The sequence below is a fragment of the Mustelus asterias genome, unplaced genomic scaffold (genome assembly GCF_964213995.1).
Source record: "Mustelus asterias unplaced genomic scaffold, sMusAst1.hap1.1 HAP1_SCAFFOLD_1553, whole genome shotgun sequence".
Lineage (NCBI taxonomy): Eukaryota > Metazoa > Chordata > Chondrichthyes > Carcharhiniformes > Triakidae > Mustelus > Mustelus asterias.
The window spans coordinates 1,236-73,324 of NW_027591498.1; the positions used below are offsets into that span (position 1 = coordinate 1,236).

Here is a 72,089-nt window from a genome sequence, read left to right on the forward strand (position 1 = left end):
CGTCCCCCTATCATGGACGCAAGAACACAAAACCTTCTAAATAGAATGCTTGCATACTCCCAAAAATATTTTATGAACAAAAAACATCCATCCTCATAAATGTATTATTGTAGCTATTGGCCTGGTTAAAAAGGAATAGCATACAGACCCAGCGGGATCCCCATTCATGCAGTAAGGGCAGAGAAAAAAGAGAAACATTGTTGTGTTGAATAAATTGGAGCCGGCTGGTGTATTTTATCTGTCCTGTGCATGTTTGCTCACTCAGTGCATCTTCCTGCATATCAATAGGGAGAATAATAGCTCAAAAGTTTGGTTAATGTTGAATATTCTGATTGTCGCCCTCCATGATCCATCCCCCCCACCCCCCCATTCTGATTCTTCCATTCAGCTCTGAATCCTTCCCTTGGTGCTCTGTTTGTCGTGTAGAAAACCATTCATCTCCTTGTCCCCCCTCCTCTCACAAGTTTATCCTTTTCCCGGGATACAGAGCGGTGCTTATCAGCCAGGGCCTGGTTGCTGAGCAACAGCTCTTCCAGCTCATTGCTTGCCGATGTCTCCGTGCGGGAAGAGATGGCATCTCGGCCTCCTGCAGAGAAGTCACTCACAGCTCAGTGTGATTTATTGAGCCTCAGGCAGCAGCAGTTTGTTGTAATTAAAATCACAGAGTCAACCTAGTGCGCGGGAGCAAATTCTCTCCGTCACTAGCGATAATTCATACTACATACAAATTGTATACATTTGAACCATCTGTATAAAAATCCTATCAACGTAACTGAGCTGAAAAGGCTGTTCCAGGTTGAATCTTCGGTGCATGGTGCAAGCTCTCAGATTCACTGAGCAACTGGACCACTTTAAATGAGGAATGCAGAAGGTGCAGGTTTGGTATGGGTAACTGCTGCGAGACTTAGTGTTGCTGACCAGATGAGTGCTGTTGTTGAGGGTGGTGACTTGAACTCTTTACCTCTCCGCTGACATTGGAATTGGGTGTTAAAGGCAGCTTGATGCGCAGTTTAAAATCTGCTTTAGCCTCTTACTTCCTCCGGTTGTGCCTTACAAGACTAACTCGTGCGATGGGATCACAGGATTGGAACTGGGTAGCTTTGCCCCTCCAATTGTAGTGCACAGTTTGCATTAATGTCAAGCTAACCCTGCGTCCCATCAATGTTGTACCACTACATATCAGCATATGAAGGATGAGGGGCACTGAGGATTAGGACACCAGTGAGAGGGTTCTCAGCTCCTAAATGAGATCAAGAAAAGGTTAAGTTGCATTGGAGCCTCCAGATATGGCTCATTTATCATGCTGCAGCCCAAACCCATTCCCATGTGCTTTTCACTGTTTCCAGCCATGGTCTACCTTGTGTCAACACAACTCCATGATCACAAAGACTGGGGCACAGCTTTATTGAATGTAAAAACATATAAATTAAGAGCTAGTAGTAGCTTGCTGCGCCATTTGAGAAGATCACGGCTGATCTGATTGTGGTTTCAGCTCCACTTTCCTGGCTACCCCGATAACCTTTGTCGCTCAAGAATCTCTCTAACTCAGCATTAAAAATATCCTATGACGCAGCTTCCACTGCTGTCGAGGCAAGAGAGTTCCAAAGACTAGCAGCCCCCCGACAGAAAACATTTCTCCTCACCTCCATCTTAAATAGAAGGCCCCTCATTTTTAAACTGTGTCCCCAAGTTCTAGTCTCTCTAACAAGTGGAAAATCCTCTCGGCATCCACTCTGCCAAATCCCCTCTGGATCTCGTGTATCAATAAGATCACCCCTCGTTATTCTGAACTCCAATGGATTCAGGCCTAACCATTTTCCATTTTAAGAAGGAAGTGTGTTTAGTCTCACTAATAACCTGCCCCTAATAACCGTTAATCAAGAATCTGTCTAGCTCTGCCTTAAAAGTATTCAAAGACTCTGTTTCCACTACCTTCTCAGGAAGAGAGTTACAAAGACCCTCAGAGAAAATTTCTCCTCGTCTCTTAAATGGACAATCTCTTATCTTTAAAGAATGATCCCTCATTCTAGATTCTCCCACTAGACCCCCCTCAAACAAATTAGCTGCTTTAAGTTACTGTCTGTGTACGCAGTTGTGCAAGAATATTTAAAGCCCCCACTTAAATCACCTGCGTACTCCAAAAATGTATTCAAGGTAATATTTGCACACAAGTGTCCTCCCACTTAGTCCACCTTGCCCTCATGATATATAGAACATAAGAATTAAGAGCAGGAGTAGACAATTTAACGCCTTGAGCCTGCTCCCACCATTTACTATGATCATAGCTGATCTTACCTTGACCATAAGTCCACTTTCCTGCCCGTTCATCATAACCCTTCAAACACTTCTTTAAAACCTTAAATTTACTCAATGTCCTGGCATCCACTATGCTCTGGGGTCATAAATTCCACAGACTCACCGCTGTTTGAGAGAAGTAGTATACCCCTATTGTTCCTCGTACTAATCTATATTCTCCTTAAAAGCACCTGTGCGATTTGCCTCAGCTACTTAGGGTAACAAGTTGCACATTCTCATTATTGTCTGGTTAAAGTGGTGTCTCTTTAATTCCTTACTGCGATTTATTAGTGGCTATTGGATTTATTATTGTCTATCTTATATTTAGGATCCCTACTTTTGGATTCCTCGTAAATGAAACATCTATACAAGCCCTTCATAATTTTAAAGGCCCCCCCCCCCCCCCTTCCCAGCTCCTTGTATTTTGTATTATTTCACTGGCAGTAATGAACAGTTTGGTCATATCTGATAACTCTGTCAAGTATGAAAATAAATTAAACCGTTTGATCCAGTCTGAAGATGTAATTCTTATGAACATCTTGTCACAAGAATCTGACTCAATGCTGCAGGGTTGGCAATATCGATCCCCCTTTAGTTTTGGTGATTTGTCTGATCCAAGGATGAAGCATATCAGTAACTTTGCATTAAAGGTTGGAAGGTTTTGGGTGGCATTGATTTTTCTTTCCCTCCGTTTTCTCCACTTGTCGTTTACCAGTACACAGTTATGGACAAGACTTATGAATGATGCTTCTGTGATCAAATAGTGTGCTAATAACCTTTTGGGTGAAGTTAAGGTGGGTTGTAACCAGCATGGATCAATATTAGAGGTGCGGATATTGGGTATAGGATGTGACCTGTGCTTGAGGGGAGTTAATTTTAAGGCTAATATTTGAAAATATTTCAGTGAGTATCAATCCATAGAACCTGTTCCCTGGGGAGATGATGGGAGCAATTCGGATTGATTTATTCGAATGCAAATTAGATTTCTTTCAGGATATAATATTGTTGGATGCTACATATGTATAATTTGAGACATGGTGTATGTTGAGTGCAGGGTACTTGGAAGGAACAGATGACTTTAGCTCTGGTTTCCAAAGTTCACCACCACTGAGATTTTCCTCGACTCGTGTGAGTCAGTTCTAGAATAATAGAGATTAATTACTGTGATTAATAATCAACTCACATTATCATTGTATCTTTCAACTGCCAAGATGGTAGGAGGCAAACTGGATGAGCCATGGTCTTTTCACATTGAGCAATTCCTACACTTCTATGGGCGTCACCCCCACAGTCCTTGTAGAAGTAAACAGAGTCTTTCCAAACTAGTTTTTTCATGGAGCTGAAGTTACTCATCACACAGCAGACATTGACCCTCTACGAAATTGAGACAGAGAGATGCTCATGCACACGTTCACAAACGCATGCGCGCACTCATTTATGCACATACATGCGCACACATTCTCACATTCAAGCATGCATGCAGACACGCGGGCGCCCTCCCCCGGGCGGGCAGGCGCCCCCGGTCCCCATCCTCACCGCCGGCCCCCACTCGCCCCCCCCACCCTCACCGCCCCTCGCCCTCCCCCGGCCGGCCCCACCCCGCACCCTCCCAGTATGGAACATGCATTAAGGATTGGTTAATAGGCAGAAAACAAAGTATGAATAAACGAGTCATTCTCGCACTGACAGGCTGGGACTAGTCGGGTATTGCAAGGTTCAGTACTTGGACCTCAGCTGTCCTCAAAATACATCAATGATTTTGGTGTAGAGATCAATCAATTTCACGGATGACACAAAGCCGAGTGGGAAGTATGTTGTGAGGAAGGCGCAAAGTGAACGGACAAAAACATAAAGTGTGGAAAAATGTAAGGTTATCCATGTTGGTCGGAGAAACAGATATGCAGAGCATTTCTCCAAGGGACCCGGGTGCCCTTGTCAATAAGTCACTGAAATCTCACATGCAGGTGGGGAAAGCAATTAGTAAGGTTAATAGTATATTAGTCTTTATCACAACAGGATTTGAATACAAGAGTAGCAAAGCCTTTCTTCAAATTATAGAGCCTTTGTTAGACCACATCTGGAATAGTGAGAGACGTTTTGGTCCCCTTACCTTAGGAAGGATCTCATTGCCATAGAGGGAGCACAAGGAAGGTTCGCCAGACTTGTTCCCAGGATGGCGGGGTTGTCTTATTAAGAGAGATTGGGGAAAATGGGCCCGTAATCTCCTGTGCTTAGAAGAATGAGGTGATCTTATTGAAACCTACACACTAATTAAAGGGATAGACAGGGTGTATGCAGGTAAGCTATTTCCCCTGGTTGGGGAGTCTAGAACCAGGGGGCACAATTTCAAAATAAGGGGGATACCACTTAGAAACAAGATGAGGAGGATTTATTTTTACTGAAGAGGTTTGTGAATCTTTGGTGTTTTCTACCCCAGAGAGATGTGGAAGTTCACTTTATTGCCCATCCTTTGTTGCCCGAGGGCAGTTGAGAGTCAACCACATTGCTGTAGTTCTGGAGTCACATGGAGGCCAGACTAGGTGAGGATGGCAGATTTCCTTTCCTATAGGGCATTAGTGAACCAGATGGGTTTTTCTGACGATCAACAATGGTTTCATGGTCGTCAGTAGATTCTTAATTTCAGATTTTTTTATTAAATTCAAATTCCATCATCTGCCGTGGTGAAATTCAAACCCCAGGTGTACATTAATAGTCTAGCGATAATACCACTAAGCCATCACGTCATCCTTAAAAGCTAATAGGTCTGTAGTTCCCCATTTTCTCTCCTCTTCCCTTTTTAAATGATGGGATGACATTTGCTACCAACTAATCTGCAGGAACTGTTTCAGAATCTATAGAATTTAGGAAGATGATCACCAATGTATCCACTATCTCCATAGCTGCCTCTTTAAACTCGCCGGGTTATAGAATAGCGGACCTAGGGACTTGCCAACATTAATCCCATAAATTTCTCGAACACAACCTTCTAACTACTTTTCTTCAACTCTGCATTCTCCCTAGTCCTTTGGATCTCTAATTCTGGGAGATTTCTTGAATCTTCCTCAGTGAAGACAGCCACAGAGTAACCACTTAGCATCTCTGCCATTTCTTTATTCCCCATTATAAATTCTCCTAACTCTGTCTGTAATGGACCCACATTTGTCTTAGCCAACCTTTCTTTTTACATATCTTTGACAGTCTGTTTTTATGTTTTTTCTAGTTTATGTTCATACTCTATTCTCCCTTTCTTTATCAGTTTCTAGGTCCACCTTTGCTGTATTCTAAAATCCTCCCAATCCTCATGTTTGCTACTATTTCTAGCAACTTTATGGGCCTTTTCATTTAATCTTATACAATCCTTAACTTACCTTGTTAGCCACTGTTGACTGACTTCATTTTGGGTGTTTGTGCCTTGAAGTAATTTACAGTTGCTGTAAACGTTGTAATAATTGTTTAAAGTCTATCCATTGTTTATATACCATCAAACCTTGTAATATATTTTCCCCAATCCATCTCAATTTGTCCCCTGTACCTATAGAATTTCCTTCGTTCATTTTTAAGACCCTGGCTTCAGACTGAACCTACCTCACTTTCAGACAGAGTGTAACATTCTATCATATTATGGTCGCTCGTCTTTACAGTTTCTTTTGCAACAAGATTATTAATAAGCTCTTTCTCATTAAATAATGCTAGATCTAAAATAGCCTGTTCTCCAGTCAGTTCCTCAACGTACTGCTCTAGGAAACTATCCCTAACACACTCCAGGAACTTGTCCTTCACAGCGTTAGTGCTCAGTAGATTTACCCAGTCTATATGCAGATTGAAGTTGCCAATGATTACTGTATTACCCATGCTATATGCTTCTCTAATCTCCTGATAAAGACCATGCCCCCCACTATTGTTTGGTGGCCTAGAAACGATTCCTACCAATATTTGCTTCACCTCACCTAGCTGTTTCTTAGCTCCACCCAAACAGATTCCATATTTTGTTTTTCCAATCTTTCCAACCTTACAAAGGTACTGATTCCATCCCTTATTAATAGTGCAACGTCACCTCCTTTCACTACTTTCCTCTCCTTCCTAAATGCCGAATATTTTTGAATAGTCAGCTCTGTCTTGGTCACCCTTTAGCCATGTTTCACAAATGACAATTAGATCATATCTATTACTGTCATTTTATGCTTTCAGATCATCTAGAACCAGATCGGCGACACATTCCGGAGTCCTATTTGCCCCTGCGCTTAAATTCCAATCTTCTATTCTTTTCATAATCGGAGAGCACCTGTTTCTACCTTTGTACCATTACCTGCTCCATCCACCCTCGCCCTATACTATAGGAAGGACATGAACGCACTGGAGGGGGTGCAGAGGAGATTTACCAGGATGTTGCCTGGGATGGAACATTTAAGTTATGAAGAGAGGTTGGAAAGGCTTGGGTTGTTTTCTCTGTAAGAAGTTTAACAACACCAGGTTAAAGTCCAACAGGTTTATTTGGTAGCAAAAGCCACACAAGCTTTCGGAGCTGCAAGCCCCTTCTTCAGGTGAGTGGGAATTCTGTTCACAAACAGAGCATATAAAGACACAAACTCAATTTACATGAATAATGGTTCGAATGCGAATACTTACAACTAATCAAGTCTTTAAGAAACAAAACAATGTGAGTGGAGAGAGCATCAAGACAGGCTAAAAAGATGTGTATTGTCTCCAGACAAGACAGCCAGTGAAACTCTGTGGGGGTTACAAATAGTGTGCCATGAACCCAATATCCCGGTTGAGGCCATCCTCGTGTGTGCGGAACTTGGCTATCAGTTTCTGCTCAGCGACTCTGCGCCATCGTGTGTCGCGAAGGCCGCCTTGGAGAACGCTTACCCGAATATCAGAGGCCGAATGCCCGTGACCGCTGAAGTGCTCCTAAAGAGTACCAGTCAATCTTGCCTTGATGAGATGCCCCATTCCTCAAAGAGAATTTCTGAGCAAGCTCTTGGCACCTGCTTCTAAATAACGGTCCCTTGTCTCGTTGTCTGTTATCTGATTGCACAATGGGGTTTTTTCGGTGGCTCTGTTTAAGTTGCTGTTGGATAATTGCTAAAGGATCCCATTCAAAGAACAGGCAGTTTTCCAGGCATCTCATCAAGGCAAGATTGACTGGTCCTGGTGACGTGTCTTTATATGCTCTGTTTGCGAACAGAATTCCCACTCACCTGAAGAAGGGGCTTGCAGCTCCGAAAGCTTGTGTGGCTTTTGCTACCAAATAAACCTGTTGGACTTTAACCTGGTGTTGTTAAACTTCTTACTGTGTTTACCCCAGTCTAACGCCGGCATCTCCACATCTTGTTTTCTCTGTAGCAGAGAAGACTGAGTAGCGACCTGATTGAGATGTTCAAGATTATGAGGGGCATGTACAAGGTGGATAGACAGCAGCTGTTCCCCTTAATTGAAGGGTCAGTTACAAGGGGACGCAAGTTAAAAGTGAGGGGTGGGAGGTTTTGGGGGGTTTTGAGGAAAACCTTTTTTACTCAGAGGGTGGTGACGGTCTGGAATGCACTGCCTGGGAGAGTGGTGGAGGTGGGATGCCTCACATCCTTTAAAAAGTACCTGGATGAGTACTTGGCACACCATAACATTCAAGGCTATGGGTCAAGTGCTGGTACGTGGGATTAGGTGGACAGGTCAGGGCATTTCACGCATCAGTGCAGAGTCGATGGGCCGAAGGGTCTCTTCTGCACTATGGTATCCTGTGATTCTGTGATCTGCATTCATGTCGTTGTCACCTCCAGTCTGCACTGTTACATGGCTTTCGTGGGCAACTTTTCATCATCCCATATGCAGTAAACCCGAGCTCATTCAAAATGGTGCGGTCTGTACCTATTCTGCTCCAAGCCCTGCCTAGCTATTAATCCTCTCCTTGTTCACCCACATTGGCTTCCAGTATCCAGCTCGTCCAATTTCAAATTCTCATCCTTGTGGTTAAAGTCCCTCATGACCATGCTCCATATCTGTAACTCCCTTTAGCCTTTTAAAAAAAAAACCCATGCCTCGCCCAAGACCTTCCATTTCTCAGATTGTGACCCAATTTTCCTCCTACATTTGTCTAACAATTGGTGAGCATACCCTTGGCTGTCCAGGCCCTGCAGTGTGGAATTCCTCCTCTTGACCCCACTTGTACTCATCCATCTTTGCCCTTCTGTTGAGGTATTCCTGAAAGAGAATTTCTGAGCAAGCTCTTGGCACCTGCTTCTAAATAATCGGTCCCTTGTCTCGTTGTCTGTTATCTGATTGCACAATGGGGTTTTTTCGGTGGCTCTGTTTAAGTTGCTGTTGGATAATTGCTAAAAGATCCCATTCAAAGAACAGGCAGTTTTCCAGGCATCTCATCAAGGCAAGATTGACTGGTACTCTTTACATCAGTGTCAGAGGGATATGAGGTGCAAAATGGCTGTTGCATTTGCACTCCAGAATAACAGTTTGAAAGTGGACAACTCTTTGATTTTTGTAATACAAAGATTACCCAGAGTTTACAGTCCAGCCTTCAGGCCATTCAGCTTAACTGGGTTGTGGTGGTTTTATGCTCTCTGCAAGCCTCCTCCCAGCCTACATCACCTCACTGTCTCAGGATATCCTCTCGTTTTCACTCGAACATCCACTCCTGCTACCACCAATGCACAGTCGCAGCCATGTGTACCATCTACAAGATGCACTGCGGAAACTCACCATCCTCCTCAGACAGCACCTTCCAAACCCACAACCACCACCATCTACAAGGACAACATATTCATGGGAACACCACCACCTGGAAGTTTGCCACCAAGCCACTCACCATTCCGGCTTGGAAGTATATCGCCGTTCCTTCACCGTCGCTGGGTCAAAATCCTGGAACTCCCTCCCTAACAGCAGTGTGGGTGTACCTACTCATGGCCTACAGTGGTTGAAGAAGGCAGCTCGCCACCACCTTCTCGAGGAGCAGTTAGGGATGGGCAATAAATGCTGGTCTAGCCATCGAAGCCCACATTCCTTGAATGATTTTTTTAAAACTTGCTCTTAAATGCAGCTAAACTCTCAACTAATATAAAAGCAAAATACTGTGCATGCTGGGGATCTGAAATAAAAACAGAAAATGCTGTAAAAACTCAGCAGGTCTGGCAGCATCTGCGCAGGGAGAAACATAGTTAACGTTTCGAGTGCCCCACAGATGCTGCTGAGTTGTCCCAGCATTTTCTGTTTTTTATTTAACCTTTCAGTTGCTCCAAGTGGGATCAGCTTCCACATCCTCACCACTCTCTGGGCATAGACGCATTCTGCTGAATTCTTTATTGGATTTATCAGTGATTTTTAAAAAATTATGGCCCCTCCAAAAGAACGTTTCTAGATCTGTGCTATGAAAACTCTTTGGAATTATAAAGATCACTAAAGGTGCAATATAAATGCAGGCATTTTTTCTTCTAGCACACTTCTAACCCCCTTCTGTACTGTATTGAGGGGAAGAGTGAAGGTGCTGCAAAGATGAGAAAATTGTTTCCAAATTGGGATTGAAGTGTCTTTGATAGAAGAGATAATTACTGCTCAGAATGTAGCTATGAAAGTTATTAGTGTCCAACTAATGAACACCAGTACATTACCTTATCAATGGCATTTGGCACCAGACAGTTGCTGAAGTGACTGTCTGACTGAGCTCCATATAAATACCCTGTTCAAGTTACTCATTTTTAAAATTTATTTCTAGGCGTCATTTTGAATTTTGGCTTGGGTGCATGTGTCACCTATTCTGAGCTTTAGCTGTTTTGTCAGCTTACTCTGTAAAGTTAGTGTTGTCGAGATTTTGTCCTAGAATTAGCACAACAGTCAACAGCTCCATGAGCAAGTATCTCCTTAAAAGGAGTTTTGGTGTTAGCATCTCCCATGAAAATTGAATCCTCAAGAGAGTTGAGGTTAAATCATGATCGTTTTGAACAGTGATGAGTTTTGAACATTGAAGTGAGACTCAGCCATACAAAATGGAGACCATCCCAGTGTTGTAGCCTGATCTGTAGTTTCTGATGCTGGTTGTCAGTGAGCCTTTACCATTGCCATCCTGTACACAGCATGTCTCAGCATCGGGAATAATCCAGGCCTGTGTAAATTGGTCCAGTCGTCTCTGCTGCGAAATATGAGCATCAGGTGAAGATAGGAGTGACATCCCTCACTCAATCTCCCTTCCATCCTTCTGCTTTTCTTCTCCCCTGTCACTTGACTCTCACCCGTCCCCATCCCGTCCTGACCCTCTGTCACTCTTTATCCCAGCCCCCATCTCCCATCTTCCTATCAAGGAGGCAAGAGAAGTGATTGCAGAGCCTCTGGCTCTGATCTTCAGGTCGTCGTTGGCCTCTGGTATAGTACCAGAAGATTGGAGGTTAGCGAATGTTGTCCCATTGTTTAAGAAGGGGAACAGAGACTTCCCCGGGAATTATAGACCGGTGAGTCTCACTTCTGTTGTCGGCAAGATGTTGGAAAAAATTATAAGGGATAGGATTTATAGTTATTTGGAGAGTAATGAATTGATAGGTGATAGTCAGCATGGTTTTGTGGCAGGTAGGTCGTGCCTTACTAACCTTATTGAGTTTTTTGAGAAAGTGACCAAGGAGGTGGATGGGGGCAAGGCAGTGGACGTGGTATATATGGATTTTAGTAAGGCGTTTGATAAGGTTCACCATGGTAGGCTTCTGCAGAAAATGCAGATGTATGGGATTGGGGGTGATCTAGGAAATTGGATCAGGAATTGGCTAGCGGATAGGAAACAGAGGGTGGTGGTTGATAGTAAATATTCATCATGGAGTGCGGTTACAAGTGGTGTACCTCAGGGATCTGTTTTGGGGCCACTGCTGTTTGTAATATTTATTAATGATCTGGATGAGGGTATAGTTGGGTGGATTAGCAAATTTGCTGATGACACCAAAGTCGGTGGTGTGGTAGACAGTGAGGAAGGGTGTCGTAGTTTGCAGGAAGACTTAGACAGGTTGCAAAGTTGGGCCGAGAGGTGGCGGATGGAGTTTAATGCGGAGAAGTGTGAGGTAATTCACTTTGGTAGGAATAACAGATGTGTTGAGTATAGGGCTAACGGGAGGACTTTGAATAGTGTGGAGGAGCAGAGGGATCTAGGTGTATGTGTGCATAGATCCCTGAAAGTTGGGAATCAAGTAGATAAGGTTGTTAAGAAGGCATATGGTGTCTTGGCGTTTATTGGTAGGGGGATTGAATTTAGGAGTCGTAGCGTTATGTTGCAACTGTACACAACTCTGGTGCGGCCGCACTTGGAGTACTGTGTGCAGTTCTGGTCCCCACATTACAGGAAGGATGTGGAGGCTTTGGAGAGGGTGCAGAGGAGGTTTACCAGGATGTTGCCTGGTATGGAGGGGAGATCCTATGAGGAGAGGCTGAGGGATTTGGGATTGTTTTCGCTGGAAAGGCGGCGGCTAAGAGGGGATCTTATTGAAACATATAAGATGATTAGAGGTTTAGATAGGGTGGATAGTGATAGCCTTTTTCCTCTGATGGAGAAATCCAGCACGAGGGGGCATGGCTTTAAATTGAGGGGGGGTAGCTATAGAACCGATGTCAGGGGTAGGTTCTTTACCCAGAGGGTGGTGAGGGATTGGAATGCCCTGCCAGCATCAGTTGTAAATGCGCCTAGTTTGGGGGCGTTTAAGAGATCCGTAGATAGGTTCATGGACGAAAAGAAATTGGTTTAGGTTGGAGGGTCACAGTTTTTTTTTACTGGTCGGTGCAACATCGTGGGCCGAAGGGCCTGTTCTGCGCTGTAATGTTCTATGTTCTATGTTCTATCATCAACCCTCCTGGATCCCCTTCCCCCATCCAGCATACTCCCTCACAATCCTCTGGTTTGCCCCCCTGCCCCCCCCACCACCCGATCCCCCCCCTCCTCCCTGGTTTGTCTGCTTCCCCTCCTCTCTGGTTCCTCTCCTTCCCCTTTCCCTCTGATTCCTCTCTTTCCTTTGTGTTTCAGTCCACTTCCCGTGCCACTCCCTGCTGTTCCCTCATGTCCCAGACCCTTTTTCCTTTTTCGTTCCCTCCTTATAAAAGTTGAATGTGCAACCAATCCTCGGTCTAATCTCAGACATGAAGTGTCTCAGATGAGCTCTGCAGACAATGTGAATCAGCACGAGGCATTGCTTCAGCACAGTGTCAAAAGTTTCACATTCTATTTTTTTCTCCTGTACTTCATTTCACACTGAGTTGTAACATTTTGCCGGAATGCTTAAATTCACGAGTAATTTGTAACTTATTGCAGGTACAACTAGGTATCTCAGAATTCTTTGAATGCTCTGTTCTGGTTAATGAATTCACTTTATTATGTTTACAGAGTACGCTCTGTGCCTGCACTGTCATCTGCTATGTAGGTGGTAGTGGAGGTACGTGTGTGGATTAAAGTGCATGGTGGCTGATTGCAGCACTGGCCGTATTGGTATTAACATGTGTAGGAGTGGGTGTATAAGCGCATTACAACCCTCACCGCCACCTTCTACTGAATATACTCATTATTCTGCAAATCTTTTATGATCTGTAGTTTACATCCTTGATCTCAAATCCCACCAAGGCCCCACTCCTACCTACTTCTGTAACTTCATCCAACTACACAACTCTGATATCTGTGTTCCTCCAGTTCCGGCTGGTTGTGCATCCTTCACTCCACTATTGGCAGCCATGCCTTCAGCTGCTTTAGGTTCCTTGGTTCCGGAATTCCTTCCCTAACTCTTTCCACCTCTTGCTCCTCCATTAATATCTACTTCTTTGACTATATTTTTACTTAGCCACCTGTTCTAATATTCGGTGTCATATTTTGTCTGATAATACTCCTTTGAAATGTCTTGGAATGATACGCTGCATTGGAAGGGCCGTGTAAATGTAAGTTATTATATGGGTCACACAGTTTGAACCCAAGCTGTACTGTAACTTTCCTTTAACATCTCCTTCATTTCCTATTCTCAGACAGCTGTGCCTCCTGTTAAATGCCGAGAACATCTTTCATTCCATGGCTGAAATCCTCCATCGGGAAGAAGACCTCAAGTTTGCTTCCACCATGGTCCAAACTCTCAACTCCATTCTCTTGACGTCAACAGAACTCTTCCAGCTACGGAACCAGCTGAAGGATCTGCGTACAACGGTGAGGAGCATATCTCGGTGTCCATGAATCCAGCCCAAGTGGGTGGGTGGATGGGATTTGGTTAGTGTGGTGTATTAAGAGCAAAAGGTGCTACATCCTTGCTCCACTAGTCACCTTCTTGATCAAGGCAGCTGTGGAGATGTTGGTCCACACACAATGTTGAGTTCTAGCTTTGAGTCATAGTGTGAGTGAGTTGGTGAGTCTAAGCTCAGAGATCAGTGATAAAGCTGCAATTGTTACCTCCTAAGTGCTTTTCCTCTAAACACATTAACCTCACTGACTGACTGCCATTTCTGGCCATGTCCTATGGTGTAGCTCGATGTCTGAGCCTGTGGTGAGTTTCCTTTCCCATGTCTGCCCTGTTCCCAGGATCCCTGAAGGACACAGCCTCTTCCAACAGCTGCCGAGATTCTGACTCCGACCCCTCGAGTTTTCATCAGCCAAAGACTTGATTGCTCTCGTGCTGTCTCCATCCAGCCTTCTGCGTGTTGGAGCAGATTGGCTCAAGGAGCAACTTTAATTTTGGGTGAATTTTCATTTTGACTGTTGGGCAGTAGTGGACCCTCTATCCATTTTACAACCTGTCTGATTCCCATCTGGGATACCAGGCACATTTTGAAATGGGCAGCCCATCCCCTGCTGACCATTCTCCATACCCAGGAAGTGTGAAAATATATTTCTGTTTTACTGCATGGTCCATGGTAAGATTCTGTCCATTAACTTTGAAATATCATAACAGGTTAGAACTGTTATTTATATCAAGAGTATTCAAAAAATGTATTTATCTTAGCCTTGCTGAGTTTCCCAGAAACAGTACAAAATGATAACATTTAATAATAGCTTAATTTGAAGTACAGTGACTTCTTATGTGGATTTATGTATACAGCCTATTTTACGTTAGGCCCATCGCACTTGTACCATCTCTGGCTGAATTGTCCACTTAATCCCATTCCTCGTGTACTCTTGTTTTTCTCTCAAATATTTACAAACTTGCCTTTTAAAACCAACAACTCTAGATTGAAAATACAAATGACTTATTCTCTTAATCTGCCCCTTCTGCTGATGGTGGTAAATTTCTGCCCTGTAGTTATTAATTCACTGAGTAATTGAAATAACTTCCTTAGTTTGCCTGATCAAAAACCCCTCAGAATCTTCAGCACTACTATCGTATCTGCTCGTGGCCTTCAATGTTCAAATGAAAAGAGGAAAAGTTTGTCCAGTACTTCCTCCCAACTAAGCCCTCTCCAGCAGACTCTCTCCTTAAGATAGTTTGCAGATTCTTTGGTAAGGGCCCTAAGACACTGCTTGGGATGGTAGCTGCTGCACACGGGCAGAGCAGCTTGGAAAATTCTGGATTTTGTGCTGTTTAGTTTGTAATCCCTGCAAGTGCAGGAAAATTCCTTTCACTGGTCTCTTGAGTTCTAAGCGTAACTTATCCAATCCAATATTCCCATTATAATTCCTAGTGTCCAGGTACCAAGGGCAAAGAGCTGATGTTCGTGTACACTGATGCAAGAGACGATCATTTGAGAAGCAGGCCAGACATTTCTTAAATGAACAGTGTAATTATCTTTTCTCAGCTGCACTGGAGGGTGGCTCCATATCAATCTGAGAGACCACGCAAAGCAATAAGTCAGCCCCACCCAGCAAACAGGAGTTAGAGTGACCATTGGTGTCTATGGAGATCATTTTCTTTCCCCTCCATAAAATGATGGTCAATTTGATTTGTATGTAAGGGTTAAGTTTCTCCTAAAGAGTAAGAAGAACATCGCCAGTCAGCAATCCATCTTTACAACAGATGGTGCTGTGATGTCGGATTTAATGAGTAGGCTTCTTTTGTCCTATGTTCCGAGGGCTTTAGAGAGGTTCTAAATGATTGTGCTGCGCACCAGTTTGAAGCCATTGCTTGAAGGGAGCGTTAGGTATTGTTTGTTGGTTGTTTTTAAATATTATTTCCATGCGTTTATTGCCTGCAGGAAAGCTGCAATCTGTTCTGTGGCTTGTATCGTTCCTGGTGCCATAACCCTGTCGCCACAGTCTCTCTCTGCTTCCTCACGCAGAACTACAAACATGCCTATGATCTCATTCAGAAGTTGTATCCTTTTGTTCTAACTTGTGAGTTGGACAGCTCTGTTATCTTTTCAATAGCTTGGAGCAGTCAGCAGCATTTGTGCCTCGGTGGTCAAAAGGTTCTGGGGGTTGAGTCGGGTTCAGGCTATTACATGACCTATTGCATGATTACCTATTTGACACTATTACATGAACAGTGCTTTCGATGAGATATTAAACTGGGGTTAAGGTGAACATTATAAAGATTCCATGGAACTGTGCAGAGGGCAGGGAGATGTCTTGGTGTCTTGCGCGACCTTCTTTTCCTAACCTTAATTACCAACAAAAAGCAACAACAGAAGTTGCTGAAAATACTCAGCAGAGTGGAGAGAAAAACAAAGTTCACGTTTCAGGTCAAGGAACCGGAATAGAGATGGAATAGGTTTTGAGCAAGGGATGGGTGGGGCAAGAACAAGGAAAGTCTGTGATAGGATGGGAGACAGGAGAAATGAATGACACGAATTAGTCTTCCAGGGCAAAGGGAATGGAGCAGGAACGTAAACAAAATATGTGCCGAGAGCAGGTGTGTTGCTGAACAAAAGCAAGAGAAAAGAAAAAAACTACAGCGTGCAAAGAAAAGGAAACAAAATGGGGTTACTATCTGGAATTGTTGAGTCCAGAAGGCCTTATGATGCCTAATTGAAAGATGAGATGCTATTCCTCAGACTTGTGTTGAGCTACACTGGAACAGTGCAGCAGGCTGAAGACAGAGATGTCAGCGTGAGAGCAAGGTGGAGAATTAAAATGGCAGGCCACCAAAAGCTCAGGGTCATATTGCAGACTTGCAGTATATGCATTTTGTCTCCTCTGTAGAGGGGCTGCACTGTAAGCAGCAAATATCATAGACTAGATTGAAGAAAGTACATGTAAATCGCGGCTTCATCTGGAAGGAATGTTCTGGGGCCTTTATCAGTGAGAATGGAAGAGGTAATTGGGTAGATGATATATGCTATGCGTTTGCATGGAAAGATGCTGTAGGCAGGGATGGGGTGTTGGGGGTAATTGGGGAATGGCCCATGGTATAGGGAGGGAACATTCCCTTCAGAATGCTGGGAGGGGAGTGGGAGTTACGTTTCACACTGGTGGTGGCAGACAATGATCCCTTGAATACAGAGAATGATGGGGTGCAAGGTGAGGAAAAGGGGAACTGGAACATTGTTCTGGAAGGGAGACAGAGGGGTGAGAGCGGAAGTATGGGGAATGGGATGGACATGATCGAGGCACTGTCAACCACAGCAGGGGTGATTTCTGATTTCCAACATCCACAATTTTCTGCTTTTTAAAAAAAATAAAGACTTGATTATCCACCCATGCTGCATGTGGACTGTTCCCGGCACAGAATAGTTGGTATGTTTAGCTACATAAGTTGCAACATTTCAAAGCAAATACAGTTTGTTTAATGTGCAGTATGTTGCGATAATCATGTCAAATTTACAGCACAGAAACAGGCCATTGGTGCTGATACTTATAGTTTACGTGAGCTTCCTCCTTCCTCCTTACTTTATTCCACCCTATTGACATATATTTCTCTCCTTTGTGTACTCCTCTAACTCCCCCTTCAATGCCATTTGTTTCTACCCAGCTTATTGTTCCACAATCTCACCATTCTCTTGGTAAAGAAGATTCTTTTGATTTATTTATTAGATTCATCAGGAACTATCTTAATATTTATCACTCCCTGGTATTAGTCACCCAAATAACTGGAAACATCTTTCTTGTGTCTACCCTATCATGATTTTAGACTTCCATCAGGTTACCCCTCAATCTTCTAGTCTCGGCTTGTTCAGTCTTTGCTGATTGTTATAACCTCTCAGTTTGGGTATCCTTTAAATTTTGACCTGATGTATTGTATCAATGCAGTAGTCTTGTTATAAGCGAACTGGATTGCAGCTTTGATGATCTGAGTGTGTGTTTGCCTGAAGGTGCACCCAACGTGCTGTGTGCAGGATTTCATGCTGGCACTTTCACATTGAGTGGTCATTGATGGGAATCCAAATGCTGCCAACATCTCACGATCACTGGATGTCCCTGCCTTCAATGGTGTCCACTTTGCAAACCTTCCAAAGGTAAGAAAAAGGGCAATGACTCATTTAGCAGCTGTTAACTCTCCTTTTCCAGGTGTTCTACAGTCTGTATAATGAAGGCACACCTTATAATACAGTAGAGATCCTAACATACTATCAGGGATGTGCTAATAGGCATTATTATGAATGCACGTGATCGCTGCCAGGAGTTGAGTGTGCATTGAAAGATAGGTAAGCAGCTTACCTATCTTACCTGGGACAGGTATGCTTCTGATTATGACATAGGGTTTTGGTCTTTAATAAACATAGGGGTGTTTACAAATGCATTGACAACATCACAGCATATAACAAATGGAAGAGGTATTACTCAGTTAGTGGTTTCAACAGTTTACCCGTCTAAATAGAGGGTAGTTGAGTGCAGGGACATCTCTGAGCAGGTGATCTGAGGAGTTGTGTCTGACATAGGTGTGATGCTGATGTCCCTAACTTGTTTGAAATACTTTTTCAGTTTGCCTGCGGATTAGCTTGGACAAGATTCCATGAGAAGGCAGCTTTTAAACAGTACGGAGGCTGAGATGTAACATTTTCCAGGACACTTGATACTTCACTAAGACACCTCCCATCCAAGTATTGCTTTTGAAAATAAATACTTGGGCTTTTTGAGGCACTTTGGATAACTGTCTCTTCTAACAGTTCATTGTCTCACTCCTGGGCCCTGGTCCTGAAATTGTGCAGACTGTGCATCTTTCCGCTCTTGCCTCAAGGCCAGACAAGACCAGAATTGGCAGAAGAATGTGTCACAGATTCCTCTGTAAGGCCAAATAGAAAAACATTAGCACCAGCAGCTGCTCTCTGTGTATTTTATCTCTTCCATTTATAGGTAAAAGCCTAATGTGAAAATACCGCAACTTCATTCACTCAGACGTTTATTAGCTTTAGACAAAGCACTTTGTCTTTTATTTTCTTTTTGATCGCACTGCCTATATGTTGGAGCTGTGTAGTTTCAATCTCTGAGCACTGCCTGTGTTGAGTGAGCTAAAGGGGTCCTGCAGGACTTAATTTACCTTAGATTAGAGAGGAGGGCAAATCAACCAGGTACCTGCCTCTGGTTAACATCGAATAACAATTCTCCACGCCACTTGCCTGCTAGAAAACTGATGAGTGAGGCAGGGTCTGTGGAAAATTGGGCTCAGCTGTGGTATTTTCCCCCTTGGTTGAATAGCCTGCCATAATTCACACGCAGGAGGAGAATAGGCACTGAATAGGATATCAATGGAATTGTACTTAGTGGGAAATGTGCACCGTCAGGGGAGGAGGCAGAATATTGGGGATGGGGAATGTGTGAGGATACCATGTACCTTGAGTGACTGTTTACCGTTGACAACATTAGTTCAGGGCTGGGAGTTGGAATACGTGTTATCTCTGCCCTATGTCGCATTGAACACTTAATTGCAACTCCAAAATGTGCACTTTATTAACCAGCTGTATTTCTGGCTTTTTTGAGATTTATCGGTTTGAAGTGGATTTTTTTTCACGGCTACTCAAACAGCTGAATAGAAATAAAGATCAGTGTGTGATAAATGAAAAGGCTGCAGAACTTTTCGGACTAGAATGTGTGCGTTCTCTCTCTTTCCCCCCCCCCCCCCCCCCCCCCCCCCAACAGTCACAGATTTGGTGCCTGTGTAAAGGTCACTCTTCAGTTGCTTATGCAACAACTTTTAGAGGCATACGAACATCCAAATTTGGAGCAGGAATAGGCCATTTGGCCATTCTGCTTGCTCTGCAATTTGATGAGATCATGGCTGCTCTAATGGTTGTCTCTGCTTTCCTGCCTATCCTCTATACAAGGATTGACCAACCATTCTAGTTGGGGGCGTCCGTGTCTCCAATTTTTTCTCACTCAAAGGAACGATGAGCAAATTTCAGTAAAGGTAAGATATAAGATTTGGCACAACATTAAACATGAAATTTTAAAAATCAATGTCAAAGCAATAAACTGATACATTTTCCTAAAGACTAATTAATAAAACATGATTGCTAATCAGCAGATTTAATCAATAAAACCTTTCTTGCCTTTTTGCTTAAGAAGTAGAGCCAGGGAGATAGATTGTGCCCCAAGACTTGGTCACCAGGGAAGGAGTGGAGACTGGGGTCGAGCCAAGGAAGGTCCCACTCCCAACCTTCTTCCACTACCCGACTCTCCTGTTCGCCCGGTGCCCCTCGCCCTGCCCAACGTCACTCCGCAATTCTGCTGTTCGGCAAGGCCTCTGGAGAGAAGCAGCAACAGGAGGAAGCGAGTGAGGGGATCTGTGAGTGGGAAGACCAGGGAGGGAGGCGGCGAGGAGGAAGGGTTGGTCCAAGATGGTGTAGATCATGTCACGTGACATTACATCAGCCCTGGCACAAATCAATGCTGAAGCGGAAATCCCGACATTAAGTGTGCTTATCCTCGTGACACTGGATGAGACAAACTGTGCTGCACTCTTCCAATGAGACATTTAACTAAGGCCCTATCGGCCCCTTCAATGGAAGCAAAAGATCCCAATTTCAAAGAGGAACAAAGCCATTCTCCCAGTCTGCAAACCAATCCCTATTTCTGAAGCAGCATCACTACATGATCAGATTCCTGTTTGTGAGATCTTGCTGTGTACAAATTGGCATAGTTCTTACATTATAACAGTGTCTCGACTTGGCTGTGACAAGTTTGGGATGTTTGGAGGTTGTGCAAGGCACTATATAAATGCAAAGCTTACTCTTCATGGAAACGTATCCCAGCAAGTATTGGCACCTAAATAAATGGGTATTGCTGCAATTAATTCAGTTATTCTTTCAAATCTTCCAACTGCTAGCTCTGCTTGCTTTGGTTAGACTGGACATAGGAGGTGATACTTTGACCATAAAATAATCTCTCATCCCAAGAATGTTCCCGGTAGATGAATTGAAACAAAGGATTTTTTTAACAAAAGGCTAACAGGACAGTATAAAGAGGGAGAGCTGTTTTATGGCTGAGACACCCGCTGCAATTCAACGGAGAGTTTGACTCAACAAAGCCAGTTTTTATTGAAGAGATTTGTCTTATTGTCTATTGGCTACTTGTCAAAGGTTTGCATAGCTGACACTCTGCCTCAGTTTGAGCTGAGGTGAGAGTTGCCGCTTGCCTTTGGTGCAAATGTTTGAGGTCTGACCCCAGTTGAGAGCCAACCTGTTCTAAAGCCTGCCATTCTGAATGTAAGGGCTGTTTCCAATGGCTCCACTGATGGTTCAGTGGGTTTATCTGGTGAGCAGTAAAGCCAGAATGGATGTCTACCTGTCTTGACCCCAGACCATCGTGAAGCAGTTGACCTCCGCCAGGGACCTGGCTTTGGTGCCCCCGGCCTAGGGAGAGGAAATATCTGGCAGTGCCACCCGCCGCTCCTTATAATTATAATTCAATGTAATACCTCTACCAAGGAAAGCTCCAGATGTGGACATCCACTGAGTTCAGAGTCTGGCTGGGTGGCGAGGCCCCCCAGATCCAAATAGCCTCACCACTTGGTTTCAGGGTCACTAATATAAATTGTTAGGTTCAGCTGTAGAAGAATTTTTCAGGGAGCACTTTGTCAGTGCAGAGCGAATCTTTCCGAGAAGCTCAGTTTAGAATAGTTTGGGTGCACATTTCTCCTCCGTTTTGCTGCTTTGTTCTTGCAACCTCAGCTAGAATAAGTTAAACTGTTACCCATACCACTGGTTAGTTGTAGCAGGGAAATCACAGCTCTGGGTGAGATCAGCTGATGGTAGTCATGATGTGGAGATGCCGGCGTTGGACTGGGGTAAACACAGTAAGAAGTTTAAAAACACCAGGTTAAAGTCCAACAGGTTTATTTGGTAGCAAAAGCCACACAAGCTTTCGAGGCTCTGAGCCCCTTCTTCAGGTGAGTGGGAATTCTGTTCACAAACAGAACTTATAAAGACACAGACTCAATTTACATGAATAATGGTTGGAATGCGAATACTTACAACTAATCCAGTCTTTAAGAAACAAAACAATGGGAGTGGAGAGAGCATCAAGACAGGCTAAAAAGATGTGTATTGTCTCCAGACAAGACAGCCAGTGAAACTCTGCAGGTCCACGCAACTGTGGGAGTTACAAATAGTGTGACATAAACCCAATATCCCGGTTGAGGCCATCCTTGTGTGTGCGGAACTTGGCTATCAGTTTCTGCTCAGCGACTCTGCGCTGTCGTGTGTCGCGAAGGCCGCCTTGGAGAACGCTTACCCGAATATCAGAGGCCGAATGCCCGTGACCGCTGAAGTGCTCCCCAACAGGAAGAGAACAGTCTTGCCTGGTGATTGTCGAGCGGTGTTCATTCATCCGTTGTCGCAGCGTCTGCATAGTTTCCCCAATGTACCATGCCTCGGGACATCCTTTCTTGCAGCGTATCAGGTAGACGGTACATACTCTTGCAACTCGGCCAACGTTGTCTACCTGATATGCTGCAAGAAAGGATGTCCCGAGGCATGGTACATTGGGGAAACTATGCAGACGCTGCGACAACGGATGAATGAACACCGCTCGACAATCACCAGGCAAGACTGTTCTCTTCCTGTTGGGGAGCACTTCAGCGGTCACGGGCATTCGGCCTCTGATATTCGGGTAAGCGTTCTCCAAGGCGGCCTTCGCGACACACGACAGCGCAGAGTCGCTGAGCAGAAACTGATAGCCAAGTTCCGCACACACAAGGACGGCCTCAACCGGGATATTGGGTTTATGTCACACTATTTGTAACTCCCACAGTTGCGTGGACCTGTAGAGTTTCACTGGCTGTCTTGTCTGGAGACAATACACATCTTTTTAGCCTGTCTTGATGCTCTCTCCACTCCCATTGTTTTGTTTCTTAAAGACTGGATTAGTTGTAAGTATTCGCATTCCAACCATTATTCATGTAAATTGAGTCTGTGTCTTTATAAGTTCTGTTTGTGAACAGAATTCCCACTCACCTGAAGAAGGGGCTCAGAGCCTCGAAAGCTTGTGTGGCTTTTGCTACCAAATAAACCTGTTGGACTTTAACCTGGTGTTTTTAAACTTCTTACTGAGATCAGCTGACGCAGCATATGGTTTAACACATTAGCAGCAACCATCAAATCTTGGAATCCCTGGTGCAGAAGGAAGCCATTCGGCCCATTGAGTCTGCACTGACTCTTTGACAGATCATCCCACCCAGGTCCTGTCCCTGTCACCCCATTTATTTACACTGCTAATCCACTCAACCCGCACATCTTGGGACACTAAAAGGCAATTTAGCATGGCCAATCCACCTAACTGCACATTTTGGGACAGTGAGTGAAAACCGGAGCACCTGGAGGAAACCCACGCAGACTCAGGGAGAAGGTGCAAGCTCCACACAATCACCCAAACCCAGTCTTGAACCCGGACCCCTGACGCTGTGAGGCAGCATTGCTAACCACTGTACCACCGTGCCGCTCATGATTCAGCAAATGTCATACAGCAGCAGGTTATTCAATGACCTCTGGTTTGATAGCTGCACATTCCAATATGTCTTACCACATCATTGAGCAACATCAAGTGAAATCAAGCAGTGTGAGATTAAACCCTGAAGCTGTAATTATTATAACAAGGTTTGAAACTTCAGTGTCGTACTTAACTCAGCATGGTATTGTCAATTTTCCAGCAGTGAGGGGTAACAACAACTTATATTTATATGGAACTTTTAACAAATTAAAACATCTCAAGGTACTTCACAGGACTATGATCCTACTAAATTTGTCCAGACCGGAAGACAGTTGACAGCATGAGGGCAGTGCAGTTGATGTTGTCTACGTGGACTTTAGCAAGGCCTTTGACAAGGTACCGTATGGTAGGTTGTTGCATAAGGTTAAATCTCACAGGATCAAGGGTGAGATAGCTAGATGGATACAAAATTGGCTTGATGATAGAAGCCAGAGGGTGGTTGCAGAAGATTGTTTTACAAACTGGAGGCCTATGACCAGCGGTGTGCCTCAGGGATCAGTGCTGAGTCCACTGTTATTTGTCATTTATATTAATGATTTGGATGAGAATATAGGAGGCACAGTTAGTAAGTTTGCAGATGACACCAAGATTGGTGGCATAGTGGACAGTGAAGAAGGTTATCTCGGATTGCAATGGGATCTTGATCAATTGGGCCTGTGGACTGACAAATGGCAGATGGAATTTAATTTAGATAAATGTGAGGTGATGCATTTTGGTAGATTGAACCAGGGCAGGACTTACTCAGTTAATGGTGGGGCGTTGGAGAGAGTTACAGAACAAAGAAATCTAGGGGTACATGTTCATAGCTCCTTGAAAGTGGAGTCACAGGTGGACAGAGTGGTGAAGAAGGCATTCGGCATGCTTGGTTTCATTGGTCAGAACATTGAATACAGGAGTTGGGACGCCTTGTTGAAGTTGTACAAGACATTGGTAAGGCCACACTTGGAATACTGTGTACAGTTGTGGTCACCCTATTATTGAAAGGATATTATTAAACTAGAAAGAGTGCAGAAAAGATTTACTAGGATCTCATCGGGCTTGATGGTTTGAGTTATAAGGAAAGGCTGGATAGACTGGGACTTTTTTCGCTGGAGCATAGAAGGCTGAGGGGTGATCTTATAGAGTTCTATAAAATAATGAGAGGCACAGATCAGCTAGATAGTCAATATCTTTTCCCAAAGGTAGGGGAGTCTAAAACTGGAGGGCATAGGTTTAAGGTGAGGGGGAGAGATACAAAAGTGTCCAGAGGGGCAATTCTTTCACACACAGGATGGTGAGTGTCTGGAACAAGCTGCCAGAGGTAGTAGTAGAGGCAGGTACAATTTTGTCTTTTAAAAAGTATTTAAATAGTTACATGGGTAAGATATGTATAGAGGGATATGGGCCAAATGCTGGCAATTGGGACTAGCTTCGGGGTTTAAAAAAAAAGGGCGGCATGGACAAGTTGGGCCGAAGGGTCTATTTCCATGCTGTAAACCTCTATGACAGTTCAACAGGTGATCAAAAGGTTGATAAGGAGCATCTTAAGGGAGATGGACTTGGAGGGTTGAAGAGGAAATTCCAGAGCTTAGGGCCTAGGTTGCTGAAGACACTGCTGACATTGGAGGAGTGATAGAAATCAGGGATCAAAAGAAGCCAGACTTGGATGAGCAGGAAGATTCTCCACCTCCACCCCATCTACTGCTAAAGTCCTCACCCATGCTGCCACTTCTATTCTAATGCTCTCCTGGCTAGCCAGCGATCCTCAACCCTCCATAAACTCAGCTTCTTTTAAACCATGTTTCCTGTACTCCGCACCACACCAAGTCCCACTCCCCCATTACCTCTGCCTTGTGCATGTTGCTCAGATCACCAATACCTCAAATTCTGCTCCTCTCTATCTTCATAATCCTCTTCAGCAATTTAAAAACTGCCCTACTCAACCTGATTATACTCTCTAATCCATTTCTCCTACTCTTTTCCTCAAGGTTGGCTGCATGCCTTCATCTAGGTAGGTGTAATGTCCTGAAATTCTCTACCCAAATTCTTCTGCATCGCCATATCTCTCTGCTCCTCTCAAACACTTTTTAAAATCCATTTCTTTGTGCCCACTTCTGGTTGCCTTTACTGATAACTCATTCTGTGTTGATATGGCGAGAAAAAACATATGGCAAGAAAAAGCAATAGATCTGAAAATTGGGAGCAGTTTAAAATTCAGCAAATGGTGACCAAGGGATGGATTAAAAAGGGGAAAATAGAGTATGAAAGTTTGCTAGTGGGGGACATAAAAACTGACTGTAAAAGTTTCTATAGGTATATAAAGAGAAAAGGTTGGAAAAAAACGAATGTAGGCCCCTTACAGTAAGAAACGGGAATTCATAACGGGGAATAAAGAAATGGTTGAGGAACTAAGTTTGTATTTTGCTTCTGTCTTCACAAAGGAAAACATGAATAACGTACCGGAAATTCTGAGAATCACAAGTTTTAGTGAGGAGCTGAAATCTGTATTAGTAGAGAAATGGTTTTGGGGAAATTAATGGGATTGAGGGGGATAAATTGAGGGGGCCTGATAATCTTCATCCCAGAATCCTTAAGAAAGTGGCCGTAGTAATAATAGGTCCATCATTTTCCAAAATTCTTTGGACTCTGGACTGGTTCCTACAGATTAGAGGGTAGCTAATTTAAGCCCACTATTCACAAAGGGAGGTGGCGAGAAAATGGGGAACTATAGACCAGTGAGCCTAACGTCGGTAGAAGGGGAGTTGCCCGAGTCCATTATCAAAGATTTTGTAGCATTTGGAAAGCAGTGGTATAATCAGACAAAGTCAGCATGGATTTGCAAAAGGAAAATCATGCTTGACAAATCTACTGAAATCCTTTCAGGATGTAACTAGTAGAGTTAACCAGGGAGAACTGCTGGATGTGGTTTATTTAGATTTTATTTAGTCTTAAGATGGATAAGAAGCTGGTTGGCAGATAGGAAGCAAAGTTGGAATAACTTTTCTGATTGGAAGGCAGTGACAGTTTTTATGTCCATGTACTGTAGGGATCTGTCCTAGGACCTCAACTTTTCACGTATTAATGATTTGGACAAGGGAACTAAATGTATTATCTCAATGTGCAGATGACACAAAGTTGAATGGGAGGGTTAGCTGTGAGGAGGATACAAAGATGCTTCAGCATAATTTGAACAGGTTGAGTGGGTGAGCATATGCATGGCAAATGCAGTACAATGTGGATAAATGTGAGGTCATCCACATTGGTGGCAAAAATAGAAAGATTAGTATTTGAATGGGTGTAAATTGAGAGAGGTGGATACTCGGTGAGACTTTGGCATCCTCATGCATCGGTTGCTGAAAGTAAGCTCGCAGGTACAACAAGCAGTAAAGAAGGCAAATGATACGTTGGCCTTCATAGCAAGAGGCTTTGAGTATAGGAATTGGGATGTTTTACTGCAATTGTATAGGACCTTGATGTGGTCACACCTGAGGTATTGTGTGCAATTTTGATGTCTTATCTGAGGAAGGATGTTCTTGCTATAGAGGGAGCGCAGCAAAGGTTTACCAAGCTGATTCTTGGGATGGCAGGGCTGTCATATGAGGAACGACCAAGTCATTTAGGATTATATTCATTGAAGAGTGATCTCATAGAAACTTATAAAATTTTAACAGTATTCGACAGAGTAGATTCACAAAGAATGTTCCCGTTGTGGGGAAGTCCAGAACTAGGGATCATGATTTGAGGATAAAGGGTGAACCTTTTAGGACTGAGGCGAGGAGAAATTTCTTCACCCAGAGAGTGGTGAATCTGTGGAACTCACTCCCACAGAAAGTACTTGAGGCTAAAATGTGTGATTTCAAGAAGAAATTAGATATAGCTCTTGGGGCTAACGGCTTCAAGGGATATTTGATTTGATTTATTATTGTCACGTGTATTAGTTTACAGTGCAAAGTATTGTTTCTTGCACACTATATAGATAAAGCATACCATACATAGAGAAGTAAATGAGAGAGTGCAGAATGTAGTATTACAGTCATAGCTAGGGTGTCGAGAAAAATCAACTTAATGCGAGGTAGGTCCATTCAAAAGTCTGACGGCAGGAAAGAAGCTGTTTTTGAGTCAGTTGGTCCATGTCCTCAGACTTTTGTATTTTTTTCCTAATGGAAGAAGGTGGAGGAGAGTATAGACATGGGGAAGGCGGGATCAGGATATTGAATTTGATGATAAGCCATGGTTATAGTGAATGGCGGAGCAGCCTTGAATGGCTGAACAACCCACTGCTTCTCGTTTTTATGTATGTTTCTGGGAAGCACTTTGAAGCATGACTCTGTTAAAGCTGTGATAAAAATGCAGATTGTTGTAATTTATGCCCCTATTTGTCTTGACAACCTCTATCTTTTTTGCTTTATAGCTTTGCTATCTTGCCCTCCCCTAGCCCAGGGCACACTAACAGTACAGACTGGGGATTGAACCTGGAACTTTCCCATTTGACCCACTATGACATTGGAGCAGCTTAATATATATTAAGTATCTAGCTTGATGGCAATCAACTGGAACTCTTTAAAAAAAAACAATTTACAGCAGTGCAGAATGTGACTAATGTATGAATAGGGTCATTAATATTGCAACATGCAATTATGGAAAATTAATGAGCAATGTTTACTAGGTCGCCTAGAATGAGAGTCACAGATAATTGTGTGTACAGATTGTTACAGCTGATATGATGGATATGACTGTAGTGTTGGAGTGTCCTATTACAGACACTGCAGGGATCACAGAACTACTGCAGATGTGTTGTTTTTCCCTCCTCTCTGGGGTATAGTGCAATGCAGCAGCTCATTTAAGGAGCTCCCTCTTCGCCTATCGATTGTCACTAGCTTGTGACAAGAGCTGTAAGCTGGTCATATCCACCAGTCATTGACAAAAAAATTTATTAAAAAACTGGGAATTGGAAATAAAAACAGAATTGCACAGATAATCCACCAGCATCGTTGGAAACCCTTATTCAGCTGTGATCACTTAAGAGTTCAGAGGAAGGAACTGCACCTCACCTTTATATACTACCTTTAAAGAGTAAGACATCCCAATGGACTTCACAGCAGCATAAACAGACAGAAATTCACATAGAGCCAAAGAATGAGATATTAGGGAGAGGTAGGTTTTAAAGAGTGGAGATGGAGAAGCAGAGAGATTTCAGGAGAGAATTCCAGAGCTTAGGCCCTACATATCTGAAGCACGGCCACCAATGGTGAAGAAAAGTAAGTAGGGATGGACAAGAGGCCAGAGTTGAAGGAATGCAAGAGTCCTCAGAAGGTTGTAGGGCTGGAGTAGGTTACAAGGATGGAAAAGGGGAGGCTATGAAGGGGAACACAAGGATGGGAATTTTAAAACTGACATGTCTGGCACTGGGAGTCAATGTTAGTCAGTGAGCACAGAGATGATGGGTGGGCAGGATTTTGAGAGTCATAGAGGTTTACAGCATGGAAACAGACCCTTCGGCCCAACCTGTCCATGCTGCCCTTTTTTTTAAACCCCTAAGCTAATCCCAATTGCCCGCATTTGGCCTATATCCCTCTATACACATCTTACCCATGTAACTATTTAAATACTTTTTAAAAGACAAAATTGTACCTGCCTCTACTACCACTTCTGGCAGCTTGTTCCAGACACTCACCATCCTGTGTGTGAAGAAACTGCCCCTCTGGACACTTTGTATCTCCTAAACCTATGCCCTCTAGTTTTAGATTCCCCTACCTTTGGGAAAAGATATTGACTATCTAGCCGATCTGTGCCCCTCATTATTTTATAGACCTCTATAAGATCACCTCTCAGCCTCTTATGCTCCAGAGAAAAAAGTCCCAATCTATCCAGCCCCTCCTTATAACTCAAACCATCAAGTCCCGGTAGCATCCTAATAAATCTTTTCTGCACTCTTTCTAGTTTAATAATATCCTTTCTATAATAGGGTGACCAGAACTGCACACAGTATTCCAAGTGTGGCCTTACCAATGCCTTGTACAATTTCAACAAGACGTCCCAACTCCTGTATTCAATGTTCTGACCGATGAACCAAGCATGCCAAATGCCTTCTTCACCACTCTGTTCATCTGTGACTCCACTTTCAAGGAGCTATGAATATGTACCCCTAGATCTCTTTGTTCTGTAACTCTCCCCAACGCCCTACCATTAACAGAGTAAGTCCTGCCCTGGTTCAATCTACCAAAATGCATCACCTCACATTTATCTAAATTAAACTCCATCTGCCATTTGTCAGCCCACTGGCCCAATTGATCAATATCCCGTTGCAATTGGAAATAACTTTCTTCACTGTCCACTCTGCCACCACTCTTGGTGTCATCTGCAAAGTTACTAACCATGCCTCCTATATTCTCATCCAAATCATTAATATAAATGACAAATAACAGTGGACCCAGCACTGATCCCTGAGGCACACCGCTGGTCACAGGCCTCCAGTTTGTAAAACAACCCTCTACAACCACCCTCTGGCTTCTGTCAAGAAGCCAATTTTCTTTCCATTTAGATACCTCACTCTGGATCCCGTGAGATTTAACCTTATGCAACAACCTATCATGCGGTACCTTGTCAAAGGCCTTGCTAAAGTCCATATAGACATCAACTGCACTGCCCTCATCTACCCTTCTTAGTTACCCCTTCAAAAAACTCAATCAAATTTGTGAGACATGATTTTCCACTCACAAAGCCATGCTGACTGTCCCTAATCAGTCCTTGCGTCTCTAAATGCCTGTAGATCCTGTCTCTCAAAATACTTTCCAACAACTTACCCACCACAGATGTGAGGCTCATTGGCCTGTAGTTCCCAGGCTTTTCCCTACAGCCTTTTTTAAACAAAGGCACAACATTTGCCACTCTCCAATCTTCAGGCACCTCACCCGTGACAATCGATGATTCAAATATCTTGGCTAGTGGACCAGCAATTTCCTCCCTAGCCTCCCACAATGATACATCTACACCAGGAATGCAGATGTATCCCTGCATCCCTGATGAAGGGATGCACTTCATCAAGGTCCTGGGGATTTATCTACCTTGATGTGCTTTAAGACTTCCAGCACCACCACCTCTGTAATATGTACACTCCTCAAGACATCACTATTTATTTCCTCAAGTTCCCTAACATTCATGCTTTTCTCAATAGTAAATACTGATGAGAAATATTCATTTAGGATCTCATCCATCTCTTGTGGATCCACACATAGCTGACCTTGTTGATCCTTAAGACGCCCTACTCTCTCCCTTGTTACTCTTTTGCTCTTTATGTATTTGTAGAAACTCTTTGGATTCTGCTGTGGGATCCTGTAGCTGAAACATTAATTGTCCTTTCTCCACACAGATGACAATAGATCTTTAGTGTATTTTCAGTTTGTGCGCACAGATATTGCCTTGTTTCTTTAGCTACCTGCTACTGACTTAACAATATGTGGTGTGAGAAGAAAGGCAAGGGGAAATCTGCAACCTTCTATAGTTATAATTAATACATTCACAGAAAAGGCCTATATGAGGGGTACTTGCTATAATGAGCATATCATATACATAACACATTCTCTGGTATAGGTTTCAAGCCTGGTTAACTTCAGCTAAATATCAGCAGTCTGGTTCCTGTCTCTTCCCGTTGAGAAGAGGGCACAGAACAAGCAAGGGCCAGCATCCAGATAGGTGGTAGGGACAGGCTTTCAGGAGGGAAGAAGAGAATGCTGCACGGGGGTAAACAGGCCCATCCCATGGAGCTGAAAGGAGCACCCCCCCCCCCCCCCCTTTCCTGGCTTCACAGATTTTTCCACCTGTCAGGAGGACCTCTCGTCCTCAACAGCCGTTTCTGAGCTTCAGCCTGGTAGGAAAGCCTTATTGGTGTACAAAACTCCTAATTTACACAAGTTCATGAAGCTCTGTCTGCTTCAGGAGCTGCCTTGGCTCAGGTTAATATCAGAGGCAGGAAAGAGTCAATTTCCAAGCAGTTAAGTGACTTTGCGTTTAACTGTCCAGTTGCTTGGCTTTCTGTGGGTGGGTAGAGTTAACTTAGAGCTCTTGATCTTTCACTTCATCATTTAAGTGTCTCAACTCCAAAATTATGGACTGAATTGAGTGAAGAGCCATAGGATAACATTGTGCCTGACTATGGTATACTGGACAGCTTTCACTCCAAAATCTATTGCATTTAATGTTCAGTTTTGATAATAGCGAGAACTTTGCCATATGATTAAGGGGATATTTTGAAGGAGAAAGTGCCTCTGAATTGGGGAAGCAACTGTCATTCACAAATTAGTTTCACTGGACTCGTAATCCAGAGGCCCAGGCTAATGCTCAGAGGGATATGAGTTCAAATCCCAACATGGCAGCTGGGGGAATTTAAATTCAACTAATAAAATCTGGAATGTAAAGCTAAGTCTCAGTAATGTTGACCATGAAACTATCATTGATTTATTCTTGTTAAAATCCCATCTGGTTCACTAAAGTCCTTAAGGATAGCAGATTTCCTTCCCTAACCTGGTTTGGTCTGCATGTGACTCCATATTCACAGCAGTTCAGTTAACTCTTAATTACCATCTAAAATGCCAGGCAAGCCCCTCAGTTCAAAGACAATTAGGGGCAAGCAACAAATGCTGGTCCAGCCAGCAACACCAATATCCCATGATTTTTTTAAAATTTGGGCAGAGTTTCTGTTAGATTCCAGCTCAAGAACTTGATGCTTGAGCCCCCTAAGTACTGACAAAATGGTGCCAAGTGTGGATGAATGCATTGTTCCGTTCATGGATTAAATATACAACAACAGGGAGCTTCTTGTAGTACTTGGGAGTGTCTTTGGGAATTTAATCACAGTGGTTTCACCAGAGACCGATTTCAACCAGATTGCAAGATGCATCCTTGGCGAGATGGTGTTTCTGGGGCTTGGATTCCAGGACAGACGTGGGATTGAAAGTTTACCCCTGGCTTTGTTGAAATTAGTTATTGGTGGGGTCCCAGTAATAAGCTGCCCGTGGTATCACCTTCCTCATGGGAGGGGGTTACCAAGATTGCCGGTCTGCAAAATGGAAATGTTGCAAAGATGCTCTTGTTGTTGAGCTGTTAATAGGGTCGTTCAGACTGAAGACAGGAGCTCTGATGTTGAAAAAAAGGAATGCTGTGTTTGACAAAATTAGTTGAATTATATGAAGAAATGACCAATTGGATAGGTAAAGACGATGTTGTGCACATAGAATTTTCAAAGGCATGGGATATAAGGAATCTCAAAGACGCTTATGCAATGGATAGAGTTAACAAGAAACAATTGGTGTAAAAGGGTGGTGTTCCAATTGGTGAATGTTTAGAAGTGGGGCAACCCAGAGGCCATGCCCGGTCCCATTTTTGTGCTTCGTTTATCGGAATGATTTAGACCTCAAGAACACAGTCTCAAAACTTCATGACCAGGTGAAAAATTGACAAATGGTGAGGACCTTAAGCACTTCAGGACAATGTAAGTTCATAGAATGAACAGGCAGATATAATTCAGGGTGAACAACTCAGTGTGAGCAAGTGTAAGATTATTAAGTTTAAGAAGTGAAAGCAGAATGTAAATGCACACTAAATAGATGCTGAAGAATGTGATTGAACAGAGAGACCTAAAGTTTCAAACACATTCAAATACAGTTCTAATAGAGATCAATAAAACCGCCAAAAAATTTTAAAAAGTAGCATTTTGCAATTTATAATTGAGGCCAAAGAAACAAAATGAAGAACAGCAATGTATTTAATCAAAGCATTGGCTTGACATCAGGCTACTTTGTGCAGGCTTGGATGTGCGATTTTGTAATTAACAGACAGCATGCAAGTTTTGGCTCCAAGCATCATTCCACAGACTTGAGCATCAGTGTGGTACTGAGGAGTGCTGCACTGTCAGGGCCACCATCTTTCAGTTTGTACATAAAAGATCCCATGGCACAATTAGAAGAGAAGAGGAATTGTCCCTGGGTTCTGGCCAATGCTCGCTCTTCACCAACATCACTAAACATATGTAATCTAATCATCTGGAGGACTTTACTGTGTGCAAATTGGCTGCCATGTTTGCTACATTACCATTGTGACTGCACTTTGAAAGAAAAAGTACTTCATTAGCTATAAATTGCTTTGTAATGTCCTGAAATCATGCAAGGCACAATGTTAATGCAAATCTTTCTTTAGATATTTAATCTGTATTTTGCTGGTGGCAATTATCTATTCTGAGTAGAAGTTCTATGGGGTAATGAATTGAATTCCATTAGGAAAATACCCAATTTATATTAATTCTGCAGTAATCGGCCACACAGTAATTGAATTGATATTCTAGAATGTACTGTATAGCTGTTATAAATTATGCAATTTCACAACTTTAATGGATCCACAAATAGTTTTGCCAGGTTATTTTATTCCAGCTTCCAATGCTGTGTTCTCCTTTCATCCAACCATGCAGTCTGTACCTTGGGTTGGTTCCACAGGGACTGCCTATCTGCTGATAATCTCCCATCTCCATCATTGACCCTAGGATAATCTCCCCTCTCCATCGTTGACCCTCAGAAAATCTCACACCTCCCTCATTGACCCTCGGATGATCTCCCGTCTCCATTCACCCTTGGAGAATCTCCCATCTCCATTCACCCTCGGAGAATCTCCCGTCTCCATTCACCCTCGGACAATCTCCCGTCTCCATTCACCCTCGGAGAATCTCCCGTCTCCGTTTACCCTCGGACAATCTCCCGTCTCCATTCACCTTCGGATAATCTCCCGTCTCCATAATGACCCTCGGATAATCTCCCGTCTCCGTCATTGATCCTCGGATAATCTCCCGTCTCCATTCACCCTCGGATAATCTCCCGCTTCCATCATGACCCTCGGATAATCTCCCGTCTCCATCATTGACCCTCGGATAATTTCCCGTCTCCATTCACCCTCGGATAATCTCCCAACTCCATCGTTGACCCTCGGATAATCCCCCGCCTCCAATCACCCTTGGATGATCTCCCGTCTCCATTCACCCTCGGATGATCTCCCGTCTCCATTCACCCTCGGATCATCTCCCGTCTCCATTCACCCTCAGATGATCTCCCGTCTCCATTCACCCTCGGATAATCTCCAACCTCCATTCACCCTCGGATCATCCCCCGTCTCCATTCACCCTCGGATCATCTCCCGTCTCCATCGTTGACCCTCGGATAATCTCCCATCTCCATTCACTATCGGGTAATCTCCCATCTCCATCGTTGATTCTCGGATAATCTCCCATTTATGGGACTCGTCTGTGTGCAAATTGATTGCCATGCTTCTGCCATAACAAAAAAACACGTATCATATCATCATGTTCCTGATTTGTAGAAGGTGGACAGGCTTTTGGGAGTTCGGAATGAGTGAGTCACTACAGAATTCCCAGCCTGTGATCTGTTTTTACAGCCACAGTATCTATGCAGGTTGTCCAGTTAAACCTCTGGTCAATGGTAACCCCCAGTGGGGGATGCGGTGATGAAATATTCTCCACTTGCCTTGACGATTGCAACTCCAATAACGCCCAAGACAAATCAGCCCCCTTGCTGGGCCATCCCATCCTTGTCCATACATTCCCTCCACCACCAGCACACAGTGGCAGCATGTGTACCCACTACAAAATGCATTACAGCAACCTGCCCAAGGCTCCTTTGACAGCACTTTGCAAACCTTAGAAAGGGCAAGGGTAGTGGATGCATAAGAATGCCACCCCTTGCAAGTTCCCCTCTTAATCACACACCATCCTAACTCGGAATGTCCTCTGCTCCTTCAGTGGTACAGTTTCAGGACAAGGAGCCAATGAATTAGGACTAAGCTGAGGAAAAATTTATTCACTAAAGGAGTGTGAATCTTCAGAATTCTTTACTCCAGAAGGTCATGGATGCTCCAATGATGAATGCATTTAAAGCTGGGATAGACAGATTTTTTTGGTCCTTCAGGAAATCAAGAGGCAAGAAGAGCGAGTTTGACAATGGAGATGAAACCCAAGAGTAGCCATGTTTGTGTTGAATGGCAGAGCAGGCATGAAGGGCCGTCTTCTCCAATGTCTTATTTTTTGCGGTTTTAAGGTGAAGGAAACGAGAGAGTGCCGAATGTGGTGTTTCAGTCATAGCTACCTTCTCCAGGGTAGATAAGGATGGCACTAATGCTGGCCTTGCCAGCAACACTCGCATCTCGTAAGCCAAATTCTGAGGGAATTTAACTCTAGTTTCCAATCAAGCTTATATTAAATCCAGAAAAAACAGCAACTGAAAAATTGAGTCTTCCAGCATTGGTGAGGGGGAGGAGTTCGCTGCTGAGATTTTTGCTCTCCTTACTAGAATAGAATCATAGAATCATAGAAACTCTACAGTGCAGAAGGAGGCCATTCGGCCCATCGAGTCTGCACCGACCACAATCCCACCCAGGCCCCACATATTTACCCGCTAATCCCACTAACCTACGCATCTCAGGACTCTAAAGGGGCAATTTTTAACCTGGCCAATCAACTTAACCCGCACATCTTTGGACTGTGGGAGGAAACCGGAGCACCCGGAGGAAACCCACGCAGACACGAGGAGAATGTGCAAACTCCACACAGACAGTGACCCAAGACGGGAATCGAACCCGGGACCCTGGAGCTGTGAAGCAGCAGTGCTAACCACTGTGCTACCGTGCCGCCCTAGGGAATAGATCATTTGATTTGATTTGATTTATTATTGTTACATGTATTAGTATACAGTGAAAAGCATTGTTTCTTGCGCACTATACAGACAAAACATACCGTTCATAGAGAAGGAAACGAGAGAGTGCCGAATGTGGTGTTTCAGTCATAGCTAGGGTGCAGAGAAAGATCAACTGAATGCAAGGTAAGTCCATTCAAAAGTCTGACAGCAGCAGGGAAGAAGCTGTTCTTGAGTCAGTTGGTACGTGACCTCAGACTTTTGTATCTTTTTCCCGAAAGAAGAAGATGGAAGAGAGAATGTCCTGGGTGCATGAGGTCCTTAATTATGCTGGCTGCTTTGCTGAGGCAGCAGGAAGTGTAGACAGAGTCAATAGATGGGAGGCTGGTTTGCGTGATGGATTGGGCTACATTCACGACCTTTTGTAGTTTCTTGCGATCTTGGGCAGAGCAGGAGCCATACCAAGCTGTGATACAACCAGAAAGAATGCTTTCTATGGTGCATCTGTAAAAGTTGGTGAGAGTTGTAGCTGACATACCAAATTTCCTTCGTCTTCTGAGAAAGTAGAGGCGTTGGTGGGCTTTCTCAACTATCTTAACTTAATCATCGCCAAAATATTGATTGCAGAAAGCGAGTGACAGTACGCTTAGCATTGGGATAGGAAAGAAGCAAATGTAAGTTCAAATCATTTAGTTTTATAATCTTACACTGAGCAAAAGATAAATTTGGAGGCCACAAAAGATTTTTTAAATTCGTTCGTGGGACATGGGCGTCGCTGGCTGGCCAGTATTTATTGCCCATCCTTAGTTGTCTTTGAGAAGGTGATGGTGAGCTGCCTTCTTGAATCGCTGCAGTCCATGTGCTGTGGGTTGACCCACAAAATCGTTAGGGAGAGAATTCCAGGATTTTGATCCAGCGACTGAAGGAACGGCAATATATTTCCAAGTCAGGATGATGAGTGGCTTGGAGGGGAACTTGGTGGTGGTGTTTCCATGTATCTGCTGCTCTTGTCCTTCTAGATGGAAGGGGTCATGGGTTTGGAAGGTGCTGCCTAAGGATCTTTGATCAATTGCTGCAGTGCATCTTGTAGATAGTGTACACTGCTGCTACTGAGCGCGGTGGTAGCAGGAGTGGATGTTTGTAGCCAATCAAGTGGGCTGCTTGGTCCTGGATGGTGCCAAGCTTCTTGAGTGTTTTTGGAGGTGCACCCATCCATCACACTCCTGACTTGTGCCTTGTAGATGGTGCAGGGTTTGGGGTCAGGAGGTGAGTTACTCGCTGCAGTATTCCTAGCCTCCGACCTGCTCTTGTAGCCGCTGTGTTTATGTGGTGAGTCTAGTTGAGTTTCTGGTCAATGGTAACTCCAAGGATGTTGAGGGATTCGGTGATGATTACACCATTGAATGTCATGGTGGTTAGAGTGTTTCTTATTGGTGATGGTCATTGCCTGACATTTGTGTTACTTGCCCCTTGTCAGATCAAAAGATGATTCTTTTCAAGCCTTGGCTGAGCATGTAGACTGTCGTGAGCCAGTTGATCCTCTTTAGTGAGTCTCCATGGCATAATTAAGCTTTTAAGTTTAAGTTTATTTATTAGTGTCACAAGTAGGCTTACATTAACACTGCAGTGAAGCCTCTGTGAAAATCCTCTAGTCACCACACTCGGGTACACTGAGGGAGAATTTAGCATGGCCAATGCATCGAACCAGCACGTCTTTCGGACTGTGGGAGGAAACCGGAGCACCCGGAGGAAACCAACGTAGACACTGGGAGAACGTGCAGTCTCCGCACAGACAGTGACCCAAGCCGGGAGTCGAACCCAGGTTCCTGGCGCTGTGAGGCAGCAGTGCTAACCACAGTGCCACCATGCCACCCAGTACTAATGAATCATTCTTGGTTTGTACATTACCATCTTGAGCTTTTTGCTACCTTGTCTGTTAGCCTTTTATAGTTTCAGTTTCCTAGACAATGAGCCAGACGTTCAGAATGTCCCACTTTCTGATCCTTCATTAGAATTCCCATTCTTGGTGGAAAAGGTCGTAGACCTGGAATATTAACTCAGTTTCTCTCTCTGCAGATACGACCAGGCCTTTTGAGGATTTCCAGAATTTTGTGGGGTTTTTTTTATAGCATCTGTTCAGTAATCTTGTTCTGATTGCCCTTTCACCAGCTCCACTCTAGAAATGTGAAAGCTGAGGCTGAAATCAGGAGCTGTGTTTTCGATCGGTGTTGTTGAGAGATAGCAGTATGTTTTATGGCAGTTTTCACCAGGATAAAACTAGCTAAAAGAGTAAAATTATGAGTATTGGTTGTGTAGACAAGCTTTTGTTTCTTTGTGGAACACTGAGGGGTGATCTGATTTAAACTCTTTAAAATAATTAGATGGTGTGAAACTATTGCCACTGGTGGCCAAGTGGTATTATCGCTAGCCTATTAATCCAGAAATGCAGCTAATGTTCTGGAGGCGGGTTCAAATCCCGCCACAGCAGGTGGTGGAATTTGAATTCAATAAAAAAAATCAGGAATTAGGTGCATTGGCCATGTTAAATTCTCCCTTGGTGTCCTGGGATGCGTTGGTTAGTGGGGTAAATATGTGGGGTTACGGGGACAGAGGTTAGGTGGGATTGTTGCCGGTGCAGACTCAATGGGCCGAATGGCCTCCTTCTGCACTGTAGGGTTTCTATGATCCTTCCTCAGGAAAGACCGAAACTGCACACAATACTCTAGGTGTGGCCTCACCAAGGCCCTGTATAATTGCAACAACACATCCCTGCTCCTGTACTCTAAACCTCTCACAATGAAGGCCAACATACCATTTGCCTTCTTTACTGCCTGCTGCACCTGCATGCTTACCTTCAGTGACTGTGCACCAGGCCCCGCCGCACGCTCCCCCCTCCCAATTTACAGCCATTCAGGAAGTAATCTGCTGCCTTGTTTTTGCATCCAAAGTGAATAACCTCACACTTATCCAAATTATACTGCATCCGCCATTGATTTGTCCACTCACCCAACCTATCCAGATCATTGTGAAGGATCTCTGCATCTGCGTCACAGTTCACCCTCCCACCCAACTTGGTATCATTTGCAAACTTTGAGATGTTACATTTTGTTCTCTCATCCAAATCATTAATATATATTGTGAATAGCTGGGGTCCTAGCACTGATCCCTATGGCACCCCACTAGTTACTGCCTGCCAATTTGAAAAGCACCCATTAATTCCTACTCTTTGTTTCCTCTCTGCCAACCAGGTTTTCTATCAATCTCAATACACTTCCCCCAATCCCATGCGCCTTAATCTTGCATGATAATCTCTTGTGTGGGACTTTGTCAAATGCTTTCTGAAAGTCCAAATATACCACATCTACTGGTTCCCCCTTGTCAAATCCACTGGTTACATCTTCAAAGAATTCCAACAGATTTGTCAAGCATGATTTTCCCTTCATAAATCCATGCTGACTCTGACTGATCCTGCCACTGCTTTCTAAATGCTCCGCTATAAAGTCCTTAATAATGTATTCGAGAATTTTCCCCACTACTGACGTTAAACTTACTGGTCTATAATTCCCTGTTTTCTCTCGACCTCCCTTTTTGAATATTGGAGTGACATTAGCTACCTCCAATCTGCAGGGACTGGTCCAGAGTCTGTAGAATCCTGGAAGATGACCATCCACTATTTCTAGAGCCACTTCCTTAAGTGCTCTGGGATGTTTTTGCATCCAAAGTGAATAACCTCACATTTATCCAAATTATACTGCATCTGCCATTGATTTGCCCACTCACCCAACCTGTCCAGATCATTGTGAAGGATCTCTGCATCTGCGTCACAGTTCACCCTCCCACCCAACTTGGTATCATGATTTTCCGCCTTCAATGCCATCAATTTTCCCAGCACCATTTCTCTACTAATAGTGATCTCCCTCAGCTCTTCCTTCTCACTAAATCTTGCATTCTCCAATATTTCTGGCATTTGATTTGTGTCCTCTTTTGTGAAGACAGAACCAAAGTGTGTATACAGTTGCAGACGCGTGTTGAATGCTGTGGGTTTCATTTTGGGTGGGGGTGCGGAGAGGATGCTTGGCATAGTGGGATTGTCACTAGATTAGTAATCCAGAGACCCAGAGTAATGCTCTTGGAATGCGGGTTCGAATCCCACTATGGCAGATGGTGAAATTTGAATTCAATAAATATCTGGGATTAATGAAATTATTGTCAATTGGTGTAAAAACCCATCTGGTTCACTAATGTGCAACCCATCAAAGACGGATAAACTGTCTTACAATGCAGAGACAAAAGAATGGTTGAGTGTTTATGACCCACTGATTGGACAAGCATGTAAAGGCACAGGAATTCCACGGTCTCAGAAGGGGCAGTGTTATCTGTATCAGCCAAGAACTATCTTTAGGATCCCTCAGCCTCAATAGCAGTCCCTCCCCAGGCAGTTACGTAACATCATGTCTCAACAGCACTCAAACAAACAATAGAAGAGCAGTAAGCATAGTTCAAACCACCCAGTGAAGATTGCATTTAACATGTTAATTGGCCACTTCCCTCGAGGTCAATACAACAGCAAAATACTGTGGATGCTAGAAAGCTAAAATGAAAGTAGAACATGCTGGAAATGCTCAACAGGTCTGACAGCATCTATGGAGAGAGAAACCGAATGAATGATTCTGGTCAATGGGATTTCATCAGGGCAGAAAGGTCATTTGACATTGACTCTGTAACTTTTGAGTACTTCCAGCATTTTCTGTTCTTATTCCCTCAAGACCCCTTAGCTCTCCAAAGACAAGGGTGCTAACATGCAGATCTGTGGTCTTGAGTGGATTATTCTGTTTCATCCATTTCCAAAATTCCTGATTTTTCTGATACCGAGTTCCCTCTGTTTGCCTTCTAGCATTACAAGATGGACATTTTCTCATTTGAAGTAGGGAAATGTAATTGTGCTGTATGTGTGCTGGGATGTCTTTGCGAGTAATTGAAGCTAACTGCCTGAGTAGTTATTCTCTGTTCTGACTACCTTTTCTCAGAGTCATGTTGTGATTTTGTCAGTTGCATTACTTCCAATTCACCTTTGCCATAGGTCAAGGAGTGTAATTTTATCAAAAAGTGATGACTGCCCCCGAAAGGGTTTAATGACCTTTCTGTTTCGATCACTGTTTCACACATGCCTATGCTGCTCATATTTTTGCACTGACACACAGTTAATTGGAACTGAAAGCTCAGTTCCAGCAGCTCTCTTTGGAGTCTTGGAGATGAAGAATGTCATTGCTACGCAATAGAATATTTTCCATTTCTGTCGCTGTTGTCAAAAATAGAACTTGCCTTCGTGTTGCATCTTTCACAGTCTGGGGGTCTCCTAAAGCACTTCACAGCCAATTAATTACCTTTTCAAGTGTATTCCTGCTGTAATAAATATAGTAAGAAGTCTCACAACACCAGGTTAAAGTCCAACAGGTTTACTTGGTAGCACAAGCCACTAGCTTTCGGAGCGCTTCCCCTTCATCAGGTGAGTGGGAGTTCTATTCGCAAACAGGGCATATAAAGACACAAACTCAATTTACAAAATAATGGTTGGAATCCGAGTCTTTATGGGTAATCAAGTCTTAACAGTGAAGACTGTGTGAGTGGAGAGAGTGTTAAGCACAGGTTAAAGAGAGGACAGTTAGTGAGATTTTGCAAGCCCAGGCAAGTTGTGGGGGTTACAGATAGTGTGACATGAACCCAAGATCCCGGTTGAGGCCATCCTCATGTGTGCGGAACTTGGCTATCAGTCTCTGCTCAGCGACTCTGCATTGTCGTGTGTTGTGAAGGCCGCCTTGGAGAACGCTTACCCGAAGATCAGAGGCTGAATGCCCGTGACCGCTGAAGTGTTCCCCAACACGAAGAGAACACTCTTGCCTGGTGATTATCGAGCGGTGTTCATTACTCAGAGAGTAATAAGGGCGTGGAATGCAGCAGTAGTAGACTCGTCAACATTAAGAGCATTCAAATGGTTATTGGATAAACATATGGGTGATATTGGAATAGTGTAGATTAGAGGGGCTTTAGATTGGTTTCACAGGTCGGCGCAACATCGAGGGCCGAAGGGCCTGTACTGCGCTGTAATGTTCTATGTTCATCCGTTGTCGTAGCGTCTGCATGGTCTCCCCAATGTATAATGCCTCGGGACATCCTTTCGCTGCAGGAAAGGATGTCCCGAGGCATGGTACATTGGGGAGACCATGCAGACGCTACGACAACGGATGAATGAACACCGCTTGACAATCACCAGGCAAGAGTGTTCTCTTCCTGTTGGGGAACACTTCAGCGGTCATGGGTATTCGGCCTCTGATCTTCAGGTAAGCGTTCTCCAAGGCGGCCTTCACGACACACAACGCAGAGTCACTGAGTAGAGACTGATAACCAAGTTCCGCACACATGAGGACGGCCTCAACCGGGATCTTGGGTTCAGGTCACACTGTCTGTAACGCCCACGACTTGCCTGGGCTTGGAAAATCTCACTAACTGTCCTGGCTGGAGACAATACACATCTCTTTAACCTGTGCTTAACCCTCTCTCCACTCACATTGTCTGTACCTTGAAGACTTGATTACCTGTAAAGACTCACATTCCAACCATTATTTTGTAAATTGAGTTTGTGTCTTTATATGCCCTGTTTGTGAACAGAACTCCCACTTACCTGAAGAAGGGGCAGCGCTCCGAAAGCTAGTGGCTTGTGCTACCAAATATACCTGTTGGACTTTAACCTGGTGTTGTGAGACTTCTTACTGTGTTTACCCCAGTCCAACGCCAGCATCTCCACATCGTAATAAACATAGCCAGAGTATCAGTTGCAAGGCTTGCCTTTTTGCATGCACACATTTACCTCTGGTATCCCCAAGAATCTATCCTTGCTCCCCCTCTCATTTCTCGTCAACATCCTGCCCTTTGGTGACATCAGCCAAAGGCACAGTGTTAGTTTTCACATGTCACCGATGGCACTCAGCGCTACCTCACCACCTTTACCTCGCTAGACTCCTCCACTGTTTTCAATTATCAGATTGTTTGTCTGACACCCAGTACTGGATGAGCAGCAATTTCCTCCAATTAAATATCAGGGAGAATGAAGCCATTCTTTTCGGAAATCACTCTAATCTCCATTTCTCCAGCTATCACCTCCATCCGTCCCCCTTGACATCATGTCAGTCTATTCACAGTTTCAATGTCACATTTGCTCCCAAGGTGAGCTTCCGACCTCGTATTCAAGTCATCACTACGACCACCTATTTCCACCTTTTTTTTCTTTATTCATTCACAAGATGTGGGCTTCACTGGCTGGACCAGCATTTGTTGCCCATCCCTAATAGCTTGAACTAAGTGGCTCGCTCAGCTGTTTCAGAGGGCATTGAAGAGTCAACCACACTGCTGTGGATCTGGAGTCACATGTAGGCGAGACCACGTGAGGACGGCAGATTTCCTTCCCTAAAGAACATTAGTGAACCAGATGGGTTTTTATGACAGTGGTTTCATGGTCATCATTAGTCTTTTAATTCCTGATTTTGTTTATTGAATTCAAACTTCACCATCTGCCGCAGTGGAATTTGAACCCAGGTCCCCAGAGAATTACCTTAAGTCTCTGGGTTCCTAGTCCATTGACAGCACCACTATGTCACTACCTTCCCTGCATAACATTGTGCAACTTCACCCCTGCCTCAGTTCATTTGCTGAAACCTTTATTGTGCCTTTGTTAAATCTAGACTTGACTATCACAATGCACTGTTGTCTGGTGTCCCACATTCTATCCTCCGTAAACTTGAAGTTCTTCAAGACTCTCCAGCTCATGTCTTAACTCACATCAAGTCCCATTCACCTATCACCCCCGTGTCCACTGATCTACATTGGCTACCAATCAAACCACATCTTGATATTAATATTCTCATTCTTGTTTTCACTCCCTAGCTGTATAATCTCCTCCAGCCCTACAACCCTCTGAGATATCTGGGCTCATCTAATTCTAACCTCTTGAACATCCATTTTTATCATGCCATCATTGGTGGCCATGCTTCAGCCCTACGCTCTGAAATTCTGACTTTCTAACATGCTTTCCTCCTTTAAGGCACTCCTTATCTCTTGGACCAAGCTCTTGCTCATCTGAGCAGTATATCCTTCTCTTCAGTTTGGCTCAGTTGGCTGGACAGCTGGTCAGTGATGCACAGAGACGCCAACAGCATGGGTTCAATTCCCATACCAGCTGAGGTTATTCATGAAAGCCACATCTTCTCAACCTTGCTCCTTGCCTGAGGTGTGGCGATCCTCAGTTTAACACCACCAGTCAGCTCTCCCTGTCAAAGGGGAAAATACCCTATAGTCCTCTGGGACTATGGTGACTTCAACTTTAGTAAATCTTTATATAACATGGCATTATTTTTTTTAAATTAATGGTCCTGTGAAGTGCCTTGGGCGTTTTATTAAGTTATGTGAATATAAGTTGTTGTTGTGGCAAAGCACTGAGGTTTGGTGCCATATAAATCCAATTCTTGTTCTTAGCAAGGGCTGGCTGATGGTGCTGGGATACATGGTGGATGGACATAAATAGAAAACAAGGCAACTGCAGCGGTTTTGGAAGTAGAACTTGGCCCAGGGGCTTAAGCATGAACTCCGAAACCTTGCTCTGAAGTGAAATGTTTGCCCAGGCAGCAGAATTTCTGATGTAAAATGTGCTTACTGTAATGTTCGCTGGAGTGGAGAATGAAGTAGCTTTTAGAGGAGGTAGACTTCACTCTCTGCTTTGATATGATGGCCTGCATCTGGTTTCAATCCCTCTTTGCAATTCCACCTTCAACATTTCAATTGAGAGCAGTGAGAGTATTAATAATGCACGTGACCAACTGTGGCATTTTTCTACACATCGAGAGTTGGGCTTAACACAGAATGGAATGTCTAATTAGGAAAGGGCAGGCAGTGAACTGAGTCTGATTAATTGTTGGATTAAAGCACAAGGCTCGGCTGGGTGGGTGGAGGGAGTGTGGGGGGGAGAGTGGGCAGGGGATTTGAAATGGGGCATGGTCACACATTCTACAGCCTTTGATGAAAGGTATCACAGATAGCGTGCCTTCACTCGGGGCTGCTTTGCTTTTGAAAATTGGATTGAAGAGATGAGAGATGCTGCATTTTACCCACACTGAGATGGCTTTTGCTTGCACCCTGTTAATGTCAGGGCAGCATTTCAGGCATTATTTCCCCTTTGAATTTTTAGTGCTTTCAATAACTGTAAAATATAGGGATAGCCTGGCATGAAATGCAGGAATGAATTGGCACCTTATCGTCCCAGTGCTGAGTATCTGTCGAGCCAGTCCTTCCCTGGATAGTCCAAGTGGGAATTTGTTCTATATACAGTTCGATAGGGGGCATTCACTTCCAATTCTGCTGTGCAATTAACTCCCTCCTGGTAGAATTTAGCTTTAAGCTTCAGATGACCCAGTTGTGTTGCACAAAGAGAATGGACAGATTGAGAGCAGCGGTGTTTAATCTACCAGACAACAAGGCATTTGTAAATCCACTTGTCCATTGGCATTTTTGTGAGCTGATTGACATTTACTCCTATGTTGATTAAACTGGAGGCTCACTTACTCCCTTCTGTACCCTCTTTTTCTCATAGGCCGTAAACAGAGCTCTCAACGTCGGACAGATTGAGTGAGTTTTTTCAGCCATGTGTTGTGTACCTGAGATCAACAGCAGGGAAAACAAAACATACTCGCAATTATTGCTCTGAACCAACTAGTGACAACATGCATAACAGACTGCATCATTGAGTCTGGATTGCAGGCATATCCTACAATGAAATTAATTCAGAACAAAACTTGTATTTATGTAGCACCTTTCACTCTGTTTGATATGACTTTATGAAACAATTTTTTTTGCTGAGGTGTGGATGGAGGAATTTAATCCAATTGTGCAGTTCAAAGTAAATCTCCCTTTCTTGGCTAGTACAAAGGCACAGATAACCTGACTGCAGTGTGCATCAGCGACAAGATAATCTGCAGTGACTTCTCAATGCTCTGTCTACAGCTATCACCTAAAAGGAGAAGGCAGCTGGTATATGGGAACTCCCAAGTTCCTCTCCCTGTCTCACAATCCTGCCTTGAAAGTACATTATAGTTCCTTAATTGTCACTGGGTCGCAATCATAGAATCCCTACACTGCAGAAGGAGGCCATTCGGTCCATTGAGCCTGCACCGACAACAATCCCACCCAGGCCTTATCCCCATAACCCCATGTATTTACCCTTCTAATCCCCTGATGCTAAGGGACAATTTAGCATGACCAATTAACCTAACAATCCTGGGACTCCTTCCCTAATAGCATTGTAGGCGCACCTACACCACATGGACTGCAATAGTTCACAAAGGTGATCAATAAATGCAGGCCTTGCTAGCAATACCCATGAATAAAAAAGAACCTTGGCTACAGGAGATGACAAAGTAATGTTAAAAGTTTCTCCTCCCTTCCCCACTATGGCATGACCTCAGTGAATGTTAAGTAACAAGACTGCCTAATTGCAGTATCCTCTTTCTAGTAATTCCCCAATTCCACTTCCTTCTGGAGATGCCAAGCACCTTTCTATTCCTGAGCCAACGGACTGTTCTTCGTGTATGAGTCTGAGTGTTGACAACTGTTTAGGCAGTACCGTTGCTTGATGCTGCCATCACCAGACATCCATCCAAACATGCATGGTCCCAACAGGACTGAATAGATAGGGATCGAAAGATGAAAATCGGCTTTTTATTCCATTGTCGCCTCAGACCAGGACATTGGTCAGTGATGTTTAGCTGTTTTAACCCCATGTGGCTTTTGGAAACTGGATGAGGCTGCTAGTAACTGGTTAATAGTAGTCAATGAGAGTTAATACTCAGGAATGCCACTTCCATTGTATCAGCTTGCTTCAGTTAAAAACACTTGATGTTCCCACCTCTTGTCTTTATTATTATTGTTCAGGGTGTGGGTCGTTCCTCTGTGACTTGAGAAGGCAATTGAGTGTGGGCTTCTTTCGCAAGCGTTTAAGCTGAATGACATACAAGGTTATTAAGAGTCTGCTCCATGGTATGGACTTGACACACGAGTTGGCCAAACCTAATAGGAAATGATGGATTCCCAGTGGGATTCTGATGACAAAATGTCAATTATGATATTCGATTTGGAATCATAACTAATAAACCTGTGGGTTGCTTATCCTTTCTCATAACCATCAAGCCATCATTGTGACATATACAAATGTAAGAAATAGTAGCAGGAGTAGACCAAATGGTCCCTCAAGCCTGCTCTGCCATTCCGTGCAATCATGGCTGATCCTTGGCCTCAACTCCACTTTCCTGACCGCTCCCTGTTTCCTGTGAGTCCCTAAAGACTGAAAATTTGACTATCCCAACCTTAAATATATTCAATGATCCACAACCCACTGAGGTGCAGAATTCCAAAGATTCCCAACCCTTTGAGTGAAGGAGCCTTTGGTTCACAATAAACTTGAGCACATCTTCCAAGTGGGCCTCTAAAACAAGGTTTGAGCCGCTTGCTCAGATAGATGCAAAATGTTCCTTGACATTTAAAGAAGAGCAAGGGAGTTCTCCAGGTCAATATGTGTACCTCAAATAATGCCAACAGAATTATTTGGTCATTCTTTCATTTGCTGCTTGGAGAATTTAACAAAAGGTTTGCAGCTGCATTTTCCTTTACAGCATTAACTACACTTGAAAAATAATTCATTGACGATAAGTACTTTGAGACATGCTGAGCATGTCATTTCGTGCTGCATAAATGAAAGTTATTTTTTTCTTTTATTTCCTATTGGACTCTACTTCAATAAATCGTTGCTGTTTCAACTCTCATGCTGTCATGGTCCATTTTCATTTGGACATTTGCCTTAACTATTGCTCCAGTGGGGACCTTGAGGTGACAATTGATTTTCTGACCGAAGTGGACAAGCTGGTGCAGCTGATCGAGTGTCCAATCTTCACGTGTAAGTAAACCCTGCAGCACTTGATGTTTCCAAGTAGTCGGTTGGAGTTCCAGATGTGGAAGTAATGTTGTATCAAGAAATGGGGCAGAAGGAATGAGTGCTGACTGGCAGCTGCGCAAAACTGGGAGCATACCAAATTAGGAAGCAACTTAAAAGCTCTGACTCTTCTGGAGCATGTGAAAGATTTAAAATGAATCGTTGCTTACTTTTTCTTGTAAAGACTTCCTTCTGCAGCCCCTGTGGCTCAATTAGTTCAGGCAGCATGAAACACAGTAATATGGATACATGACGTGTTCCCCAGTCTGCCCTGAGTCAACTGGCTTCAACCTAGACAGTGGCAAGACCTGGTTCACCGAGTGGGGAATTAGCCATAGATCCTGCTCCCAATCAGACACTCTGCTGGATCAGTAATATACCCTCCACTCTGTTGGCACTCATCATCCTATCTTGAAGCTGAAATGCCCTTAACCGTGGCTCTGGAAGCAATTGTTAGCTGTAAGAAAAGTGCACTGCAAGGAGCCACAACCTTCTGGACATGGCCAAGCCGGTCATGTTATAAAATGTTTTCTTTTCAAAGTCTCTTCACCCACTTAATAAAAAATACCCATTTAACCTTCCTTTATACTAAAAGCTGAGCCGTCTGGGCAGCACGGTGGCGCAGTGGTTAGCACTGCTGCCTCACAGTGCCAGGACCTGGGTTCGATTCCCGGCTTGGGTCACTGTCTGTGCGGAGTTTGCACATTCTCCCCATATCTGCATGGGTTTCCTCCCATAGTCTGAAAGACGTGCTGGTTAGGTGCATTGGCCCAAACAGGCGCAGGAGTGTAGCGACTAGGGGAATTTCACAGTAACTTCATTGCAGTGTTAATGCAAGCGTTACTTGTGACTAATAAATAAACTACTTTATACTTTACTGGGTAGATTATAAGCTTCCAGTGAGTAACTCGACACAGGTGAGGCCTAAATTAATTTGAACAAGATAATGTCTGTGGGCACTGTGTGCAAGCCTGGCTTGCACATGCTCTTTTGCATCCAACATGCCTAAATTAGCAGTAAACCACTGAGCATCCTATCACCAGAAAAATGAAAATAATGGGGTGGGGCAAGAGGAGTGTCACCGATCCATGGCGACCTATGGCAACTTGACATGCTGCTCCACTACACGTGTTTGTATCTTCACCCGCTAAGGTCCTAAGCTCTGCAATTCCTTCCCTAAACTTCCCTGCCTCTCTCCTCTGAGTCCTTCCTTAAACCCTACCCATGAGGTGGTTTTGGTCACCTTTCCTAATATCTCCAAGTGGCCTGATGTTAAATTTTGTCCAATAACCTTTTGCCTGCCATGAAAACCCCCTGGAGCATTTTTATGATGTTACAGGTGAAATATAAATGTAGGTTGTAATTGTTCATTTATCTCCAACTCTCCATTTCAGACCTGAGGTTGCAGCTCCTTGATGTTGAGAACAATCCCTACCTGATCAAAGCCCTGTACGGACTTCTCATGCTGTTACCCCAGAGCAAAGCTTTCCAGCTCCTCTCACATCGACTGCAGTGCGTACCAAACCCAGAACTGATGCGAACCACGTGAGTAACAAGAAGCCTTCAATGATTCGTGGCACATTGCTGATCTAACAACTGCAATTGCTGATGCCAATTATAACCTATGGCAGAATAGCTGAGGTACCATCCTTCACCATGAGATCATTACCCTTGCAGCATAGGAGAACTGACTCACTCTAAGTTATATACATGGGAGATGGGTAGTGCACCTCCTCCCTCCCTCTCTCTCAAAACCCATGTTTAATGCAGTCTCCTTTTCCCTCCCCAGGTTCCCCATGCACCATGTGAAGCTTTTCCAGTCTGAGATGGCAGGCAGGGGTTCTAGGCCTCTTCTGGTGCTGTTTTTGAACTGGATGATCCGAGGTGCAAGGAACGTTGAGTTACTTTTTATTTGGACTTCTCCCCTCTCTCTTCCTCCCTAGCACCCTCCATTCTGCACCACCCATTCTGCACCTCCTTCCCCCAACACTCTGTGGAGAGAGACTTGCCCTTTTTGCTCTGCACCTTCCTCTGGCACATCAGGATTTCCAGGTGAAAACCTCACCTTACTGCACCACAAGATTTATCCCTCAACTCTGCTTCCTTTCTTACACTGACAGATGCTTTTTGACTGAATTTGCTTGGTGACATGCACATTGCAGTGAGCAACAGCTGTGTGGAATTACCACTACCTCCAAGTCACACAACTCCCTGACTTGGAAATATATCACTGCTCCTTCACCATTGCTGGGTCAACATCCTGGAACAGCCTCTCTAACAGCACTGTGGGTCTACCTACACCACATTGACTGCAGTGATTCAAGAAAGTAGCTCACCATCACCTTCTCAAGGACAATTAGGGATGGACAATAAATGTTGGTCTTGCCAGTGATGCCCACACTCTCTGAATGTTTTTTTTAAATCAATTCCGATTGAGTGAAGGTGACAGGGGCCAGCACTAAATCCTGAGCTGCATCCTCTGCACTGATTCACATTGATAACCTTTTTAATTAAGGAAGCAGTCTGATTAAAAAGCACAAAAGTGCTGTTATTGACACGCTGAACAAAAGCAAGATTTATGTAGCAGAGGGTTGATTGAGTGTTAATGATTCAACAAGGACTTGCATCAATCAGGGAATTGTGCAAGTGGGTTCCACTACACTAGACTATGCTCAGCCTGATTTACAAGTTTAACCTCATGAATGCATGAAGTGAAAGGTTTGAGTCACAACCATGGGGCCTTTGCTGTTCAAATTCTGAATCTAGAAACCACACCTTCATGAATGCTTTTTGTGGTGTGCAGGGAAATGGAATTTGTACATTCATATGGCAGATATACACAAAGCTACCACATACAGGAGCTCGACCAGCTAAAAACAAACACATGATAATTGTAAGTACGGGATTGGTTAATCTTTCGCATTGAAGCTCAACTTCTTACTTAACCTCTGCTCTTCAGTCCCTGATATGTTTTCTGTCTTGGTCCCTGGATGGCCTACATTGAAAAGCGGGGACCAGAAAGGAAGCTTTTGGTGAACTGAATTTTTTGGCCTAATGATAGAGCAAGATTACCTTGCAGTTTCCAGGATTGCACCCTCAAAAGGACTAGTAATTACATAGTGCTTTGTAGTGATGGATCCGAATGGTTTATTTTTCACTCTGTGTGTTCAACTTAAATTTAATTGATATTTGCAAAGACTTTGTAATTACCTGTCCCAATACTAAAGGAAAGCTGTATTCCACTGGAAAAATTTCCTGATACCACCTCTCAACATAATGGATTGACAAGCTGCCTGTTAATGGTAGCACCCTCTAAACACAGTTGGCTTCTGTCATCTTTCCTGGGCTTCATGTGGACAGCTGTTGGGTATGTGGTAGGGAAAAATCCCTTGTACCAGTGCATTCAAGGAGGTCGAATCTCAAGGCAAGGTTCAAAGTGTTTTTCTTTATTGTACAATTACTGGGATCCCAGGGAGACCCGCTTAGCCAGCTCAGAAACAGTGGCTTGGCCACGATGATCTCAACAGTTACACATTCGCTCTGGATATTTATAGGAATCCAAATTTGAGCGGGAACATTTGCTCATACATTTTTACAATACTTAAAAAGTGGCGGGATTCTTTAATTGCTGCCCTGAAGATTTCGATTCGAACAGATTAACGCTAAGAATATGTATCCTATCCGGTCAGGAAGTTCCCTGGTAGACTTTGTCAATTTGCATCTGTATGGTGTGTGTCCGTGTTAATGGGACTGTCTTTTCTTGCCCCGGTGTTTTAATGTGTTTCCCATTATCCTCTCGATGTGTCCCTTTATCTAAATCGACCTCTGATGTTTGTGTCTGTATTCTATGCTTTCGAGATTAGGTGTTAATGTCATTTTGTCCTGTGTGTCGGGGGATTTAATCTAATCTTTTATTCTTTTTATCCTGGTTTATTAAGTTTCTTTGCCTGCCTTGGCCATTTTATTCCCGTAATATTTTATTGACAGTCCAGTTATGCCATATATCCCACTGCCAGGTCTTGACTCGCAGATATCCCGATCTTCTGGCCAAGGGCTGTTTTAAAATGCAGCTTCGTGCTGTTGCTGGGCAGAATAAGGATCTTCTGTCAAATTGTGAATTAAAGGTCTCTCAGCTGTGCAGAGGGGGATTTAAACGAATGTCCATTCGGGTGTTCCCCTCTGCATTGTGGGCACGTTATGAATGGTGCCAATCAGTCCAATAAATGAATATGTTTAATGTGGTGAATATTGATGAGATAGTAATAAAAATATGGCTTTGGAAAATGGCCTACTTCAGGTACAAGGTGAAAGGCATGACCTGTAACTGGGAATGTGTTAACTTAACTCAGTACTAAAAGGACACAGGTGCTGCCCTGAAGACGTAGGTCCTCAAAACCCCAACATCACTCTGCTAAAATTCCATGTGTGTGTGGAGCTTAAGTTTGGCCCACTGTAGATATTATCATGCCTTCCTGATTTTTGAAAGAAGTATATCCTGCCAATTCTGTCACATTCTCACATATGTTCTATTCCTTCGGGCCTCAGTGCTGCCTTCTTTGGGCAAAGCACTAAGAGCTCCATGTAATGGGAGGGGAGAGATCACCTAAATATCAGCAACATAATATACTCAAAGAGAAAAGGTTCCAGATGATTTTATTTTCATGGTATGAAGGCAATATTCTATTTGTACACAAGGGAGTTTTCTAAGAATAAGAAAGACCATGGTTGGGGAAGATTATCTATATTTAATTCCTAAATCTTTTGAGCTAACCAAGGGAGGGCGTATCATCCTCCCACTGAAACAGGAAGAAAAACTGCCCCCATGCAGTGTGCTGTAATTAGTATTTTTACATTTATCGATCTGACAAGGGTTTACGTGATTAATTTGCTACTTTCAATCTTGCGGCATTAGACAAGAGAGGCAGTAATTAAACAGCTTCATTCGGTTTCCAAATTGAAAAAAATACATTCATTAACTTTGCAGTCCTTTGAGAGCGTATCGACATTCCATGAGAGGATGGGCAGTGCTGGGCCTGATCCGTGATGGGAGATGCTGCTCTGTTCTGTATCGGACTCTGGTTAAGCAATCAGTGAACTACATGTGGCAATCTCAGGGGAGGGAAAGAGAAAAGGCAGCCGCTGAGAGAGATCTGGCACAAGCGATGGAAAATGTCAGTCCCATTCTCTAGTAACTATAGTAAAGTAATTGTATGTTCTGGCAAAACTTCTGCTCTTCACATTCTTCACTCTATTTGGTTTTAGTGTGTGTGTCTGGTGAATACAATTCACTGCACTTCATCTTTGTGTTGATGAAGGCTGCTAAACTACACAAGGTTGCTCACAGTTTGCATCCAATTTGTAGCCTGGCTTTCTGCACTGCTCAACCTGTCCATTAACTTCCCTTCTTGCATTAAAAATGCAGGCCACTGACTGTCCATGCAAAACAATAAAACCCATGAGGATAACAAAACAAGCCTGTCTTTGCTCACTCCATGTTCCAGTGAGAGAGTTTTCCTGTTTTGTGTAAAACTGGAAACAAGAAATCATGGGTTTGCAAAGGACCAATCAAGCCTTCACCTACACTTTCATAGCCAGTAATGCCAAGGAGGTTATTCAACACATTCAATCTCCTTGGAAGAGTTGTAATATTTGCCTGTTTAATATTTGTCCAGTTGCACCTTTCCTCCAGTCCCCCGCTGCCGACCCTAGCAATGGGCAGTCAAACAAAACTCTGCAGTATCAGTTTTGGCATTGCAATTCCCTGGTTCCAGCAGTACCAATGTTTTTTTGTTACTTTCAGCATTCCATTATCTATATATTTGTAACCTTGGCCTCATCCCTGATTATTTGCATGAAGCTGGTAAGTGTGGTAGCTGGTATTCTTTTCCACATGAAAGGGAATGCTCGAAGAAGGGGACACTGAGTTATAGATCCACTTTTTTAATGTAGAATTCCTGCAGTGTGTAAGGAGGCCATTCAGCATATCAAATCTGCACTGACTCTCCAACACAGCATTTTCCCCAGACCCTATCCCCGTAACCCCATGTATTTACCCTGCTAATCCCCTAATCTACACATAAGACCATAAGACATAGGAGCGGAAGTAAGGCCATTCGGCCCATCGAGTCCACTCCACCATTCAATCATGGTTGATTTCAACTCCATTTACCCGCTCTCTCCCCATAGCCCTTAATTCCTCGAGAAATCAAGAATTTATCAATTTCTGTCTTGAAGACGCTCAACGTCTCGGCCTCCACAGCCCTCTGTGGCAATGAATTCCACAGACCTACCACTCTCTGGCTGAAGAAATTTCTCCTCATCTCTGTTCTAAAGTGACTCCCTTTTATTCTAAGGCTGTGCCCCCGCGTCCTAGTCTCCCCTGCTAATGGAAACAACTTCCCTACGTCCATCCTATCTAAGCCGTTCATTATCTTGTAAGTTTCTATTAGATCTCCCCTCAACCTCCTAAACTCCAATGAATATAATCCCACGATCCTCAGACGTTCATCGTATGTCAGGCCTACCATTCCTGGGATCATCCGTGTGAATCTCCGCTGGACCCGCTACAGTGCCAGTATGTCCTTCCTGAGGTGTGGGGCCCAAAATTGCTCACAGTACTCCAAATGGGGCCTAACCAGTGCTTTATAAAGCCTCAGAAGTACATCCCTGCTTTTGTATTCCAAGCCTCTTGAGATAAATGACAACATTACATTTGCTTTCTTAATTACGGACTCAACCTGCAAGTTTACCTTTAGAGAATCCTGGACTAGGACTCCCAAGTCCCTTTGCACTTTAGCATTATGAATTTTGTCACCGTTTAGAAAATAGTCCATGCCTCTATTCTTTTTTCCAAAGTGCAAGACCTCGCACTTGCCCACGTTGAATTTCATCAGCCACTTCTTGGACCACTCTCCTAAACTGTCTAAATCTTTCTGCAGCCTCCCCACCTCCTCAATACTACCTGCCCCTCCACCTATCTTTGTATCATCGGCAAACTTGGCCAGAATGCCCCCAGTCCCGTCATCTAGATCGTTAATATATAAAGAGAACAGCTGTGGCCCCAACACTGAACCCTGCGGGACACCACTTGTCACCGGTTGCCATTCTGAGAAAGAACCTTTTATCCCAACTCTCTGCCTTCTGTCTGACAGCCAATCGTCAATCCATGTTAGTACCTTGCCTCGAATACCATGGGCCCTTATTTTACTCAGCAGTCTCCCGTGAGGCACCTTGTCAAAGGCCTTTTGGAAGTCAAGATAGATAACATCCATTGGCTCTCCTTGGTCTAACCTATTTGTTATCTCTTCAAAGAACTCTTAACAGGTTTGTCAGGCACGACCTCCCCTTACTAAATCCATGCTGACTTGTCCTAATCTGACCCTGCACTTCCAAGAATTTAGAAATCTCATCCTTAACGATGGATTCTAGAATTTTGCCAACAACTGAGGTTAGGCTAATTGGCCTATAATTTTCCATCTTTTTTCTTGTTCCCTTCTTGAACAGTGGGGTTACAACAGCGATTTTCCAATCCTCTGGGACTTTCCCTGACTCCAGTGACTTTTGAAAGATCATAACTAACGCCTCCACTATTTCTTCAGCTATCTCCTTTAGAACTCTAGGATGTAGCCCATCTGGGCCCGGAGATTTATCAATTTTCAGACCTTTTAGTTTCTCTAGCACTTTCTCCTTTGTGATGGCAACCATATTCAACTCTGCCCCCTGACTTTCCTGAATTGTTGGGATATTACTCATGTCTTCTACTGTGAAGACTGACGCAAAGTACTTATTAAGTTCCTCAGCTATTTCCTTGTCTCCCATCACTAGATTACCAGCGTCATTTTGGAGCGGCCCAATGTCTACTTTTGCCTCCCGTTTGTTTTTAATGTATTTAAAGAAACTTTTACTATCATTCCTAATGTTACTGGCTAGCCTACCTTCATATTTGATCCTCTCCTTCCTTATTTCTCTCTTTGTTATCCTCTGTTTGTTTTTATAGCCTTCCCAATCTTCTGACTTCCCACTACTCTTTGCCACATTATAGGCTCTCTCTTTTGCCTTGATGCATTCCCTGACTTCCTTTGTCAGCCATGGCTGCCTAATCCCCCCTCTGATAACCTTTCTTTTATTTGGGATGAACCTCTGCACTGTGTCCTCAATTACTCCCAGAAACTCCTGCCATTGCTGTTCTACTGTCTTTCCCACTATGCTCTGCTTCCAGTCGATTTTTGTCAGTTCCTCCCTCATGCGCCTGTAATTACCTTTATTTAACTGTAGAACCTTCACATCTGATTCTGCCTTCCTTCTTTCAAATTGCAGACTGAATTCTACCATATTATGATCACTGCTTCCTAAGTGTTCCCTTACTTTAAGATCTTTTATCACGTCTGGCTCATTACATAACACTAAGTCCAGAATAGCCTGTTCCCTCGTGGGCTCCATCACAAGCTGTTCCAAAAAGCCATCCTGTAAACATTCAATGAATTCCCTTTCTTTGGGTCCACTGGCAACATTATTTACCCAGTCCACCTGCATATTGAAATCCCCCATGATCACTGTGACCTTGCCTTTCTGACATGCCCTTTCTATTTCGTGGTGCATTTTGTGCCCCTGGTCCTGACCACTGTCAGGAGGCCTGTACATAACTCCCATTATGGTTTTTTTGCCTTTGTGGTTCCTCAACTCTACCCACACAGACTCCACATCGTCTGACCCTATGTCGTTTAGTGCTATTGATTTAATTTCATTTCTAATTAACAAGGCAACCCCGCCCCCTCTACCCACCTCTCTGTCTTTTCGATAGGTTGTGAATCCCTGGATGTTTAACTGCCAGTCCTGAACCCCCTGCAACCACGTCTCTGTGATGCCTACCACATCATACCTGCCAGTCACAATCTGGGCCACAAGCTCATCTACCTTGTTCCGGACACTGCGGGCATTTAAATATAGCACCTTTAATTCCCTATTGACCGTCCCTTTTTGTTTTCGTAGTGTGGTGGACCTTGGTTTACTGAGCCTTTCCAGACACTGTGTCATATTTTGTGAGATGGGGACTATCGTAACCTCTCCTGAGCGCTGTCTTTTTGTGATTTTTTGTAATCCACATCTTGGGACACTAACTGGCAATTTAGCATGGCCAATCAACCTAACCTGCACATTCTTGGACTGTGGGAGGAAACCAAAGCACTTGGAGGATACCCACACAGACACGGAGAATGTGCAAACTCCACACAGTCACCCAAGGCCAGAGTTGAACCCAGGCCTCTGGCGCTTTGAGGCAGCAGTGCTAACCACGTGCTGCTCACTGTTCCTAACCTTAGTTAAGCTGTAGTGGTAAGGTACCAAATAGCTACTAGGAAAGAAGAGAGTGCGTCACTCTAGTTTTAACAGCTGTCTACACATCACTGTTGAAGGAGTTCAGACAGCAGCAGCTCCAGTCTGTTGTCCTGGTTGGAAAAGTTGAATAATGTGAGTGGTGGAAGGAAATAATGGGAGAGAAATCATAATGGCCCAAAAAAAGTTAAACTGGAGCATTCACAGGTACTTACAACACAGGAGGCCATTCTTCCCATAGTGACTCTATGAAAGACCTATCCATTAAATCTCTCCCCTGCTCTTCCCTGCCCTTTTAAAGTATTTATCCAATTCCTTTTTGAAAGTTATTACTGAATCTGTTTCTACTAGCTTTTTTGGGCAGTGCATTTCAGATCGTCACAACTGTTTTTTAAAAAAAGTCCCATCTCTCCAACAAGATGATAAACTTATTTTTGCAAAAATAAAATAAAAGCTTATGCTGCACAAACCAGAATCTACCATCACTTTTAAACACTTATTTGCCCCAAGCCTTTGACAGTGTTCATGTTAAATTTGGAAAGGAAATGGACTGTTGGCATTTATTGCAATGCAGAATGGAATATAAAAGTAGTGGAGTTTTGCTATAACCGGACAGGGCCCTAGTGAGACAACATCTGAAATACCGTGTACAGCATCCTTATTTGAAAAAGGATGTAATTGTGTTAGAAGCAGCTCAGAGAAGATTCACTGGATTCATTCCTGGGATGAGGGGACTTAGCTTATGAAGAAAGTTTGAACAGTTTGGGCCTATACCCATTGGAGTTTAGAATGATGAAAGGTGATCTGATTGAAGATCCTGAGGGGACCTGATAGTGTAGATATCTAGAGGATGTTTCCACTCATTGGGGGAGACTAAACCAGGGATTACAGTTTAAGAATTAAGAGTTCTCCCCCTTTCAGATGGAGACAAAGAGATTTATTTTTCTCCGAGGATGATTTGTCTTTGGAATTCTCTTTTGCCAGAGGGCAGTGCAGGTTGGGTCATTGAATTTATTCAAGGCAGAGTTGGACAGATTTTTGATTGGCAAGAAAGTTGAGGCATTTAGAGGGATGACAGGAAAGTGGAATTGAAGCCAAACCACAAACAGATTAGCTATAATATTGAATGGTGGATCAGGCTCAAAGGGCTGAATGACCTACTCATGCTCCTAAGTAACATGTTCTTATGATTCTTTCACTGTCTGTACTATTTTAACCAATGTCCCTTCTATTCCATCCTGCTTCTACAGCCCTTCCAACCTTGTGCCCATGCTGTTCTGACTCTAGTATTCTGTACAGCCTCAGCCCTCTATTCTGGAGGTTTTAGATCCACAGTAGTCAAGGCAAGGAATAACATGAAGCAAGTTAAAACCTTTGAATCATTTTAAGAAACATTTGGATACTGTGATGGAGAGCTGTAGGATCTTTGTGGATTTATGAATTAAGATGGGTTGAATGTCCTTCTTATTTATCTTGTGGCAGCTGCACATGCACATTGACTCACAGGATAACAATCTGGCAGAAATACTGGCTGATGTTTAAAAGCCCTCTCTAATCCCTGGGGGGCTAGGCGCTGGTGGTGTGGTTTAAGGTACCTAACTCAACACAGACTGGGGATTGAAAGTAAAATCGTATTACTTCATTTTAAATTAATTGAGATTCCAACATTCTGTGCTTCAGCTCCTAACCCTTGTGTTGCATATACATGTACGCTCACTTTCTCAACATATGCAGTGTTGTGACCTAAAATTCCAGATGCAGAGAGTTGCCAATTTAGTGACCCATTAGTGAAGTCACCTTAACCTGACCTGCTATGAGAATGTGATACATCCAATTCAATGCTTCTCTTCAGAGCGCTATCTCTTCCAATTATTCAAGTTCTTCTCTCCCTTGGAAATATGATTCATCCTCAGCAATCAGGTGTGAAGACAGAGACTGGTCAGGGACCTTTGCCATGTCAGTGTTTGACATTATCCAGCGTGGGGGCCCAGTAATCCAGCGTGGGGGCCCAGTAATCCAGCGTGGGGGCCCAGTAATCCAGCGTGGGGGCCCAGGGACCCCTGCCAGGCCCCCACGCTGGGGCAGGATTAGTTTTTTTGTTGCAGTAGGAGATAAATGTGGCTGTTGAAATGCTATAAACGTTAGGCTCCTCTAATCAGCTTTGGGACTGAATAAACGTTGTGTGTGGCTTGCAAATGAGCATGAGTAATCCCTGGGGGGCTGGGCGCTGGTGGTGTGGTTTAAGGTACCTAACTCAACACAGAGAATATATCTCAGACTAAGGAAGCTTTCCTTAGCAATCATTTCCCCACCTGCAAACCGTTTCACGTGGGAAGTGAATATCTTCGGATATTAAGCAAAGTCCCTATCAGAGAAGTTACTACTCAATTAAGCAGCCAAATCCATCCAGTATGGAAAGTATTAGAAATGCCATTTATTGCTCAGTCTAAATTCTGCGATGGCTAAGATAGAGTCAGGCATGTAATTGGGTATTGCTGTGCCTTTGAACATGCCAGTTTTTAACATTAACTTCTCTACATCACTTGGCACTAAAGTGAGTGGTCAAAAATGATTTCTATTTTAAAAGCTGGCTTTTGGGGTCCAGCATAGACTTAATATCGCTGCCAGACAATCCGCTCAAAATACTGTATTTTTTAATACTGAAAAATTTAACAGGCACTTGATTGGAGAAACAGCAATTACATAGAATTGAACTGGAGTAGAGGTAATTTGAGGCACTGAAACATTGTAGTTAACAGAACTCTTTTTATTAATTTTAACTATTCGGCCCATCGTATTTGTGTAGGTTGTTTGCAAGAGCAATAAAGAGCTAACTTCACTACCCTGCTCTGTCCCCATGGCCCTGTACTTTCCCTGCTCAAGCATTGATTCAGTTTCCCCTTGGAAGATGCAAGGGTCTCTGCCTCAATCACTTCCTGTGGCAAAGTATTCCATGCACAGCAACATTCTACTCAAAAGACATTTCTCCTCAATTTGTCTCCTACTGTTGTGACTGTTTAAAATTAATGATCCCTCTTTACCAAGTCTCTGATTTTAATTTTTGTAATAATTGGGTGTCCACACTACTCTAATGGGGGATGAATTATTGTTAGTTCTGCATTCTTGTACTCTCTGCCACTATTCACAGAACCCAGAAAAGCTGTTGACATTTTTGTTGGCTTTATCCACCCGCACAGGTTTCAACCGTGGCTTAGTTGAAGGACTTTATCTTCTGAGTCAGAAGGTTCTGGGTTTAAGTCCCACTTGAGAAAATTAAGCGCATAATCCATTTTAACACGCCAGTGCAGCACTGGGGGAGTAGATTCACTTTTGGGAATTACGTGATAGATCCTTTGGTACCATTTCAAAGAATAAATTGAGGAGTGCCATCAAGCAAGATCACTAAAAACAGATTGTGGTCTCATTGATGTTTGTGGAATCTGGCTATTTGCAAATTGGCTGCCTAGAATTACCACAATTCAAAAAAAAATGTAATACTTCGTTGCCTTTTAAGTGTTTTTGTTTTCTTGTGAGAGAGTTGCCACAGTTCCTACATTACAGCAGTGAAGGTGGGACTGTTTTCCTTGGAGAAAAGGAGGCTGAGAGGAGATTTGGAGGAGGTATTCAAGATCCTGAGGGGTCTGGACAGAGTAGATAGGGAGAAACGATTCCCACTTGTGAAAGGATCAAAAGAATTTAAAATAATTGAGAATTGTTTTCATGCAATGAGTGGCTGGCTGGGTGGGCGAGCTGTGAGGAGGATGCAGAGATCCTTCAGTGTGATTTGGACAAGTTGAGTGAGTGGGCAAATGATTGGCAGATGCAGTATAATTTGAATAAATGTGAAGTTATCTACTTTGGTAGCAAAAATGGGAAGGCAGATTACTGTCTGGCCATAAATTAGGAGAGGGGAAATGTGCAACGAAACCTGGGTGTCCTCGTACACCAGTCACTGTACGTAAGCATACAGGTGCAGCAGGCAGTAAAATAGGCAAATGGCCCGTTGGCCTTCATATTGAGAGGATTCAAGTGCAGGAGCAGGGATGTCTTGATGCAATTATACAGGGCTTTGATGAGGCCACACCTGAAATATTGTGTGCACACTTGGAATATTGGTCTCCTTACCTGAAAAAGGATGTTCTTGCTCTAGAGTGAGTGCAGAGAAGTTTCACTAGGCTTATTCTTGGGATGGCGGGACTGACATATGAGGAGAGATAGTCGGTTAGGATTGTATTTGCTGGAGTTCAGAAGAATGAGGGAGAATTTCATAGAAACCTATAAAATTCGAACAGGAGTTAAACAGGTAAATGCAAGACGGATGTTCCTGATGGTTGGGGTGACCAGGACCAGGGGTCACACTGTTGAGGATACAGGATAGACTGTTTAGGACTGAGATGAGGAGAAATTTCTTCACTCAGAGAGTGGTCAGTCTGTAGAATTCACAACCACAGAAAGTAGTTGAGGCCAAAACATTGAATGTTTTCAAGTCAAGAAGCAGTTAGACATAGCACTTGAGGTGAAGGAGATCAAAGGATATGGGGGAAGACAGGATCAAGCTATTTGGATGATCAGCCATGATCATAATGAATTATGGAGCAGGCTCAAAGAGCTGAGTAGCCGCCTCCTGCTCCAATTTTCTTTTGCCTGAGAGTGTGGTGAAGGTGAGTTCAATTGAAGCATTCGAAAAGGTAATTAGACTATTATCTGATAAGGAAGAATGTGTTAGTTATAGTATATAAATACTAAAAGGGATTGATAAAGTAAATGTAGACCAAATGTTTACCCTTGTGGAGCAGTCTAGAACAAGAGGTCACACATATAGGTTGAGAGGCAGCAGATTTAAAACTGAGATGAGGAGGAACTACTCGATGGTAGGGCATTGGGGGAGAGGTATCGAACAAAGAGATCTAGGGGATATAGGTTCATAGCTTCTTAAAAGTGGAGTCACAGGTGGACAGAGTGGTAAAGGAGCTATTCAGCATGCTTGGTTTCATTGGTCAGAACACTAAATACAGGAGTTGGGATGTCTTTTTGAAGTTGTACAAGACATTGGTAAGGCCACACTTGGAATACTGTGTACAGTCCTCGTCACCCTAGAAAGGATATTATTAAACTAGAAAGAGTGCAGAAAAGGTTTCCAAGGATGCTACCGGAACTTGATAGTTTGAGTTATAAGAAAAGGCTGGATAGACTGGGGCGTTTTTCCCTGGAGCGTAGGAGGCTTAGGGGTGATCTTATAGAGGTCTATAAAATAATGAGGGGCATAGTTAAGGTAGATAGTCAACATCTTTTCGCAAGGTATGGGTGTCTAAAACTAGAGGGCATAGGTTTAAGGTGAGAGTGGAGAGGTACAAAAGGGTCCAGAAGGGCAGTTGTTTTACAGAGAGAATGGTGAGTGTCTGGAATGAGCTGCCAGAGGCAGTAGTAGAGGTGGGTACAATTTTGTCTTTTAAAAAGCATTTAGACAGTTACATGGGTAAGTTGGGTATAGAGGGATATGGGCCAAATGCTGGCAATTGGGACTAGCTTAATGGTAAAAACTGGCCAGCATGGACAAGTTGGGCCGAAGGGCCAACATGCTGTAAAACTCGATGACTCTACTTCTCGCAGAGGATGGTGAATTTGTGGGACTCACTGCCCCATAGCATGGTGGAATCTAAATGATTAAATGGTTTCAAGAAGGAGATAGATATATTTCTAATTTTAAAAAAACAGGTTAAAGGGTTATGGGGAACGGGCAGGAAGGTGGATTTGAGACCAGGGAGAGATCAGCCATGATCTGATTGAATGATGGAGCAGACTCGAAGGGCTGAATTGCCTGCATCTTCTCCTAATTGCTATGTTCCTATGTTTGTTCCTATGTTACAGGGAGAAAGGTAATTCTGTCTTAGCAATAGGTGAATTGTCCATTTGGAAAGCTGTCCAGACATGATGGGCTGAATGACCTCTTGCTCTGTAATGGTTCTGTGACTCCACTTGAAAAATCCCTTCATTGGCACTTCATTGCGAAACACTTTGGATCACCCGGAGATTCCGAAAGGTGCCCATGCACATTTTTAATTGCCTTTCCATTAAGCTAAGGCTCCTATTCCATAATTTATCCACCCAATATATCTGATAATAAGTGAGAAAATTACAGAAATGTTAGAATAGCTTCTGTGAGGAATGGTTTGGTAACTCTGACCATAGTCTACAGATAAGCAGCTCGCCCTGTCCCAGTGAAAGAGGTGGCTATTTTTCCCTGTACCTGGTGCATTGTTGAAGTACAATTTGTTGTATGTAAAAGGGACAAAATGAACCATCTAAACAATAAAGATGGTTGCACCTGCAGCTTTTCATTCCCTTCGTTTCCAAGGTGACATGCTGACGATTTGCTGAGTGCTGTTATGTAACAGTGCTTCACACAGTAAGAGCCTCGATTATATTTAATAACGTGATGGCATTCCTACCTCTAACACCCTAAATGAAAAACTATACATGCTGTTCAATATTTTTTGGAACACTTTTGTGAATTTTGTACTTGTCAAATGTTAGTGCTAGGGAATAGAACATTCTTCTACTTTCACCCAGTATCAACACCAAGCATTTGCAAGTCAGGTTTAAGATCTTTAAATACAGAGTCAAGAAGCCTTGCTCTGGCCCAACAATGTACTTCAGTGACTAACCTCTCAGGAGTGGCCCCCACCTCAAACCCAATTAGATATTGATATTCAGTGCATCCAGACGGTCCAGGGAAAGTTCCCCTATAAATACTGGAATGAAACAAAAAAACACTTGCCCCATGAATCCCACTCCTTCCACACAGCATTAGGCTGAACTTAAACATAGGAATGAGCTCGTCAACAAGTCGATTGGTATGGACCATTATTTTTTAATTGTGCTCATGTTGGATTCCTATGGATCACAGACTACGTGTTTATACACGCCATGAGCAGAAGACCATGACCGGGATTAGCAATTGTCTAATTGTGTATTGATCTTCACCAATAACGTGAGGTGCCTACCACATTGATCAGACTCTTCTTAAAAGAGCAAATCATCAGACCACCATGTACAGGCTAAACTAATCAATGTATTTCTAGTTTTACTTAGAAATAAAAAAGATAGACTTGTATTAATACAGCACTTCATGGAAGGAGGTCCCAGATGCTTTATCACCAATGAAATGTTTTTAAGTGTAATCACTGTTGTAATTCAGGAAGCATGGCAGCCAATTCATGTAAAGCAAGATGCCACAAACAACCATGACCATATAATCTGTTTGTGATGTTGTTTGAGGGATACGTATTGACCAGGGAGATTCCCCAGCTCCACTTCTAAATAATACCAGGAAATCTTTTATAGAGTGGGGAAACAAGGGCTTAGTTTAACAGCACATTTGAAAGAGAGTCTCTGACACTGTAGCTCTGCACTGCGCAGTTTCAACCTAGATTTTGTGTATAAATCTTTCAAGTGGGTGTCGATCTCAACCTTCTGATGAGAGTGCTTCAAACTAGCCAGTTACTGCAAAGACCCTGAGAATACAGTATTTAAAAATAATAGAATCAGCCCATAGGTTAAAATGCCTTTTGTAGGATCCTTACCATTTGATAAGTGATGGGAATTTCAGTTAAAATATAACTTAATAGGCTTTTGCATTGCCATGTTGTATATTTGTGATGAGAATCTTGGTTTATCCATCAAGTTTGGATCTCAAGCCAGAACGAGACTTATCAATCATGCTTATTTGATGGCACAAAGATAGGGGTGTTGAACATCCCAGCAGCAAAATACTGCGATGCTGGAAATGTTTTTTTTTAAAAACACAACAAATGCTGGAAACACTCAGCGGATCAAGCAGCATCTATAGAGTGAGAAACAAAGTTGATTTTGCATATCTTGCATGTCCACATTCCTTGCAAACTTGTTAATGCCTTCACCATCTAAAATTTAACTTACGCCTAGCACAAAACTCCTTGACCTTGCTCAGAAATGAGAGTCAATCAGCCTGTGCGTACCATTCTCCTGTCCTTCACATCAACTCTGCACTCCAAGTCTGATTGAACTATCCAGTAATCTGAATTAAGCCACATAATTAATGCAGTGAAAATTTAGTTTGCATCATCAAATAGGTGGTGTCTCAACGGAGAGAGGAAGATTTTATTTTAAACCATTCAGAAATAAAATGAAGAAATCTCCATACTTGGTCACATTCACCATCCTTAAAACCAGCAGAGACAGCAAACTTTCATCAAGAGAGGCCTGAGCCACCTCACAACATCCTGGCTGTTAGAACATGGGAAAATTGACTTCTAAGGACCAACTGGTTCATCAAGTATAGAGTGGCATAATAGAGACCACCTACCAATCTTCCTCATTCACAGCAAACCCCCTGGAAAGGCAAAAAAAAACAGGGCTAATAAGAGAAAATAAAAACTAAAATATCCTTCTCTGAGTCTCACAGGCAATAGGAACCAGTCCATATTACATTGACCAGGTTTATGTTAACTGTTAATTCACTCACCTACACGATGCAATTAAGTTCCAGCAAAGAACAGTCCAGCACCCTCTTGACCTGCAAAGAGGCAACGCCCACCAACCCACCAGCTGGCAACAGTGTCTCTACCCTCTAGGAAAAGAAGAATCACTTAACACCCACCTAATGCCACCTCTACACATGTCCACGGCCCAACCTATCGATCTGAAATTAATTACAGATACATTTCCAGCTCTCATACTATTAGGCCACCTGGAAGCTTACGTTGTTGTGAAATAAATTAACCCACGCTTTGTGCCCATCTGAGTAATTAGAGTTCTTTTAAACTGCTAACTCTTACTGTAATGTCTCTCTGGACTTTTTTCCAAGGTTACATTATCACCCACAATTTAAGGGCGCCAAAACTGGGTGCAGAGCTCAAGATGAGACCTAATCAATGACCTGATCCTTGCCTAACTGTGTATTTTGGTTTTTATTAAATGATTCAATTAATACACATAATACATTGTTTGCTATGGCGATATCTTCACTGCATTGCTTGTGAATCTTCAGTGATTTGGGTGAAATAATTTTGAGATGTTCTTTAAACCACTCCAGGGATTTTGTTCTACTACCTTGCCCAGAGCTTCATTTCAAACATTAATTGCTCTTTTTTTAAAAAAGAAACAACACATTCCAACATTTCTTTATGCCAGCTTGAACCTTGCCCTCTTGTAATAATATCAACAATCCAACCACTAATGTTTATGCAGAATCTTCGAAAATCATGAAATGTCCCAAGGCATTTCATACAGGGATTACAAAGTAAAGTATAACACATGAGATAATAGGTCAAATGACCAAAAGCTTGGTCAAAAAGGTAGCAAGGTGGAAAAACAGAGGTGCAGGGAGGGTGTCCCACAGCTTAGGGTTGAGGCAACTGAAAGAACAGCCATTAATGAAGCAATTAAAATTGGGATTGCCTAAGAAGCCAGTATTTCAGGAGCATAGAATAGGAATTTTAAAACCATGGCATTGCTTCAGCAAGCATAGCAGTGATAGGGAACAGGACTTGGTGTGCGTTGAGTAAGGGACAGCAGAGTTGTGAATGACCTCAAGTTTACAGAGGATAGAATGTGGGAAATCAGCCAGGACTGCATTGGAATAGTAGAGACTAGCAATAACAAAGGCATGAATGAGTGTTTCAGCAGTAGATGAGCTGACACGGAGGCAAAATATGGCGATGCTATGGAGGTGGGACTTGGCAGTTTTAGTGATGTACGAATGTCAGGTCAGAAGCTCATCTCAGGATCAAATTTGACACCACAGATGCAAGCAGACTGACATAATCTCAGAGTGTTGCCAGGGAGAAGGATGGTAGCTAGGGAATGAGTTTGGAATGGGGTCGAGAATGAGGACTTGACTTTTCCTGATACTTAATTGAGGGACGGCACAGTGGTTAGCACTGCTGCCTCATGCCACCAGGGACCTGGGTTAAATTCCTGGCTTGGGTCACAGTGCGGAGTCTACACAAGCTTCCTGGGTCTGCGTGGGTTTCCTCTGGGTGCTCCGGTTTCCTCCCACAGTCCGAATGACGCACTGGTTAGATGCATTGGCCATGTTAAATTCTCACTCAGCGTACCCGAGTGTGGCGACTAGGGGATTTTCACATTAACTTGACTGCAGTGTTAATGTATGCCTACTTGTGACTAATATATAAACTTTAACTTTACTTGAAGAAAATATTTGCTCATACAATTCTGGATGTCAGATTAGCAGTCAGTGTTGTTCGTGTACATGTAAAAACTGATGATGTCACCAAGGGTGCAGCATGCAGATGAGAAATGTGCAGGGATCAAAGAACAAGGCATGAGAAAAACCACTGGGAATGGTGCAGGAACAGGAAGTGACTCTCTGACTACAGTTGGATAGATCAGAATGAAACTAGGTGAAAGCAGTTCCACCCAGTGGAGAGGTGCTGGGGGAGGATGATGTCAATTGCGTCAAAGGCTGCAGATGGTTGAGGAGGACGAGGAGAGAATGTTTAGCTTTCAGTCACGTAGGGTGTAATTTGTCACCTTAAACCCCCATACCATTGTAGTTTAAAGTGAGATAAGCAAAATGTTTCAGAGGTTAAAAAAAAGTTTGCTCCTACTTAGCACCGTGTATCTTTAGAACAAATTAATTACTGTTGCTGTGCAGTCACTGTGGTGTAGGCAACAAAGCAGCCAATCTGTGCACAGCAACATCCCATAATCTGGCTTTTGGTTCAGGAAGGAATGTTTCCCAGACATCTGCTTTTGTTTAGTGCTATTGGATTTGTTATACCCATCCTTAACCGCCTCGCAGGGTCTTATTTTGACATGTCATTCATGAGACTGTCCCTCTGACAATGCAGTATATCCCTTCAGTTATTGCCTTGGATTATGTATTCGAGTCTTTATTAGAATTTAAACCCAGCAGCTTCTGATTCAACTGAGTCAGCCTGCCCTTTACGACAGCTCTGTATATTTTCCTGGTATTTGTCAAACCTCTAAAGTAGCACAGTTGCAGTCACAAGAAAAGTCAATTCCAGAGCTGAGTGTCTGGGTGAGAAAGATAAACATACAGAGCTGAAGAAGACGAGTTAGCTTAGAAGAGTCAGTGAAAATTGCACAAATGATAGAAAGACAAATATTTACTATCTTTTATCTATTGGTTTCTGGTCCCATTGACTTCACAGTACAGACTGTAGCCCATCAATGGACTCTATCCAGTGCTCTAGTCATGTCTAATCTCAGGTCATGTGTAGGTTAAAGCACATTTTGACTTGTGTTTACTTTGGATTTAAACAGTAAAGTGAGGCCATTCTCACTACTGCTTTCCTTGTCTAAGTATATAAGAATTAGGAACTTGAGTAAGATATTTGGCTTTTCAAACCTGCTTTGCCATTTAATAGGATTATGGCTGATCACCTATCTTAACTCCACTTTTCCTATTCTAATCTAAATATCCCTTGTTCCTTAATATTGAAAAATCTCTTTATCTCTATTTTGAATATACCGAACAGTACAACATCCACAGCTCACTGGGTAGAAAATTCCAAAGGTCCACATCACTTAGTGAAAAAATATCTCCTCGTTGCAGAGCCAAGTCCTTTATTCTGAGACTGGCTCCTTGTTCCAGACTATCCAGCCAAGGGAAACATTTTCTATCATCTACCCTATCAAGCCCCTTCAGAATTGTTGCATCTTTCAATGAAATGATCATCTCATTCTTCTAAATTCCAGGAAATATTGATCCACACGACACAGTCTCTCCTCATTAGAGAATCCCAATATCCCAAAAATCATTGAACTTTTGGTGCACTCTCTCTAACGCAACTTTACCTTTCCTTAGGTAAGGAGACCAAAATGGTGGGAGAACTGTACACTGTGCTCCAGGTATGGCCTCACTAGGGCCCTATAGAAGGCATATGGCATGCTGGCTTCATCGATCGGGGAATTGAGTATAAGAATTGGAAAATCCTGTTGCAGCTGTAAAAGATTTTGGTTAGGCTGCATTTGGAGTATTGTATACAATTCTGGTCGCCACACTACTGGAAGGACGTTGATGCATTGGAAAGGGTGCAGAAGAGATTTACCAGGATGTTGCCTGGTTTGGAGGGTATGGACTATGAAGAAAGGTTAAACAAACTTGGATTGTTTTCATTGGAGCATCGGAGGATGAGGGGGGACCTGATAGAGGTTTACAAGATTATGACAGGCTTGGATAGAGTGGATAGTCAGTGTCTTTTTCCCAGGGTCGAAGGGGGCATAGGTTGAAAGTGAGAGGGGGAAAGTTTAAAAGAGATGTAAGGGGCAAGTTTTTCACACACAGGTTGGTGAAAGCTTGGAATGTGGTGCTGGAGGAGGTGGTGGATGCAGATTTTACAACAATGTTCAAGAGACATCTGGGTGGATACATGAATAGGAAGGGAATAGAAGGATATGGATCACGTAGAGGCAAGGAAATATTAGATTTGAGAGGCATCTGTTTTGGCACAGAGTTGGTGGGCTGAAGGGCCTGTGCTGTACTGTTCTTTGTTCTATTAATTCCTCTAACCGCTTTGCAATAAAGGCTGGTTGACAATTTGTTTTTCTAGTGGTTGTTATACCTGTATGTTAACCTTTCTGTGATTTATGTACATGGATACCCAGGTCCCTCTGAGTAACAAAATTTCCCAGTCTCTCACCATTGTTAAAAAAATATTCTGCCCTCCAATTTTTCTCTACCAAATTAAGTCACTTCACACTTCTCCACATTCTGTTCACCTGCCGCATTCTGGACTACTGACTTAACCTATCCATATCTCTTTGCAGGCTCTTTGCATGACTCTTACAGCTTACTTTCATACTTATCTTAGTATTGTTGGCAAACTGAGGTATGTTACACATGCTTGTCTTATCTAAGTCATTGACATAGATAATAAATAGATGCGGCCCATTTGGTGACCCGTGCAGTAACCCACTAGTTAAAGTCAACCTACCCAAAATAACCCTTTACTTTCTGCTCTGTTCCCTGTCCTAAACCAATCCTCAACCATACCAAGTTTAACTAATCTGAGAATACATTACCCCAAATGATCCTTGGTAACAACGTGTGTGGCACCTTATCACATGCTGTTTGAAAATCCAACTATTCCCTTTATCTACCCTGCTAGCTACAACCTCAAAATCACTACTTCCCTTTCTTAAATTTATTTAACTTCGCCTAGTCGCATTAAGTTTCTCTAATGGCTTGAGACCACATCTCTAATAACAGATCCTAGCATTTGCCTTGCGATTGACGTCAGACTAATTGGCCTATTGTTCCCTGTTTCCCCTCCCTCCTTCCTTGAACAGTGAAGTTACATTTGCAACTTTCCCACCATTCTAAAGGAAAGGAAATGGAATATTTGAATTTATATAGCGCTTTTTGCAGTGAACATCTTGAATCACATGCAATGAAGTACTTTTTGAATGGGTGGGATTGTGGTCGGTGCAGACTCGATGGGCCGAATGACGACCTTCTGCACTGTAGGGTTTCTATGATTCTATGATAATTGTAGTCACTGTTATAATCTGGCAAACACCGCAGCCAAATTACTGTTTGTGTGAGTTTTCTGTGAGCATCGTGATAATCAGGTAATTTTTTTAAAAAATGATAGTTAAATATTGGCCAAGATACCAGAATAACTATCCTGCTCATCTTCAAATTAATGCTAGGGGATCTCATAGCCTAGGTTTAAAAGATAATAATGCAATGTTCCCTCAGTACAGCAATGATGTTGTGATTTCTATGCTCAAGGCCTGCAGTGAGTTTTGAACACAGTAAGAAGTCTCACAACACCAGGTTAAAGTCCAACAGGTTTATTTGGTAGCAAAAGCCACTAGCTTTCGAAGCGCTGCTTCTTCATCAGTTGACTCACTTGATGAAGAAGCAGTGCTTCGTAAGCTAGTGGCTTTTGCTATCAAATAAACCTGTTGGATTTTAACCTAGTGTTGTGAGACTTCTTACTGTGTTTACCCCAGTCCAATGCCGGCATCTCCACATCGTGAGTTTTGAACCCAGAGTTTTGTGATTCACAGGTAAGAGTGTTACCCATTGAGCCACTGCTGGCACAGTAATGGAGCCACTATCTCTGTAACCACTTCCTTTAAAATCCAATGGTGTTTACCATCAGGTCCTGGGACTTTACTCCCATTAATTTCTCCAATTACATTCCTCTTTCTCTCTTGACCCTAAATTCCTCACCATACTATTTCCAGAATGTTTTTGGGTCTTCCATTATGTAGACAGATGCAAAATATTGGTTTACTGTCTCTGCCATTTCCTTATTTCCATTATAATTTCCCCTATTTGTAAGGCACTCGCATGTTCTGTCTCTAACTTTTTCCATTGTACATACATCTTTTACATTCTTTTTATGTCTTTTACTGGTTTAGTCTCATTGCATTTTCGCTCACTTAATTTCAGATCATCCTTTGCTAAATTCTGATATCTTTTTGATCCTCAAGCTTTTTACTCTTTAGCAACATTGTAAACTGCTTCTTTTAATCTCTTTAATCTCTTTTAACCTACCTTTAACTTCTCATAAGGGAATTAAGAATCATTTCTTCAAATTATTCTCCAAAGGGAAAAAGTGTGTGAAGATACACTAGCAAAATAGCAAATTGCTATCTACCATTATATCTTTTAATTTGGTTTGCCAATCTACATAAGCCAACACATGCCTAAATAGTTTGTTTTATTCAAATTAAAGATCCTAGTTTAGGACTGAATTAAATCTTTTTTAAACTCAGTATAAAATCGCTCTTAAACTCAGTATAGTCATGCTTCCCCACAAACTCTGGTACTGCAAGTTAACTCGACTTTATCATTTCTGAGCAAGATCCCTTCCATCTATTGTCTGTATCCTATCCTGTATGATGGTCAGGGCCACCCTCCCCATTTTCCACTTTGCCGATCTCCTCTAAAAGTATTCTGGACCATTTTGGATACTTTGTAACCTTTTTTCCA

General features: G+C 43.2%; 1 protein-coding gene across 1 annotated transcript; it reads left to right on the top strand.

Annotated features, from left to right (window-relative positions):
- Positions 1-13,277: 13,277 nt before the first annotated feature.
- On the top strand, positions 13,278-49,330 carry LOC144488426 (protein VAC14 homolog; the record flags this gene model as incomplete). The annotated part of the gene is made up of 4 exons (XM_078206499.1): positions 13,278-13,450; positions 15,427-15,545; positions 47,670-47,749; positions 49,180-49,330. Coding segments are annotated over exons 1-4 (482 nt in total), but the record flags the coding sequence as incomplete, so codon positions are not given.
- Between the last annotated feature and the right edge of the window lie 22,759 nt (positions 49,331-72,089).